The following is a 72,089-nucleotide window of genomic DNA, read 5'->3' as shown; positions in this document are numbered from 1 at the left end:
AATAGACAAGCGTCGGGCGTACGTTGAGATTGAGCTACCCAAGCTGTACAATCAGCTTCAAAAGGCATGACGTCAGTGCATATACAAGTTCATAAACATGCTCTTTTGGTAAATATGAGTAAAAATCGATATTTTCACATGTGACCATAACAGCATAACTCAGTCCCATGTGCAGTGAAAACATCATTGCACACAAAACAAGTCTGAAATGCACATCAGTACCATCGACAGTAGATAAATACTCGCCATGTTTGTCGAGCGTTACTTGCCGGGTGCCCTTGGGTTGAGTGAAGAGTCTAATTCTTGCTCTATATACGCCAATCGACACCATTTCTTCTTTTGAAAAGGTCACTTGTAGTATCACACACACGTTTTACACTACCTATGATGTCATAAGTGTGGATTATTAAGAGAAAACCAACATACAGGCATTTTTTCCGAGAGCGACAACACACACGTCTTACAACCAACGCATGCGCACTCCAAACAACCACATAATGAGGGCATGGCCTAAAAGTCGGGCCGGGCCGGGCCAAGGCGAGCCAACTATATTATTGGCTAAAAAATCCCATAATGAGATTCCATAAACCTAAGAAACTTAGTCGTGTACCTGCGTTGTCGTATATTTGTAACAGTGAACTCCAAAAAGCTAATAAAGCTAATGACTTCACGCTGTCCGCTTTTATACTCATTCAATCAGTCCATAGACAATCACATTGCACGCTTCTTACATAAAACCATTACCCCAGCTCACCTCACACAAAGACTACCCGAAAAGATCCGGGTAAAATTGGTCTTCAGTAACCCACGCTTGTCAGAGGCGGCTAACGGGATCAGGTGGTCAGGCTCGCTGACTTGGTTGACACATGTCATCGGTTCCCAATTGCGTAGATCGATGCTTATGCTGTTGATCACTGGATTGTGTGGTGCAGACTCGATTATTTACAGACCGCCATATAGCTGGAGTATTGCTGAGTGCGGCGTAAAACTAAACTCACTCACGCACACTAAGACTAGTGACGTCAACAAGTATGAAAACATCCTTGTGACTTTGGCACAGTTGTCATTCCCTATCCATCAATCCCTCGTACTACCATATTTCTTTATTAACTACCTTTCTCTTTTATTCAATTATTTTGTCGTTTCTGTTGGTGCCCCAAGCTCAACTCTCCTCAATTTCTTCCCTGTCCAATCTTTCCCCAAACGGCGTATCTGGTCGCCGTCAGGTGATTAGAAGCAGGTCATTACACTTGGTTATGTATGTGCAATGGGGTTAAACCTAATGTTTTCTTCTGTTTACCCGCGTTATTGACCTGGCTTATCTGAAAAAGGAGTCAAAGTGTTTGTCCCAATCGGTGTAGGTCACAGCCGGTACTTCTTTGTAAGTGTGTTATAAACAAAAAACATAATTCATGTGTTTGAAAGGATTTACAACGTTAGGGCTTATCTGAAGTACATGTTTATTAACGGGCCTTGTGCGTAGCTAATGACCAAGTTTCGGGAGACGTGCCAGAACGTTTTATATACTAAGCAGCAAAAGAAACGTCAGTTTGGAAATTTCCTTCTCAGAAACGGATAACTGTAAACTCATTTATTGTTTTGATTGTATATTTTGACAACATCTCCAACTTTACATGAGCAAAGACATTCCTTCCCAAACTCAGAATGGAACCCAGGAAATGGTCTCAAAAACGCAACCTGATCTCGGAGATGGTACGGTGTTCTCCATGTTTTTCATGCAACTCATGCTGCACGTGCTGTTCACAAGGACCAGCCCTGTAAAATGCACCCCCAAACCTGGTTGAAACATTCACATTACAACGTTAGCAGGATGCCGCGACTCACGACAGCTCAGAGGAACCAGGCGCTAGGAAGACTTGAAGCTGGCCACACTGCACAAACCGTTGCCAATCACTTCCGGGTCAACGTTCGGACCTGCAGCAGCAACGTTTCCTGGCCACCAACACCACAAATGATCGCCCCTGTACTGGCAGACCAAGGGTGACCACAAGACGACAAGACCGCCATGTTGTGCGACAGCATGTACAGAATCCCTTCATGCAGGCATCCGAAACAGCACGCCAGACAGTGGGAACACACGGAAGACCAATCAGTACTGATCCAGTACGCCGATGTCTTAACAGCGGGAACCTGTATTGCCGTAGACCTTACCGTGGACCTATCCTCTCCCCTCGTCATCGGCGTGAACGTCTACAGTTTGCCCTACAACACCAAAACTGGCGATACAGGCAATGGAGAACTGTTCTGTTCACAGATGAGAGTCGGTACTGCGTATCAACTGCAGATGGCAGAACAAGAATATGGCGACGACGTGGCCAGCGTTACTCAGACCAATGTGTTATGGAAAGAGACTCATGGGGAGGTGCAAGCATCATGGTATGGGGTGGAATAGGCCTGAACCAGAGAGTGGGTCCTGTGGTGTTCCAGAACCTTGTTCCAGGGAGAGGGAGGCGGCATCACAGCGGTGCGCTACATCGACCAAGCTCTCAGACCCCACGTCATACTACATTTCGCACGTCACCGGATCAACATTTTCCAGCATGATAACGCCCTACAGCAGAACAGTGAAAACATTATGCAGTGGCCAGCCCCTAGTCCTGATTTAAACCTAATTGAACATCTTTGAGATGAAATTCAGAGGAGACTGAATAATGTCATACCAAGGCCGAACATAGCCGATTTATTGCGCCAGGCCTTTCTCAGAGTGTGGTTCCAGGTACCAATGGCCTTCATCAATCGATTGGTGCACTCCATGCATAGACGAAGTGTTGCAGTTATTGCCACTCGTGGTGGTCACACTAGATACTGAAGTCAAGAGTCTAAATAGACTGCAAACGTTCACGTAATGTCTTGGAATTGTGAAGTTATTCATTGATGTGTCAGGATATTGTACACAAAAAATGTTTTTGATCCGTTTATTATGTCCATTTCTGTAATGATTTTATTACAGTGCCTATCTAATTTTGAATTCGTACTGACGGGTTTTTTTTTGCTGCTGAGTATATTAATGATACAATTAATAGAGAAAATGAAGAACGGTATAACGTTCAGTGATAACATATCTCTTCGGCCATACTTGTTTGATGTTTACGTCAGAGTTTTGCCCCTGGATCGGTAGGTCGGTCAATGATATGGACAAACACACTAATCCTACAAGATTCCTCAAAACGCATGCACGTATTGCTTATAGTCGAGACATCTTCTAGTACGGCTTTCGCACAAAATGGCCAAGAGAGGCTAAATGAAATCATGGTTTGTAAAATGTGATCACTTTGGAAATACTTGTAACGATCAACTTCGGACATATCTCTAATCACGGTCTGAATGTACCTGAGACTTGTGTTCGCATTAGTGCCATATCACACATGACTCTAAGACTCTCAGTTGTGGTACCAGATGTAATCCTCTAAACTGTAATTTTGTATGTATGTACTACATCTAAAACGCAAAATTGAAAATAAGAGATAAACCATTTCAGGTTTGTTTGTGACTGATGCAGGCATGTTTTGTTCTATATGCATGTAGCAGTTAATGCTGAAAGGGGCCATCAGAAAAAACATTATACGTGTGACTGTAAACACGTCTCGCCTTTAGCCAGATGCATAAATACTTGACTCCCGGTATTTTTAAGTGTCAGGCCAATAGAGAGAAGCGTTCATAAAATATACGTTTCTACTTGTTTTCACAGTTGGTAGGTATCGGCGAGTAACCAACGAGTAACTCAGGGAATTATAGATGACCTTCCCTGTGTAAATGAATGGTCAAAATCTGGGTTAGAACTGGTTTTCCGCAGCCCATGCTTGTCGTAAGGCTCGCTCCCAGTTGTGTCGATCGATGCTCATTCCGTTGATCACTGGATTGTCTGGTCCAGACTCGATTATTTACAGACCGCCGTGGTATAGCTGGAATATTGCTGAGTGCACACAAACAAAGCAAACACTGTTAATCACAAGCATTTGGCGAGCTTCGAGTAGGTTATTCAATACTTTTAAAAGAAGGGATGCACAGGAGTTTTTCAGCAGTTCATTTCGATATGTTTTGACAGCAATCGTCATAAAGACAATTCCTATGTTTGATTCCCGTTAATCATGTCGTTATTGTTGTGTATTGCGAGCAAATGCATCCCAAAACTTGTTTGTAAACGTTTGTCATAATAAATGAAAACGATACATGAAAAATGCATACAGTAAAAGATTTCCACGTAAGTGCACGTGCAATGTGTCGGAAACATGAATGGAGACATCGGCTATAAAAGGTCAAACCATATTCATCATTTCATTACGAAATTTCATAAACGAAGATGAAAAATGCCGAGATTGAATGCTACTGACCGAAATATCGCCATTTGAAGCAGGGGAGTCCCGGTCTGCCGTTGCAAGACACGTCAACGTCCACCACAGCACCATATCTCGATTATGGCATCGATATACCTGCTTCAATTCGACCCAAGATCGTCCCCGAAGTGGAAGACCACACCACAGCACTGTGTAATCCTACAGTTAAAATGTACAGTGCAAATGTTAAAATGTTATCACCGCAATCTCGTCTGCCTTTATCGCTTTCTCGCGGCCGTATTTGAAGTCCAGAAAGCGATGGCCCTTATCCGCCGTAACGGGATACGGGTGGCCAGGATCTGGATTATTTTGTCCAGCCTCGATTTTTTACAGACCGCCATTATGCAGATGGAATATTGCTGAGTGAAGCCTTTAAACAACAAACGAAACAACACAAAAGGGAAATATTACACCAAAATAATCATTCTTCACTCGTGTGCATACTTTTGGTCGTCGAAAAGTCTGAAAAACAGCGACGTAAGTTGGGAATATGACTCTATTTTTATATGGGTTTCTTTATTTGTTAATAACAAATCATATTTAAAATTATTACATCGGAAAACTTAATTATATTATCTGAACTGGAATATTTTAGAATATTTTTATCATCTGGGGTCTATATCACGCAGAGAGTGCTTATTTTCTCTAATGTGTATTCCATGTTTTCGTAAATGTACCTGGTTTAAATCAAATAAATACTTGTTGCATATAATTTTTTGTGGTATCTTTTCATTTTCTAATCTGTTGGACAGAGATGTGAAACATGTTTTTTCTAATCATTCAATTGGAAGTTTGATTGCGGGCTTTTTTCTCTCCAAGCGCGATCTGTAAAGTAGGCTGAAGTCGGTGTCAAAGGAATCACATGCTTCCTCGAAGCTGTTATTTATTCATGTCGAAAGTACGATGATGTAAACCGGTAATCATGTAGTCGAGAACGGAATTGGATTGAAGTCGCTTCAAACACTATCTCACACGATAAATAAACGACGCACGCACACACACGCGCGCACACACGCGCGCATACATGCCGTGATAATGATTCAGGGTTAATCAGCACCATAACAGCACAGGCCCTCGTGTCATTGCGAGAATTATAGATATCTCCCCCCCACCCCCAAAAAAAAAGTCTGTATTCTTTGCAAAGACACGAGGGCCTGTGCATAACAGTGCTCACTTGTCTAACCAACGTGGTTAACGTATAAAGATCTTTTATCTGACACCGAACTGACATTCCGTAAAATATTATATACAATTCAAAGAGGCGTTAAACCCAACTTACTCACTCACTAACCAAGCAAAGATCATTGTAGTACAGTATCACAATGGCCATTTCGCTGGTGTGTGTTCCTGAGCTGTAGGTTTAAATCTTTATTGCAGTTGTGTCAAATTCCACGTTCTGTGCCTCCAGCGATCACTTTTTACACCACCCACCTAAAAAGTGAATCCCAAATGTCTGTTTGAAAATAATGTGAAACGGTTCGCCTTCGTGCGACATTGAACTAAAACTCTTCTTGCCTTTCTAAATTCAGTTTAATAGTTTGATAATTAGTTTGATAATGTCCAAAGAGTTTAAAACTATATTGAAGTAATCATCATTTCAAAACAACTTATGTAGCCTTCAAAAGCTTGTTATAAAATATTAAGTTCTGCACATTTCTCTCCATTTACAATATATTTAGATTTGTTTCTAACAGAAAATGTAACTCATACTCCATGTTTCTAGATAAACACAACATATTTGTACCCAAAAATAAAATGTGTAAACTGGACATATCATTATTGCAACAAGAACAAGCTGAATATATTATACTCGGTGTTCGCTTAACACACCAAAAGCGGTATATAAAGTTGTTAAAAGTTATCTGGAAAAAATTACAAAGTTCCAAAATATTTTCTATTTGGTGAAAGAAATACAAATATACTACACACGAAGTTAAGACATTCGTGTAGTTCATTACATGCAGGTCTGTTTCGTGTTAATCTATCAGAGAGTAAGAGATCTTGCAATTGTGATGTTCCAGTGGAAGATGCTAACCATTTCTTTTAAAATGTCCAAAATTTGTCAGCTGCCGTTTTGATCTGAAGCAAGATTTTAAATTATCAATTGTTTACATATATATTGATACCATTCTTTACTGCAACCCTGCTCTGCCAAGTACAATTAATGAAAATATCTTTAGACATGTACATAAATATATTGTACGAAGTAAGCGCTTCGATTAATGAATAATATGTCTAAATATTATTATGTCCATTCATTACGTCCATTCATTATTGTTCATGTTTCTGATGGGAGCGGGTGGTAATAAGTTATATAACTTGTGCCCAATCCCTTTCAACATTGAATAAAATATGTTCAAACAAACAAAGTTTGCCGTCTGTATTCATAAAAACGCCAATTGCTATGACCTTCTCCGATTTTAATTCCTCTCATCGTTACTTTACGGTACAACCTGAATGAAAACACTGACACATTAGAGAAACTTCACCGTGTCACAAACAGTGCTGTAACAATGACCGTATTACTTACCTAACGCCTAATGTCTAACGTGTTAATGTGGATGTGTTATATACAGAACTATGGTTAGCTAAATATAAATGTACGGATTTAACTGCTGATTGATTATATGGTTTTCTGAAATGCGTACCCCCACATACGCTTTTCTCTATTGCTTTTTAAAATCACACTTTAATGTGTTATTAGGAGACGGAACAAAACATATTTGTCACAAGTTGTTTGGAAATAATGATCCGTCAATATACATTCACAGATACATGTGCAGGCTGCTATGTCATAGCTATTGCTCTAACATAGTAATGTACATCATATATTGTAAAGAAATGTTTTGAAGTTGTTGCACAATTATAACCATTAATTTAATACTTACACAGTTGGTAAATGGAGACCTATTGTGATAAATATAATGATTTAAGATGGCCAGGAGGGGTGACGTATTTTTGACCCCTGATTAACTCATTTGTATTCTGGCTTATCGAACGCGAAAGGAACGGAATTATTAATTTTGCTCGCAGTATATTCATTTCAAAATAAAATTCACCAAAGTTTTAGTTTTCATATCGAAATCAAAGCTTGTACGCAGTACATGGCTAACTCAAGTTAATAAAATTGTAATTAGTTCTATGTTTTCGTAACGCCGTCAACTTCCCCGACCCCTGTCAAAGTCAGTCATGAAAGGGATAACTATAAAATCCCCGCTTCAAGCAACGAAAAGACAAAGTAAAAATTTCGATCCATAACTGAATTTATGAGATATGGAGTAGCTTGTTGAAGTATACTCATGCCAATAATGGTTGTCACCCCCTTCAATTTTTTTAATTGGAGAGGGGTGTGAGGTGGGGTGGGGTTGACAACCATTATTGGTATGTGTATATTATAGATCGAAAATATTGTTTTAAAATCGTATTACAAATAAATATATTGAACTTATAAGAAGAGAATACATGAGTTTCATTACATGTTAAATATATATTTTATAACGTCATGATTTGTTTGTTTGTTGCTACGCCACACTTAACGCAATATTCCAGCGATATGGCGGCAGTGACAACCCAGTGATCAGCATCATCACAAGCATTTGGCAAGAGGATACAAAGTCAGCGAACCTGACCACCCGATCCGACAAGAATGGGTTGCTGAAAACCAATTCTAATCCGATCTTCACGGGCCTATAACGCCATGGTAACGTGGTTCCAATAGTCACACAGTTAAACTTGATACATAGTTTTATTTGTTTCACTGATATCTATTCAAATACTTTTATTTTGAAATATGGGTAAGAATTATATGTTCATGTTATTTTGGAGTATGGGTGTGGTACACAAGTTAACAGCTGCATGGAAAGTATTGAATCTAAGATATCTTAGACATCCACGGCTGCTCATAATCATATGACTACTTGTCACTGAAGGAGGAATATGTGTGAGTGAGTGAGTGAGTGAATTTAGTTGGATTAATGAAGTGAAGAAAGATTTATCAAAATCTCATTCTATAAATGCTTATTTTTATCATCTAATTGTGTGAATGGCGGGTACTACTGTTAGCGGAGCGCAAGCTTACCCTTGTGTCACGACATATTTCCAGTTATCTACTCATTATATTTTCTCAGCCGTTTTCCAACCCCGAAAGGAATATGTTTCCGTGGATAGTCAAGATTAGGTACTCTTTTGCATTGGCGATATATATTTAAGTGTGAGTGAGTGAATTTAGCTTTATTCCAGCAATATCATGGTGGGGGACACCAGAAATGGGCTTCACACATTGTACCCATGTGGGGAATCGAACCCGGGTATTCGGCGTGACGAGTGAACGTTTTAACCACTAGGCTACCCCACTGCCAGCTTGTATTTACGAATAACTATGATGTAGTGATGGTAACATGTGTTCACCAAAATGTGAGATTCTCCACTGCTGGAACGTCACAAACACATGCTCAGTCGTGTCCATTAAAACACGAAAACATATGTCAAAGTAAGCTATTGCATAGGACATAATTTTTGTCATTGATCCGTCAGATGTGGGAATGCCCTCCACATGTCTGCTAAAAATCCTTCACAAAGGCCCATGATACAGATATTGTGGTACAGATATTTGCTGCATACAGAGAGCTTGAAATAATGGCTAACAACTATACAAAATGTATTTATACATGAATAACAGCTTTTACAAAATATATGTATGAGAAATGAGGGACAGCTTTAACGAACATTTGTGTTTTCTTGGCTGCTAAAAAAAGAAATTTACAGATATATCTTAAGATTATACCTTTTGACAGAAATAATGCTCGCATCTTGTTCGAAGTTGAATATTTCCAATAATATTTTGGAAGAAGTGTACATCTTAAATTATGATAAAAGGGACACTTTAAAGAAAAGTGGTACTCGGATTTAATATTTGGGATAATACTGAATGGGCATAATCTTTCTGATCTAGGAATATTCCACGTCCTGCCCGATTAAATTAATAACTCGTGATCATAACAACAAAGTCGGATGAAATTAGTAATATAAACTTAAACTGTTACAGTTTCGAGCATATTTGGGTAGCTAAACTGATTATTAAGAGTTCTATAGAAATCCAGCTTCGCGAAAGCCTCTAAATGTGCACTCCAGCATTGCTGCTTACTATCAATACACCTTTCCTTAAACTGTGAGATAAATAAAACACTATTTCCTACACCTTGTTGTAGCCAAACTTCACCAAAACGATAACTGAACAATAATGATTTAACGTTTAAATACTTGCCATTTTTAGCTTTTCGATATTGAAAATTATAGGAGTGCTTCAAAATCACATTGTTATTTTGCGACAGTAACCTTCACCAAAACTTGATTATGCTGACATAGTGAAAAACATTAACATTAAACCTACCTAGAATACTACGAGCTAATAACATAGGGGAACCTTTAACGATAACATTAATTTACAAAATCTGATAGTAAATTTAATCTTTTCTACAAACCAACAACACTTATATCCATATTGCCCGTCGTGAAGGTCAAGTTGACCATTTGATTGCAAAGGTGAAGTCACCCCTATGTGTCAGTCGTATAGATAGCTATGTGTCACTCGGAAGTTTTATTCGTAGACATAAAATATGAAAGAGAACACTCGGTCTCTCTGGTGTCAAGGTTAAGTTCTCAGGTAAATGTATCAACCTGTTTCGTCAAAACAGGTTCAAGTAGACGACCCAGGCAGAGGGTTTGGTATGTTAGAAATCAGCTTAACAGGGGTGGACCGGGGGTGTTGGGAATTGGTTATTGGCCGTTACTGTATCAGCTCATCGATGTACCTGAAGCTCCAGTCAACGTCTTGGCAAAATTCCATTGTTGTGATTGTGCCAATCCAAGCAGAGATTCCGATTTATATACATTAAGAAACACATCTGCAAGAGTGCAGCAGTTAGTGCCCATGGGTATTCTTATATCTTGCCGAGGTGCCTCACCCCTAATTCTTCGTAGATGTTATCAATGACGCAGTCCAACAGTGTTGTTTTGTCAGTAAATCCAGATGACATTTGCTTTCATTTATAACAAATCTATATATACATGTATCTTTATGTCTACATGTATTTATATGTTTCTACGTATCAATGCGTCTATATGTATATGTGCGTCTTTATTATCCATATGGTGAAGCATAACCAGTGTGATATATATCAAATGTGCACATGTGCACATATCACTTTTGCCTAGCAACCATTCTTTCTGTATTTCATCGTCTGTGACGTCATTAAACAACTGAATGTGACGTCAGTGAACAGGACAGTCACACTTGCTTACCGTGTTTTACTGCACAAATGTACATGAATAAGATAGATAATAAAGAAATTATTACACGAGCAAGTGTGCCACACGACTCGGGCAATACAAATTTCACACTCGTTTGGTATAAGTCGTATGACTCTCTTGCTCGTGTAATAATATCTATATATGTATCTAAGTATCAATATGTATCTATGCGTCTATATGTATCGACATGTACCTAAATGTATCGACATGTTTCTACATGTATATAATAATATGTATCAATATGTATCTATGCGTCTATATGTATCTATATGTATCTACACGTATATATGTATCAATATGTATGCATGCGTCTATATGTATCTATTTGTATCTACACGTATATGTGTATCAATATGTATCTGTGCGTCTATATGTATCTACACGTATATATGTATCAATATGTATCTATGCGTCTATATGCATCTATATGTATCTACACGTATATATGTATCAATATGTATCTATGCGTCTATATGTATCTATATGTATCTACACGTATGTATGTATCAATATGTATCTACGCGTCTATATGTATCTATTTGTATCTACACGTATATATGTATCAATATGTATCTTGATCTAGTCTATTCTGATATCAATGGTGCCACCGAGAAACTTGTTGAGTTTCTCCACTTTGTGGGAAGTCACTTTCAATGTCGTGATGTTCAGTTCCCGAAATCAAAGAATATTCAACCTAATTGGTTTGATGAAGAATGCGAAAGTTAAAAAAAATATAAGTTCTACTGGCTTAATATGTTCCGCAAATGCAGATCAAATGAAAATCTAAACAGATACATTGAAGCAAAGAGACACTTTCGCCTCTTGTGCAGAAATAAAAGTAGAATGTTTAACGGTGGTATTGCTGATGAGATTCAGAGTGCAGCTAAAAGTGGTGACTGTAAGAAGTTCTGGCATAAGATAAAATCTCTACTGAGCAATTGTAATGAAAATAACACAATTACGGCAGATAAGTGGGTGACATATTTTAAGAACTTGTTAAACCCGACGTGTCGGGAAACAAATGTTGAGTTCAATGAGAATGTTGACGCATTTTTGACACAGCATGATTACTGTGCGGACTGTAACAATACTGACTTTTTATCTGCACCAATTACCAGAACAGAAATAGAAAATGCAATCAAAGTGTTAAAATCTGGTAAATCCCCAGGTATTGATGGAACACCACCCGAATTCTTCAAACATGCTCAATGCATACTTCCCTACCTAGAAATATTGTTTAATGCTATACTGGACAGCGGCATTTTTCCTGATATCTGGAATGTTGGCTTGATCATCACTCACGAACCAAATAACTATCGTGGAATCTCTTTGTTGAATGTGTAATGGGAAAATATTCACTTCTATCCTCGAAGTCAGAATCCGTATCTGGTTAGATTTAAACGATATATTACATGAATGTCAAGCAGGGTTTAGGCCCGATTACTCATCAGCTGATAATATGTTCGTTCTGCAAGCTCTATGCCAAAAGTATTTAAGAAAACGTAAACATCGGTTTTACGCAGCTTTCATTGACTTTCGGAAGGCCTTTGATTATATAGACAGAAACAAGCTTTTATATGCTCTTATCTCCAAAGGTATACATGGGAAAATAATACGAATCCTCAAAAACATGTATGATAAGGTATCTGCTTGTGTGAAAATATCTAGTGTACGAACAGAAGTATTCTCGACAACATCTGGACTACGACAAGGATGTATTCTCAGTCCTGTTCTGTTCATTTTCTTTATCAACGAATTAGTAGATGAAATGAATGCATGTGGCCTACGTGGAATATTTGTGAAAAATGGTATGAATGATATACTTTTATTGTTATTCGCAGATGACGTCACTCTCATTGATGACACAGTAATAGGTTTACAAAAAAAGCTGGATACATTAAAATCATTTTGTATCAAATGGGGTCTAGAAGTTAACTTAGATAAATCCTGCATTATTGTTTTCAGGAATGGTGGCTATCTTCGAAATAACGAAAAATGGCTTTATGATGGTACAAACATGAAGGTTTTATCTCATTATAAATATCTTGGCATTGTTTTCACATCAAAATTGTACTGGTCTAAAGCATGTGAAACATTAGCTTTACAAGCTAGGAAGGCTTCATTTCCGATATTTTCTCTTTCAGAACTTATCAAAATATCTCTTTGAATGTGGCATCTACTATATTTGATAGCAAAATTGCAACCGATTCTGCTTTATGGTGCAGAAATATGGGGTTTACCTATCGTGCAAACATTGAAAAAATACAAAGTTATTATTTCAAAAGATATCTTCGTGTTAGCAAAACTGTATCTTCAAATATTGTACTCGGTGAAACAGGTAGAAGCCATCTTTGTGTACAGTATTTCACCCGTTGTATAAAGTACTGGTGTAGACTCCTGAATATGGAAAGTTATCGTATTCCAAAGGCATGCTATGAAATGTTAAAAACATACGACGACAATGGTGGTCGCAATTGGGTATCCCATGTACGTTTACTTTTATTTCACTCTGGGTTTTCTTTTGTGTGGTTATCGCAAGATTGTGGCGATGTAACAAGTTTTATAAGTGTTTTTAAACAGAGATGTAAAGATATAGATATACAGAATTGGTATGCAAAAATCACTTCTTCATCATTCTTAAATCATTACTCGTCATATAAATCTGTACTTGAACCGGAAAAATATATATCAGAGTTTTGCTATGATAAATTCAGATGCATGAGTCATAAACTTAAAATTCAACACAACCGTTTTAATAAGGTAAATGCTGATTCCATTAAATGTGATAAATGTAATTGTAATTTGATACAAGATGAGTATCATTTCTTACTCGTATGTCCATTTTATTCACAACGCTCTTTGTACATTCCTGATTTTTATATTATATCTCCAACCAGATCAAAGTTTACCCAGCTGCTTGCAACAAAGAATATAAAACTCCTAAAAAATATTGCAATTTATCTTAAACTATATTTACCTGTATAAATTGTAAATTGTTCTCCTGACCATGTGCTATATTTTGCTTATTGAATTGTACTTTTGGTCATGTGGCCATAAATACTGAATAAAGCTCTTCTTCTTCTATACGTCTATATGCATCTACACGTATATTATATATGTATCAATATGTATCTATGCGTCTATATGTATCTACACGTATATATGTATCAATATGTATCTATGCGTCTATATGTATCTATATGTATCTACACGTATATATGTATCAATATGTATCTATGCGTCTATATGTATCTGTGGCCACTACGATAAATGCCCAATGCCCCTGCATTAAGGAATGAAGTGTGGCATGTAGGATAGTGGTTATAAAAGTAGAAAAAAAAGTTGCAACGAGCACAACCAACAAGAAAAAAATAATAATGTCACGACATAGCAATTTTATTTACAGATATTTGCATCTCTGTACACCCTGCATGTCCACCTGGCTGTAGAGTTATCTCCCCTAGTTCACGGGCACAATGTGAACACACTTTCTCAAACCGACCCCTGTAGAGTTCCATGGGTGGGCCACATCTTTAACGACATTAATGGTTGTCGCAGTACAGGGAAAGTATAGGGGATCGTTTGGAAACGGACAGTGAAGCAGGACAGCAGTCGGATTGTCGCAAACATTTGTTGTTAACGTTAAACCAGCCAGTGTGGTTTCACTCGCGTCTGTCTCTGTAGGCCTCAGTGTTGCAGGTCGTCACATAAATATGTCCACTGGTATGTATAAATATATTGCAAGGTTCAGTTTGATATATGTATATATATTTATAAATATACTGCAATTTTCAACAATAAAACCTTCATGCATAACAGGACCCCACATGTGACGTCACGTGACCTGGCGGATTGGCCATCACGTGATTCTGGAGGTTGGGGTAGATATTAGCGTTATGACCGGACCAGTAATTTCCAGGGCCTCCAAGAATACCTGACGTCACAGCCGGAACGGACGCATAAGCATTGGGAAAGTTCATCTTGGGCGCTGCATAACTTGACAGAAACAGGTCTTGGTGTCTGTAAGGGCTCGGCTCCGGGGCCGCAGGCTGAATGGCTTGAGCTAAGCCAGCAAAGTCAAACTTATAAGCGTATCTCTTGCCGTGAACCTTCGTCATGATGTTCTTGTCGTAGTAGTATCGTAGTGCACGGCTCAGTTTGTCGTAGTTCATGTTAGGCTTGCTTTTCCTCTCCCCCCAGCGTCTGGCGACCTCATCGGGGTCTACGAGTTTGAACTCCCCGTTGGTTCCCTCCCATGTGATGGTTGGTGCGTTCCGACTGTCCGACAACAACTCCAGCAGAAACTGCCACAGTTGGATCTGACCGCTTCCTGGAATGAGGAGACACTGAGTGAGTGAGTGAGTGAAGAGTTTACGTCGCATCGACATTATTTCAGCCATATACAGACCAAATTTACACATATATGGATGATGGCACTTTGAGAGTCATCTTGAGGTGAAAGGGGAGGTTTGGTAGCCTAGTCTCTGAAGCATTATTTTGTCACTCTAGAATTTGATTTAGCACATATTGTGCACTTGTGAAACTCATTTTAGAGTCCATATTCAGCGTCACAGACAGCATTTAACAGGTACATAATGGTGTCAGGCGTGACGTTACTATCACATCCAGTCACTCCCTAATAACAGAAACGTAATATTAATACTTCGCCGAATGGCATTGTGAGTGAGTGGACATAGTTCTGCGCCACATTGATTGTACAACTGAGTTATACAGCGGGATGTTAGCTTAATGAAGGAGTAAATCCCGGAGTAATGCAGGTCTTGGACGTTTACCATGTTGGTGGATCCCACTGGCACCGGTATAGTGCTGGCAAACTAGGATACGTTATGGAAGAATAAGGGTATCGAACCTGATTCTGGGTGTCTGGCGTGGCTAAAGGATGCAGCTCTACGCGGTATTGAGGTCCTTGATGCGAGTAGCCCGTGCCCAAACATATACCGTATATACCGTATTATGGTCCGATATGTTTTCTACCCTACTCACACTTACAACCAAGTTTTATTATGTTATGCAACGTAAACCATCCTTGTAGGCTATTTGTGCACCTCTTGATCTTGATCTTATTCCGCATCAAGATAAATATGCTCCGATATTGTGAACGAAGTTGACCTTGAATGTATTACTACCTTCACTCCACATTCTTATTCACAACCTGTCTTTAGTGTGGTGGGGCGGTGGGGTAGCCTAGTGGTTAAGCGTTGGCTCGTCACGCCGAAGACCCAGGTTCGAATCCCCACATGGGTACAATGTGTGAAGCCCATTTCTGGTGTCCCCCGCCGTGATGTTGCTGGAATATTGCTAAAAGCGGCGTAAAACCAAACTCAGTCAGTCAGTCAGTCTTTAGTGTGGTTGTGGTCCACTTTATATTGAACATGTCATTGAAGGATATGATTATATTTATTCAACAATATGTTGAGGCGTTTAGCATCAAGCTGATTTATATCGGATCAACACAGTATGGCATATATCTTCTGACGTTGTGGCTTCATCTCGGGAATTAGATTTTGAGAGCATTGTTTTAAGAGGCATATTGTAACATAACGGGCAGATGAGAATCCAACACAATAGAATCTAACTGGACCTACGGCGTGACAAACCGCAAGGCTACCCATTAACGCAATGTATATAATAAGTATTCGTGAATATTATATCGCGTCACAGACGGCAGTTAACAAATACATAATGACGCTACATTTCTGCCTCCCGATACTCGTGTTCCTACAACAAGCATGATGTACTGGGAACCGTATCTGAACGGGCTGGATATGTGGAATCTCTTTCTGCATGATGGTCAAATAAAGCGAAAGCTTAAAATACCAACCTGTGTTTGAGAGCCTGCTTGATAAATGTCCAAACAATTTGTAGGGATCTGCAACACAAACTGGCTTCGTTAATTCCAATTATAAACATAACAAATCGGAATATAAATACTATCATAGAAATATACATTCGTGTGAAAATCACGGCGTAAAACTAGTTTCACTCACTCACAAGCACCCAGCATATGCCTACAGAGACGCTAGTTCGGAGAACATGTGGGGATGCCTACCCATAGAAAGTAAAAGTGTTCACCAAGAAACAACTATTCTTGATAGCTTGTTATCCGACAACAATAATCGTTAACAACAGTTATCTCACCTTGGGTCCGCCAGGAGGCGCTGTGATCCATCCCACCTTTACTGACACCAGGAAATGAACCAGGGTTGAATCCTGAAATAAAACAACCACTGGTGAATGTTTTCTTAAACAAACATAAAATTAACTATATGAGAATTGCTTGGGATTTTTGCGTAATTGCAGTATCTTGATCCTTGCATTCATGCATACTCCATGTTTAATTCATTACTGTCGGCAATATTCAAAGTATCAGGGTTAGAACAAGTGCCAAGGAACCTAAATAGCTCGATCATGAGACACTTGGTCGACTTGGTCGATTGTCTGACATCGTACCCCGACGACCCGTGAAGATCCGGGGTAGAATAGGTCTTCAGCAACCCATGCTTGCCACAAAAGGCGACTATGCTTGTCGTAAGAGGCGACTAACGGGATCGGGTGGTCAGGCTCGCTGACTTGGTTGACACATGTCATCGGTTCCCAATTGCGCAGATCGATGCTCATGCTGTTGATCACTGGATTGTCTGGTCCAGACTCGATTATTTACAGACCGCCGCCATATAGCTGGAATATTGCTGAGTGCGGCGTAAAACTCAACTCACTCACTCGTACCCCGACGGTGTTTGGCCTTTGGTTTGTCTGGTCCAGAATAGATTAATAAGGTCATCTTCATATTGTGGGAATATTGCTGACGGTCGAGATAAACAACACAGAAACAATCACGAAACCACCTTTTTCGATCAGCCTTGAGAGACCCCCGATAAGGGACTGGAAAGTGGCCAATGCTTTCATGCACGTCACCTCACATGACAATCAAGAGTTTGCTGGAACTGACAGTCAGTTTTCTCGACATGCCCTTTACTTCATACTGAAACCCGTTTACTCTGCAACTATCACTCTAGGTGATGCTAGCCACTATGGATGAACGGGATCGGCGCTACCCTACAACTTCCCGGCTTGATAAAAGTTCCTGATGATGACCATCACACACCATCTCTCTCTCTCTCACACACACACACGCACCACACACACAAAACAAAGCAATAACACGGCCAGTATATACTATCTGGAGGGTTTGTTTGTCAGCGTCGTACCCGCAGATATCATCAAAGTGGTAAACGGCTATGACTTAAATCACTTTTATCTTCCCTGCCAAATCGACCCGGGCTAGAATTTATCTCACGGGATCGGGTGGTCAGGATCGCTGACTTGGTTGACACATGTCATCGTATTCCAATTGCGTAGATCGATGCTCATGCTATTGATCACTGGATTGTTTGGTCCAGACTCGATTATTTACAGACCGCCGCCATATAGCTGGAATATTGCCGAGCGTGGCGTACATAAACAATCAAACAAACAATCCTTCCACACCGAACTGTCAAGCTGTATTACAACTGTTATATTGTTCAAAACGGCGATATTTTCCACTCACTCACCCAACAATCTCAGTAACGATATATTTCCTCAAAATGCAGAACGTCTCAAATCTCGTCAAATCTCGTAAACGAACTAGTTTTAGTTTAAACATATTATATTCCCACTCGGGGACAAGTTCTAATTTCAACGTAAACCCTACTCCCGAAGAATCAATAATATGAACTAGAAAGAGAGCATACAGACTGACGCAAAAGGTGTATAGAGAAACTACTGGCAATACTTTATTTAGAACACTAGTCTGACTGCAAACAATGACTAATGCTCTATGCTCTACTATGCTCTAATACATGCTGCAGTTCAGAAATCGTCATGTGTTTAACTGTGTCATGCTATGATGATCGTGTTCCCGATACATCACCAATACACAGTGGTTCAGATGAGTTTTCTTGTCAATACACACGATCATTTAGAAAATTGGGTATAATGTTAGAAGCCCCTTTACAACAGCACCACGTCGTAAGATGGCTGGAATATCACTGTAAGCTGCGTGAAACTATTCTCACTCACTCACTCACATCGTGTGGCACCCAGCATACGACTACCGGGACGCTAGTTCAGCTGGTTTGGGATGCCTACCTACACTGAGAGTGAGTGAGTTTAGTTTTACCCCGCTTTTAGCAATATTTCAGCAATATCACGACGGAGGAAAATGGGCTTCACACATTGTACCCATGTGGGGATTCGAACCCCAAGCGTGACAAGCGAACGCTTAACCACTAGGCTACCCCACTGCACCTCCGACCAGCGGAGCGGTTTGGTAGCCCATGATTAGCGTTGGCTGAACCCGAACCGCACCTCCTACCAACAGACGGTCCCCAGAGTGTGGAATATTTACTAAAACGGCCAAAAACCAAATTCACAGTCAGTCCTACCAACAGACGGCAGAGTGTTTTTACCAAATTACTAAACTTTAATTAAGTAATTATCAGAGCTCAATGTTTGAGATATCGAGAAGATTTACATTTAACGTCTGAAATACGTATATAAATAATATATTTATCATATGTACATGTGCTCGAAGGAGCTCAGGAATACTAAACTGTCTGGCAATAGAAGGTATACACCCAGGTTTGAGCAACGATGAAACAAAAACGAAATGGTTATTCGATGAAGACGTACTCAGTTTCATACGGGTATCAAGGCGATGTTGCATGCATCATGCATCAATAAGTGCCTTACAACAGGTGACAGTTTCCAGCCCAGGAACATGTGTAACGTTTATGTTGAATCCCACTTTCAAGTGTATAGTTTCCTTAGCTAGGCAGGTTAGAATTTGCAAGACTTTGTGTCAGGTAATGAAACTGAACTCACCGTGAGGAGACCCGCCTTGCGTCAGCCATGGAGACTTGGCCAGGTCCGCATCTGAATATAGTATGCGTCACAGTTATATACTACTTACTTTCAAAGACTGATCTATTCAAAACACGTTTGAAAGGTTTAGAGAGCGAAAATAGCCATATAATTATACAGCATTACAGATAAATAAGAATACAAAGAAACACTGTTTCTAAAAATTGATAATAACATTCATAATATGTGTACATGTATCGCGCTGAATTCCATACATAATGTATACTCAAAGTGGCACAATATCAAGAAAATACAAATGATTAAAATATAACAAATAATAACTGGAAATATGCTTCCTAAAGAGCTGAGATTGCAATTTGAATTCAAATTGACCCCATTTCCGGGAAATAATGCCTGATGTTTTGAATTTATCTCTATGGTTAATCATGCGATACTTGGATATTAGACACATGATGATGCACATTATTAAGCATATGATTTTGATTGTTATTTTTTTTGTTATTATAAGTAGACGTTCCCAAAGACAAATGCCCGAACGTTATTCCAAATGAACCAAGAATGACTGTATTAAATGACATGTTCCTACCTTGCCTGTGTGTTGTCCCCATGGAGTCGGGCGTAGCTAGGGTGGGGTAGGACCACGACCCTGGGGATGAGGGGACGGAGGGAGTGTTCACTACCCCCCGGTCGCGATTATCTGGGGGCAGGGGAGAGATGCAGCTCGAACTCGCTGAAACAGAACAAAACATAAACTTTTGGTACATCAATACAAGTATTCATTACTGGACAATACAAGCATTTAAGCAATACATCTTCATCGAACTGAATATACCACAATCGATGTTTCTTTAATTAAATATTTTTAAAAAATATTTATTTTCAACAACAGTCTTCGACATGCGCACCTGTAAAATATTTAACCATCAAAACAATGGTACTGAATTTAAGGTTTTTTTTCTAAAACCATTCATAGGAATTTTGAGAAAAGTATGATTTAATGCGTAATGTGAATATAATGAATGTTTAAAAATGCAATTCCCTACTTTGATTGCACCATACTTGTTCCCGATTTTTGTCAGGCCAATGTTGACGAGATTTTACATTTTGCTTGATGTCGAGGATGGGTGCAACCGATCGTGAACAACTGGATTCATCACTATATTGATATCGATTCAAAACACATAAATATGATATAGTCGGACTCGCGTTTCGTAAACACTTCGATGTAGAAACGGTTTTGTACTTGTAATTTACAATTTTTAAAACGACAGCGCCAAGGAATAGCTAGTTTCGATGATGAGCTTAAACAGATTCTTTTGATCGTACATGGGAAAAATAGCTGACACCAGGTGTTCGCGAAAAGGGGCGGCGGAACCCGCCACTTACAGAATTTGTATCAAGACGTTTTGACTGACGCCGCACGGCAGGAATGTTGTGGTGTAACGGCGACTGGTACACAAACCAATCAATTGATCGATCGATCAGAAACAGTTCGACATTTTATCTGTATCCATATGAATGAATAGGTGGTCCACAATTTCGTTTCAGTAATATAGAAATTCGGTATTGAAGACAATAGGAATGTTTGGACATCGATGAAATGCTCAACATCACAGCACGTCATCAGATCACCCAGACTAGCTTTACGACATTCTGGTATATATTTATCCTCGAAAGAAATCTATGTTTAACTTTATGGAACGATAAATCAAAGGAAAATGGCAGCGTTTCACCAATGTGTGAAGAATAACATTAAATAGCAAAAAGAAATTATATTCACCTTGTCGCAGATAGTTGAGATGTGTAAACAGCACCTCCGCCTCATAAGGTCCTACCAGACGACATATGTCATCACGTGACATCCGGCACAGCTCGCGACCGTCCACATGCATAAACCTGGCCGGGTCCACCTCCCTCAAGCCGTACTCCCGGGCCGCCCAATCCACCCACTGCTGCACGTGCCACGCGCTCCATAGCTGGGGGTCTGACAAAAACATAATTCACCTTAGTCCAATGTATGCAAATTTGTATGCAAATGAGTAACTGTGATATTCCCGTCCCTTGTTTGGATGTAATGGCTCTTGAAGGACGAACTATCCTCTGTTGAAGGTGAGGAAAGGCTATTTCCAGTAAGATGCCTCAATGAAATAACAGATCCCCAAAGTCTAGACAGGAAGATGTTTGAATATACTGCAACTATACGGCGTTTTAAACGTCATTCACAGGTGTGGAATATTTCATGCTGCTATCCATATCTAGAAACGGTCCTCATTCAGAAACATGTGAAACGGCTTCAGTTCATCATAACTGTATGAACGCTGGTAATCATAGCGTTGAGCAATGCCCATTGGTTAGGGCAAAGAAACTTCCAGTTTGTGTTTGATTTCGAAACGTGCACACGTGACATGGAGATGTGAAGGCTTCAATGCTTCATCCGCCCTAGCAAATCCATTTCCGTAGATCACTTCAATAGTTGTAGTCGCGGCTCGAGTAGTTTGCACTGGCTGATTCAACAAAGCGGTACATGTGAAGAATATGTCAGATATACCGGCGCAAGGTGCAGCGTGGACCTAGTCACCCGAACACATACACGCCGAATGCACGATATAGCTGTATACAAAGCCTGACGTTAGTTTGATAAACTGATATGCGATTCCGACACTTAAGATGATTTAACTCTTAAGAACAGAACCTGAATGCCAAGCGTTATGACAAGCTCACTAAACCCTGCCCTTGAGCATCAACCAAGAAACCCCATTGGCGGAAACCTGAGAAGGTACATGTGTACATGCAAGGGCTTCTTGCCGGTGTAGATGTATTGTGGACAAATCTAGATCTGTTTTATTCGGCGTGGGTTCACGCCTTTTATAATATGGCTCACTCACGTCCAAACATGTGATAGAAATTATCTGGGATCTTTTCTCTTGCGTGTATCTTTTCTCGTCTGAAGTCTAACATTTAAACAAACTGACAGGAAACGAGCGAAAAGTCCTCCTTTGATACGTCGAAGATTCAGTCCCACAAATTAGAGACTTACAGTTAGGATTTCCTTTTCTTTTGCTACCAGGCGAGATTAAAATTACCTTTTAACAGCTTCAGTGCTACCTCTTTAATGCTCTGAAAAACTCGCGTGTTACCCGACATGCTGAAAATAGCCCACGGACACGGCGTATTTGACTCTGCGCGCCCCCTACTGGGTAAAAGGTGACCGCCACGTGCAAAGGTGTTAATTTTAACCTTCAGGTCTGTAAAGAGTCAAGCTGATTTAATTGAAGACCCTCAGCATGTGATAATTTAGACGTTCGCTAAAGAGGCGCAATTTATTCATTGTTAACAAGTAGTCGTTAATAAGGTAGCATCTCCATTTAGCCTTAATTACGAGGACAAATGTATTATTTACAAATGTTAAGTGAACACAAATAGCAATTGTATCGAGCGAACAAATCTCAGTAGCCCCATTCACTGAGCTCGGCGTATTTCAAGTATTAGTTGTCACGAAAGTATTATCTCTGTCGTTGAGCGATTGGGATTGGTCATTAAAAATTCATGCTTTCATCATCTTCCTCTGGGCCAAGAATTGTCGCTGCGGATTCATACTGTAATTAACCCGACGTGGATTTCAGCTTGTTAAAGCCTCACTTCTTTCAGACTACTCCATGTTGATGTATACATGCTGCTAATTCTAATTAAACGACAGCTAGTGTTTTTCTGTCTTAGTATTTACTTCTGAAATTTCTGTGGATTTCTTATCTTTTAATACGTCCATTCCATGTCTCTACTGTAAACAGCAACTGCGCATGTCCCTGGTAGAACTGGTGTTTTGGGGTGTTGGTGCGGCAATATTACGCTACACTTAATGTCTGTATAGTTCTTTTCCGCAATTGAAGTATTGTTTTGAGTATTTAAAAAAAATAAATAATCGAAAACAATGACATAGTGTGATAGAGTGAAATCTAATAACTGCTTACACAGATGCATCACTTCAACGACTTTTACTCCATTAAAATGAGAAGAAAATTGTTTTATCTCTATGGAGATATGTGTTCACGTACATAATGGATATTTATATTTTGTTTTCAAAATACACATACAGAATTACAATTGACATTAACCTATATCGCTATTATTCCCACGGTTCTACAGTAAAAAGAAACTGCGCATGTGCGCGACATCGCTTCTAGAACTGCGCATTCTGTGTCTACTACAATTCAGGGCCTAGATTTTCAAAGCTCTCCTAGCGCTAAGATAGTCGTAATTGCCATACATTACATATAAGTGGAGATAAATATATAGCAGTATTACCCTACATTTAATTGCTGCATAGTTCTTTTCCTAAATAAAAGTATTGCTCTGAATATATTTAAAAAAAAACATAATCGGAAACAGTGGCATAGTGATTGACTGAAATCTAATCACTCCTTATACAGCTGCAATACCTCTACGAATTTTAATCCATGGAAATAAGTAAAAAAATTAAATCAATAAATATTGTTTCATTTATGGAGATACGATATTTATATTTTGTTTTTTTAAAAGTACAAAATTTGAATTCACATTAACTTATACCACTGTTATTATTGTCACAATTATAATAAATACTGAACAATAAGAATAACCAACTGGTAATCAACCAATATCATAATTGTGTTTCCATTACTTATTCGTTTTAGTGAAAACATAAAACATTCAAAAGATTACATTACCATCAGTTATTTTTCAGACGCGACCGTCTAAGATACGTTCCCTTTGTTCAGAAATGGGATACGTCCCAAAACAAAAATAAGTGTTCGTCAACGTTAACAGACGTTTTTCATATATTCCGAATAAACCGCACGTTTGATTTCCTAGTGCGACGATTCGATACGAAAATCATGTACGCCAAGCAAATGCCAAAACGACGCATGACACACGCGCTACGTGAAAATTGAGATAAATGCTTCACAGAATTTAATATTCTCTTATATCCGGATCTCCTGCCGCGTGTACTATGTACATAATGTGAGGTTATGATTTGAAAAGATCTCTGGCAATGTACGCCAAACCTGTGTGAGATTACCAGTGCAGTACGGCGGAAGCCCGGCCATACCCTGGGTGAAGCCGTTGGAGTACGCGCGCTTGCTTGCACCAGTATTTCGCGTTATGGGCGCATTTTTGACAACAATTCGGCTGTTTTCCTGTTCTGTTTCGCATAAAGACTTGTTTTTCCAATGTCGGACTATGGGAACAGCGTCGCGCATGTGGCTGTGTTAAAGAAAACTCCATCATGTGTCTATTGAGGAAGAAGTTTGTCTTTATTAGTTTCAGTCCTACTGTGTTTATGATAACTCTATTGTTCAGACCCTCGAGGCGCCACTGTATCGAGTTGGGATATTTTCCTTATCATGTCTGAGAACCCCAAATGTCAATGAAGTGGAAAACTTAATCATTTTTGTCTGAAGGATCAGTGGAGTTTAATCAAAATAACGTGATAGGCTCGTGTGAGCTGGTACTTGTTTTACAGTATATGGGTGATTTATACCGTCGTGTTGAAGCGTGCGGCGTTGGGTAACATAGACGCACTTACCTTTCTAAAATATTTTTTTGACCAAATTTCAAAGAGCTTCATACCACTCTTGCTCAGACGTTGTTCGGGGTTACAGCATTCAAGGCCTCGGTACAGCTTTTATGGTAGACATGTGGTGGACAGTTCGAAATTTGATGCATCAGTGACAACAATGATGTCCGATGCCTATTCCCTATTTGGACTTGTACCATACGTTCTCGAATTATTTCAGGTGAAAAATAGTCTAGACTTTGCATATGTTTATGACGGGTGCCATCGGTGGGGCAGGATACGCTCCCCTTTTCGCGAAAACCTGGTATTATCACTATTTTTAGTGATTCATAAACTCTGTCATCGTATCGCATGGTGACAGTCACTGGATTGTTCGGTCCTGCTCCATTTATTTACAAATAACATCGTACAGCTGTAATACTGCTGAAACAACTATACACTCATGATAAAGTCAGAATTGTACAATCAAAACTGCCTTAAGTAGAGATTTCTTATGGATGTGGAAATGGTTTTGTGGCTTCTATTTTAGCAGATTGTGTAAGAAGCAGGTCGTGCTTACCCTTTTCGCAAATACCTCATGTAACACCGTTGTTAAGTCTATTATATGTCTATCCCTATTGAGTCTTTTACCCATAGTGGAATCTCTTCCGGCTGATGATAATGAGTGAGTGAGTTTAGTTTTACGCCGCATTCAGCAATATTCCAGCTATATGGCGGTGGTCTGTAAATAATCGACTCTGGACCAGACAATCCAGTGATCAACAGCATGAGCATCGATCCTGATGATAAAGAATGACAGTTCTTTGGTGTTTACATACTCATCATACGACAACGAAACATACAACTTCATGGATGACAACTCCTTGTTTACTGCTTAGAGCGACGTTTCGTTGTAGTTTCGTTTACCGTTATCAAGCTGAAGGGTTGGCTAAAGTCACCCATAAAGTTGTATAATCCATTATTGATTCACCAACTTCTAGAATGCCAATCAAACACTCATCATACTGATTTAATTACCTGTGTCAACTGATGTCAGTTAAATAATTTGCACTTTTAATATTTTATTTTGCAACAATTTTCATTTGGGTAACATAGCTAAAACGTATCCAGTCTCAGAGATATTTGGTCAAAGTTAATGAAATGGAATTATTAAAAACTACGTACATGTTTCCTTTGCTATTCCGATTACATACATGTATATGGTACATTTCAACTAATCTGGCCTGTAGCCCAAATTACGTACCAGAACTTTACTTTCACCCCGATCGTCAGAGTCGCCATCGATGTCGTTATTGTCGTTTTCATCATTTATGCTCAATGTTTAGCATCCATATTTCTGTGATGACACTACTGCATACTAAATGTTTAACTGAACATTTTTATAGAAAATGAAAAAGGAGTGTATTTTTTTCCAAAAAGCTAAAAACAAGCTAAAATGTGCAGACGTTGTACAGTGCGTATACTAAATACAAAGGTTCTGAATTATGTGAGTCATCTGTGTCAGCAGGTACTGTAATATTCGACATTGGAGACAGTTACAATGGTATTGGAAAGCTTCATTTTAATCCTGAAATCGCTGGATCAGGTATGTGATTTCCCTTTGCAAGGCTGGTTGTTGCTACAGAAGGGTTAAAATGTTTTCGAGATATCAACATTTATACATACACTATATAAACACAACGTTTATCATACATATTATATTTCAGTTTTATGGAGGTGTCATTTTAGGCATATACTCGTACTTCTGGGATATGTAACTATTACTCCATCTTGTCATTCAGATATGTACCGTTATGAACAATGTTGTTATTGGTACGGAAACACTCTACAGTTGCCATCGGAAGAGGAACTTATTGTCCAACTGTCAATTTTGACTCAACATTGCATCTTGTGGCGATAATTCTACACACTTGTGAGGTTTTAAGAGCACTTGAATCTAAACTGGACGATATGTCAACAATGCTTGGAGCAATGATCAGAAACGTTTATGTCAGCTACATGTGAGCTACAGTACATAATAAATGTATTCAGCAAAATCTCGAAAATGAGACCGATAAATGTTCCAAATCACTGTAACAATCAACATGACTCTAACCTTTATTTAGAAGCATCGATGAAAGAGCATTCACCCTTGTCTCGAAACTCATCTGTCTAGGCACACACATGCATGCTTAACCTGCATATGTTCATAAAAAGACCCCAACAAACAAAAAAACTAAAACAAAAGTGTGAATAACCATGTGTAATTGAAAATTGAATATATTCCATTGCAACAACATAAATTCCACCTTTCATTCTGATCATTTTTTGAACGATGTCCTTGTGATTTTGAACAGCCACTATCTCCGCTTTAGTACACAACGATTTCAACTGAAAAAAGAGTAAAGTAAACATTTAAACACTGTTTCGTTTGCAACCTTCTTAAGAGCAACGCGCAAAGGAACTATTTATTCCTTAACTAAAGCACGTCAATCTTGTTATTGTCTGTATGCCTCGGTCCCTCACTGCCATTCTGATTTCCCCATGGGATACGGAACATCGTTCTGTTCCTGATGACTTCCAGGCACAGGAACTGATGACGTCACACGTTTCTGTGCATCTGCTCAACAGGTTCTCTGATTTAAATTCGCATTACGGACAAATATTTCCGCGAGGAACAATCTCCTTTGGCGGTGAAACAAACAGAGTCGATGAAAAAATAAGCACTCTTTCTTTCAGTGAAGCTCATCAACGAGATCACGCGTTTTTCCACGAGAATAAATATGGCGGACACCCCAGAGAGGATGTTGTTATTGCTTGCACATCCTGTGCGCACTACAAGGCATATCTGGTTTGTTCTCAGCAAGATCAAGCAATAAACTCGCGGATACAGATTAACCAACGTCTGCCTGTGTAGAGTTAAGGACATTATGCCCGTTCAATTATACCTCAGGTGTTGACTCAGAAAACTATCCATGTCGGAGAAATGGTCCCAGATTGACTTTCTTTATTATCTTTAATGAATATGGTTATAAGTTTCCATTTGTCTGCTTGGCCTTTTTTATTATATTTTTTTAACAAGTGATACAAAAAATTCTCTTATCAGTTAACAATGGCATTTTGAAGTTGCACTACTAGTGTTGAGGGATGAGGGCTAGTCGATGACGGACCTTTGTTTTGTTAGAGAGAGAGAGAAATTCTTTATTTCCTTCACAGTGGCATTTCCAACTGTACCTTAAGAAAAGCAAATATATCTTGGGAATGGTCCCAGATTTATGTTCTTATTGCCATTATTTAATATGAATGCTATAAGGTGTTTGTTGTGAGTTTCAAAATGTCATTTCCAATTGTGCCATAACTATCTATGTCGGAGGAATGGCCCCAGATTGACCTTGTTTATTATCATTATTGAATGTGGTTATATATTTTCTGTTATAAGTGTCACAAAGGGTATATAACATAACACTGTGTTTTAAGATAGGTTTGCAATTAAAGGGGGAATAGTATACTAGCTTGTGTGAAACTGAGACAATATCAGCATCTTTGACTGCTTAATGACTTAACTAATCCTTTCAAGGATTTCTAATTAACCCAAAGCTACTTTTTGTACAATCAATATTTTTAGATACAGGTTTTGATATCATTATAATAGCTTGCTGGATAGTCTAGTGGGGAATGAGTTGGTTTGTCACGCTGAAGACCGGCATTCGATTCCAGAAAATACGTGAAGCCCATTTTTGATGCACCAATGCCGTGAAATTGCTGGGGTATTGCTAAAGGCAGTGCCACATTAAATTTAAACATTTCCTCATTTTATATCAGTTTTTGATCAAACATATATTTTCAATTATATATTAAACTGAAACATTTCACCACATTTCATTCATATACATTACAGAATAGATATATTTGGGTTCAAGAGGAACCGTACAGAAACGTTCTTTCAATGAAAAAGGAGAATCGGAACTTGATTGATTCGGAGTATTTAACAAAAGTAAAGGAAGAAACTTAAACTAGCTCTACATTTAAACCCGTCAAACATGAAAAACGCCGCAGTACATTGATTCATGGGTCTAATTCGCTCGTGGTCTAAGTGCAACCACTTACGGCACTACATTGCTGACATTTGTGGTTTACATTCAGAGTTGGACGAATGCAGTCCGTTCAACACTTGAGCATCACCTTTTTTCACGTGTGAAAACTACAAGCGAAAAAGCACCAGTTCTCACCACAAGTCCATACTCTACCGTGAGAATGGAAGGAACCACTGTACGAAACTGTGAACAATTCACATCCGAATGGATTTCATATTGTTTAGCCAAACATCAAGAACTGACCCTACTCTGATGCGGAAAACGTGCGTCATAATGGACCACCACATATGTTTATGATCAGCCATTTCGGATTTACGTGTTAATGACAATATTGGTATCAATTTAAGCCTTATGTCCGGAATTTTATTTGTTTGGCGGTTGTGGGTTCCGATCCGAGACTCGAACAATGTGACGGAATGTTATGGAGGTTACGGTTAGTTTGACCTAGTTTGAGGATATCACTTGAACACTCTTACATTGTCCGGGAAAACAAAATGTCGGATTGCCTATACGATATTAGGTTTCAAATTGTATTGAAATATTAGCCTTACTGAGCGTGTTTTTCCACAAGCAGCCTTTCAACGGAGTTTATGACGTTAACGTGAACAAATAAGGAAAGAAATATCGGATTTTATAAAGGAAATGCTCAACGAATGGATTTTTTGGTTTTGATTTTTGAATCCATGTTTAACAAATTGGTTTGTTCTATATTTTCTAAGATGAAATAAGATATGTATTAAAAGATATGATGCAATGTAATATTTCAGAAGTAATGATCTAACAGAGTTGGTTTTTCGTGAAATCATACAACGTCAGTGCTTGGTAGAAAATTCTGAACAGATTTTTGTTTTAAAAAGCCACACCATCACCCCAAGAAACGAAAACAAAACAAAAACATCAGCGCCACAGAATAGGATCGATTATCCGAGGAATCAGATGATAGGTGTTCAAACTGGAATACAGCGATAAAAAGTATGAATGGGTTACAGAAAATCGGGGATGACACCAGGTGTTCTCAAAGGATTTGACCTACCGAAAACACCAGAGACATACATTTTTTGCACAAGGTATTATGGTGTGAGGTTATTGTTATGTGTATCATAACTGAATCTGATGATGTACGAGGTTTAGGCCAACAGGAAACATTAACACACCTCGTCTCGTCTCGTCATCGAGGCCCCATAACGTCAATGGGTTGGGTTGAGTTGGGTTTTACGTCACATCGGCATTATTCCAGCCATATAGCGACGAGATCAAGTATGTATTCATACATATTTTAAGCACAAAGTCCAAAAGAGTTTTTTAAAAACATATATATTCATAACATTATTATTTCCAAACAGAAAATGTCATAGCACCAGATAAAAAACAAGCAATACGTCATTCATATTACCTAGTTTATAACGTCAATGGTTTTACGACATTGGAAGAATATTCCGGTAGTTGTTTTCTAAAAACATGAATGGAATATCTAACTCCTACACATATTCCCTAGAGATGAAAAATATATATATCTTAGGTAGAACCTTCCTTTGGCGCATCTAAACTCGTCTTGCCCTCCTGAGCAAGACTGTTACAATGTGGTTGCCAAGTCTCTTGGGACGAGCACCTGTTAATGGCCACAATAAACAGAAATTGCCCCTCATGTCAACGTCGCATCGCCCTGTCCAAACACCGCTATTGCCGGCCGAGGGTGGAGGCTTTGACTCTTTCCGACCACATTTTTCTCTCTTTTACCTCCCCTTTTAAATTTTGCACTCGATAAACAAACACGGATTGTCTGGTTCCCATCCCAAGCTGGCCTCGTGTGATCCCACCCAACCATGTTTTTATATGTCGCTAGTTTTCGTGAACTTTTACATTTGCTCTTGTAACCGTACTATAGGACACGATAGTCTCAGTTCCAGCCTTGCCTAAACAATGGCCGATCATATGGTGTGCATGCTAACAGATGCCCCACACATGCACGTGATGCCGATGCAAGGGGGTTCGGACCCTAATATTGGGACAAAAAGGGCCTAGGTCCAGTCTTACTTTCACATTAACCTCTGTAAATGACTCTTGTTCCGTTTCCAATTATTCCTATTGTTCTTACCATAATGGACGCAACGTGAATCAACACAAGAATCCTAAACTGCCTCTCCATTTTGTTTTGTTTTCTGTGCGCCGATACGAGATTCCCAGGAGGGATGTTACGACAAGAAAAGAAGCTTTATGTTTGTAAATTCAAACCTTGAAGTAGAATGCGACGCGACGCCTTCTTTGTACCAAACGCCCGGCCCAGTGCGAGGGGAGGGGGGTGAGCGTTTACTCACTACCCTCGGGACAAACAACCACGAGCGACCCTATGACGGCACCACGAGGAGCTTACGCGCTATCTTGCACGTCTTTGTACTGGTTCGACGTCAATAGAAATAGGGTGTGACGACTACGCAATCGCATCACGCCAGAGAACCAGTTTAGTATACTGGCTTCACAATTAACCCGTTAAGAGACCGGCACTTACAACATGTGGGCAGTGCGCACCAACTTGCACGGCATGTTGCATTTAGAACCGAAACTGTTTCAGAAGTAAATTCTCGCCGGGGTCAACTCTCAAAACACGATATACGATGACGTACGTCTCATCATCATGTTGAATAAATAAATGCTGCTTGGACTAGTGGTGGAAGTTGTGGTTGAATGTATTTGAGAATTCCGAAAACCATTGCTACAAAAAAACTTGACATGCACACGAAAAAAACACCACGTGCATACAAATTCATATGTTATTGCTTCAAGTACAAGCGGACATGCATTCCTTGGAAGGAAATGTGTTTTATCACCCCGCGCGCATTAATACAGCACAAGGTTTCCCAGCATTTCCGTGGTTTAATGCGATATGCTTACTGTAGCTGTACCCAGGAACGGTGCAGTTGGTAGCATGCTGGAAGGATGAACCACATGTTCTAATCCATGTTGTACCCAGTCGCGGTAAAGACATCGTCATGTTTATGATTATCATACATCTATTGAGATGTGCATACACATGCGTGTACGTTCTTACGCGCCTTTATGCGTATGTGCGTGCGTGCGTGCGTGCGTGCGTCTGTATATGTATGAATGAATGAGTGTGTATTAGCTTTCAAGAACCACCAAAGCAAACACCCCAGATAGCATTCAGACGTTGACCCAACGTTGGCAATGGTTTTGCCATCATTGCCAACGTTGGGCCAACTTCCGAATGCTATCTGGGACATAGTCAAAGTTTTACCTTTTTTCAACCATTTGGGGAATCGAACTGGGTCTTCTGAGTGACGACTGTTCGCATCGACCACCCGCTACCCCATCACCCTCTCATACCTGTACATCTATTGTGGGGCAACATCTGTCTCTGTACAAAACTGCTACTGCCACGTTACAAGCCCTGAGTAACCTTTAATGAGAAACATAATGACACATTCACCAGATTCCATCATGGTCTTCAGTGCTTGTCGTAAAAGACAAACGGGATCGGGTGGTCAGGTCCGCTGACTTGGTTGACACATGTCATCGTGTCCCAATTGTGTGGGCGATGGTCATGCTGTTGATCACTGGATTGTCTGGTCCAGATTCAATTATTTACAGACCGCCGCCATATAGCTTGAATATTGCTGAGTGCAGCGTTAAACAACAACCCAACCACTCCCCAACCCCATGCTCTTGAGAGGGAGCACCGCATTTATACGTGTATTTTTTAATTCAGTTGTCAGAATTAAAAGTGGAAATTAAATTATACATCAAGTTATATTTAATACACACATTATCATTAGTCATAGAAAACTCAGAAACCTTAATGTAACGAGAGCAAACCGACCCGATTAAGATATATACATTAACCATTGTACGTTCTTAAAATTAAAAAACCCAACATATGTTCTTCGCAATTTTTATCTAAACTGTAAAATGTTTTTCCCGCATTTTAATTTCATTTATATATTTTTTACTATTGAATGCCAGAGCGCTGAATACCGTGAATGAGCAAGCAACGCCCAACCATTCATCGGCTGAAGGATCCTATAAAAAGTAAAGCGAATATTTCCCAGAAACAATGCAGCTTGCCCTTGCGGCACACATCTATATGTAGCTACAATGACATACACGCTTCGAGTTGTTAGAATGGTCGGGCAAGAAAACCCCAACACCTGCTTGTCGTTGGAAACCCTCACGCCACACTAAAACGGATATGGAGTATCGAAAATTTACATATCGTGTCTTATATTGTGATTTCTAACCCCGACTCAATGAAAGCCAGGTCCAAGTACGAAATACCTTCCTGTTTAGCTTACTAAAAGCCACTTAAAACATGCGTTTGTCGTTGAGGCCAGGCACAAATGTAGGCATTCGATATAAAAGCATTCTCTTTTAACCGTATTACTTAGACTAAGTTACTTGGGGCCAAACAGCCTACCCAAACTAACGCTAATGTTTTGATTATGTTTGACAGACTTTTTTCGTAATAAACTTATTTGGAGGCTGGCAATTGGAGCTTTCAATGTGCGAATCACGCCACTATATGCTTATAAATATTAAACATATTTATATTTGGGTTAGGTTCACGAAAGTCTTCAAACTCGGGAACCTTTCCACTGTTGGTGTGAGTGGGAGTCTTTTCTTTGTGCTTATGTAAATGACAATTTACTTGGCTTTGCATGTGTTTGTGACGGTGGAACCAGTGGAAAATGGTTGCTCGCCTTTTCGCGAAAATCGGCTATGATATGTATGTAATAATGATTCATAACCACTTGCTTTTGATACAGTCGGGTCGCACAATGGAATCTGCAAATTCTAGCATGGGTTTCTTATGAATTCTGTACGTTAGGAGATGGTTATTTTCTCCCCACGAACACCTGGTGTCATCACTGATTTCATGAATATCTGGTGTCATCACTGATTTCATGAACATCTGATCATCATTGATTCATGAACACCTAGTGTCATCACTGATTTTTATAGACAAGTCATTTTCGCAGCTATTTTGCCCTTTACGTCAAAGGAAACCGTGTTCACGTTCTGTAAAATGATTGTGGATAGTTTTGTCGCTTTTATTATATCTATGCATGCCCGCCCAGATTGTATTAGCTGTGCTTTACCGTGTTATTTTAGCTTGTCATTAAACAACAACGAGGAGTGAGTCTGTAATTAATCGAGTCTGGACCAGACAATCCAGTGATCAACAGCATGATCATCGATCTACGCAATTGGGATACGATGACATCAGTCAACCAAGTCAGAGAACCTGACCACCCGATCCCGTTAGTCACCTCTTACGACAAACATGGGTTGCTGAAGATCAATTCTAACCCGGATCTACATTGGTTCACCAACGAGGAAACTGAACAGATGTAATAGTTGACTCGTATAAGCTTCTTTAACGCGTTCGCACTTGACATGATCTAAAAATGTCACGGGTTTCATTTATCCCTGCAGTGATTACATAGAGTGGTCAGTCTCAGTGACCTGGCTGACTGCATGTCATCGTACCGCGACGGCATGGGTCGGTGCTAAATATTAATCACTGCATTTTGTTGGTCAAGACTCGATTAAATGGTATTTACAGGCCGGCGTAATCATTTGGAATTCTGCTGAGATCCCCGCAGAATAGACATAACTGCTGAAGCGTATGCATAAATACCTATGTAATGTAAATCCAAAACTCCAATTCGAACAAGTACATACTATTTTCTGTCCTCAATTATGTCATTCATTTTGTTGCAGACTCGTAGATCCTCATACATAACCCTCCGAAGTACATGTTACCATACAGCCGTCAGGTAAGGGTTAACAGAACAATACATACGTGATGATGAATTACCATGGCGACATGTACAGTTATATCAGCATACATACATAGTAGTTATCCAATTATCTACATTTTACTACAACAGGCTAATTTGCAGGTGAAATATATATTGTCTTGAATAGGCATCTGACAAGAATTTAAAATAAACTTCATTAACAACAAGTGTTAAAGTCACAAATGCACAGTGTCTTTGTCAGTTTCTCTACAACACTGATATTCTTTCACCCATCGGAGAGGGTCTGACAAAAACAATACCTCGACAGGTAATGCATTTGCCACGGTCATTTTCTGTGACATACAGGTGCAACTTTTAATGTAGAGGCTAATGTATATCAGTTCAAATGCACATAGCCAGAACGATATATAAGAAAATATGAAACGTCAGCGCCATGGAATAATCTAGACTAGACAGCGATTCCATTGGGCGTTAAAGCTAACTAGCGGTGAAAACTACTAGATTATACCACAGAAAATTAACGACGACAACGTTTCATTCATCTTTCTCTTAACGTTCCTTTTCATTTCTTGGTTTAATAAAAAAATTGTAATGCTTGTCTAAAATATTTTCAGAGAATGTATACTAAGTTTTTTCAGAATTTCAGAATTGACTTAACCATGATCAGCAGCCGTATTTCAAGCATAGTTGAACTGGTAGTAACGAATTCCATAGTGACAGTGAATTGAATGTATAAAATAGTGTCTGTATGATCTACTATTGTGAAGTTTTAGTTATACAGAGGGGATGTTTGAGTGGTATTACAGAGGTTGGAAAGTAACAGGGAAGACGAAATATTTCATGGATGATTATAATTCAGCGTTTCGGTTTTGATCCTGTAGATCAAGAAACACCATCTTGACAATGGTATAATATTCCCGAAACGTAGCATCTGAATAGAATAATGTAGCTGTCATCAATAAAATGCCACCGCTTTTACTGTTGTTTGAGTACACTCATGACTGAGGACATATGCACTAGAACCATGTCTCACACATGTACAATGTGATAAAACCTACCTGCTAATACACGCTGTAGAATAAACCCGTTCATCTAATGTCACATACATTAATAGCTGACATTTCCTTATGATGGCGCTTGTTTTGGTCTCACGTTCAAGTAATCAAATTTCATTATAAATCAGAACGTAAACGTTTCTCAGTTATCTAATACGCGGACGAGCAAAAGAAAGAATACCCTATATTTGACGGTAGCGGAAAATGAAACAAACAAAAAATCACATTCGGTGGTGATGTGTTGATACGGGTGTCAAAGGCGATACTACGTGCAGCATGTCGAAGTATCTCACAGCACGTAAATGTTTTCAGCCTGTTAATGTTTGCAATTTGTACTTCAAATCCATTTTTCAACAGCATAGACTTTTTGCTCCACAGTATATTTAAACATTTAACGCTTTGTAAAAATCCCATTTATTCCATTACGATGGCATTGCGTCATTATTCCTGAATATACAAAATTAGTTTTGAAAATCCATTATCCTGTATCATGTATACATGTAATGAAACATTGAATTCTGCTGAATTCATGTGATTTCTCCTTCTATCCGTAAAATGATTTGATTTGAAGTAGTGCTCCCAATATATCAGTAGGTAAATTATAAGTGTGCCCATATGTATAGGGCTTTTGAAAGAAATATAAAAAATTACCTGTATGAAAACTTCAGTAACAAAACCCTATTTCCTTATTAGATATGGTAAACGTTGACATGCATGACAATCTGACGATAATCTTTATACATTTGCAAAAAGGTTGATATTTACACCTGTATTGGCTATATTATATTTCTGGACAGTACCCCAAATCGATAGTTTGTTCGTGTCCATTTCACTAAGAAAGAAAACAATTCAGCATGAACTATGATGAATATGTTAGGAGCTCCATGGAGTTCATGCAAATGCTGAACAAGAGGGCTTTATACAATTTCCAACCAATTTAAGGGGCGGTGGGGTAGCCTAGTGGTTAAAGCGTTCGCTCGTCACGCCGAAGACCCGGGTTCGATTCCCCACATGGGTACAAAGTGTGAAGCCCATTTCTGGTGTCCCCCGCCGTGATATTGCTGGAATATTGCTAAAAGCGGCGTAAAACCATATTCACTCACACACTCCAACCAATTTAAGTTGTTTGAAAATTTCTTTTTCTCGTTCATTTTCATTCAGACATTCCAAGTAGTAGGCCGTTTATGTATGGGTACATCAAAATCTATATAGTGGTGTTTGTGATTATAAAGTCTCCTAGGTAAACGGGTCTCCTCATTGTGTTTCCTGGTGGGTGTAATATACCTGAGCTACTTCCTACATTAAATATTCATAACTAGGTCAAACCTTAAGAAAATACTTTACACGTAATGGTACAGATACGGTTCGGTACAGATTCTTATACCGAAACGTGTGATCACAATATAATAAAGACGTTGTCATCCATAAAGTATCATAATTTCTTATTATTCATAAACGTCTAAATTGCCAGTCAAACAGATAGATCAAACCTTACGGTGTGTTCTTCTGTCACGATAATCGATTACCCACACGGGTACAATGTGTGAGAACCCATTTCTGGTGTCCCCCGCCGTGATATTGCTGGAATATTGCTAAACGCGGCGTAAAACAAAATTCACTCATCTCACTCACTCTTTCACGATAATCGTCTATGTTTTTTAAGCATTCCAAACAGATTATAATAAATTTCAGTAACAAAATATTAATTATCTGTACAAAACCTCTCTTGAATTCGGTTATACTTGTGAAGAGAACATTCTTCTTTGATGGGTATTTTAGAAGTTCCGGTGATGAAGAATAATGAACAAATAGTGATCAACCACATTAGAATCTATGTCGAAACGTCGCCTTTCACAGAATAAATTAGTTGTATATCCATAAAATTATCACCATTCTTCAAGACAAAATTCCTCTCATTTGAACGTAAAGACAATCTGAACATGTCACATTATGTCAGCTTACACACTGATGTCAATTCGTCCTTGGGAACAACGGTTTTTGTGTGTATTTAAGATTGTTTCACTTACTAACAATAATTTTTAGTTGAAATATATCGTTCGCAAAACTGTCGGTAATCAAACTATTTGATTCCAATGCCTATGGGCGCGTTCATGTTTTACTGTTTGGAACAGTGAGATAAATCACACATATTCTAATTAGAAATCTCTAAAACATATCTGAATAATTTGACACATCGACAATATTACAACACTGATTCAATTTGATTGTTTTCGTTGGATTTGAACACACAAATGACAAAAATATCCCACAAAAATAGTTTTATATGATTTGTGTTAAAATAAAGGAAATGCTTAATAGAAGCGACAAAACCCATTCCACGTTCATAACAAATCTCTTCTAAGAGAAGAGTCGATTGTACAATTTTTTTCTTTATAATTGTGTCTTTATCATGAGCATATAATTGTTTCAGCAGTATTACAGCTGTATGATGTTGTTTGTAAATAAATCGAGTCTGGAAAAGACAATCAAGTGATTGTCACCATGCGATACGATCACAGAGCATGTGTTTAATACTATGAAATAGTGATGATACCAGGTGTTCGTGAAAAGGTGAGTGTATCCTGCCCCACCAGTGGCACCCGTCATAAACATATGCTAAGTCTAGTCAATGTTTTAGTTTCAATTGCAAGGAGCGGGACATCATTCATTCTATTTTCTATCTTTAGCATAAGGTCATTTTGGGGCCAATGTTTACATGCATTTGAAAAACGTGATCGAATATGTTGTTCCACCAGTGGAGGGTATCGGCGATTCCGTATAATGATATTATTAATCATCTAGATTACTATCGCGAGGTTATAAATTTCATTACTGCTGCCAGATGATAATCAGTCTCGAATTTCTGCCGAAACAGGATCCATTTGGCGAACAAGACAGTGTTGCAACGTTATGAACGGAACAAAAAAACGTTGACGACACCGGGTGTCCGCCAAAATGGTAATGGAGTAGCGCAAAAAAATTAAGTAATGCTGAAAATATAAATTTGCGACCGCTGTTATGTATTACTTATGATATCTAAGTGACCATATACCTCATACAACAGTCAGAGCTTCTACATACTTCACCACGTATTTGGACCAAGATCACCTCCAAACCTACAACACCACCAGTATTGATTTAACGCGGGTAGTGGTTCCTCGCCTTCTTGGATTCTTTATCATCACCAAGCTTGACTCATGTATATTTACTTTCCCCGTGATAACATTTTCTTATTTCGATTAAAACAAATTATAAGAAACTTATGTTACAGGTTGATAGATGTCGACTTTGATAGTCCTATGTCTGTATGTTTTTATTTTACTTAAAAATTAATTGACTTCAAATTTAATGAAGACAGAGTTGACTGGAGTCTTTGTTCTTTTAGCACGACGTGTCGGTGATGCTGCTGGAACCTTTACCAAGTCGACATGATGAAGGTACCAGCATTATAAGACTAAAGACGTTGAAATCACAAAATCCAACTTTCCTTATATTGATACGGTAGCTAAACGTTCCAACGTTATTAAAAAAAGAGTCAGCTAATGTTGGTTATGTAACTAAACTGTGGTGATTACATATACTAGTTATATGAATGATAATCATTGTTACAATGATGTTTTATATTCATATTTACATTATTCCTTTCATTGTACCAGAGAAAGGAATGTCAATATGAATGCTATTAATACTGACGTTTTTAATGACAAGCCACAATCACTTTATTACTAAATATTACTTTTATTTAATATGATTTGGTTAATTACGAAAAGAAGGCAATTGTGGCTAGTCTCTTAATCGTAGTCACATCACACAATTATTTGACACCTTTTGATTTTTTAAGGACACATAGGCTTTTCAGGTAGTGAGCATTTGACGTGAAACAATTTGTACAGATATAATGTTACGCGCGCCACCTGAAAAGTTGCATTTATGTTGATACCTTACAGGTATATGTTATTCATGGTCGATGATAAGACTATGGATTTAGGAATCTAAGAATCTCTCTTCCCTCCTAAATATCCAGCTTCAATAATTTCTAAGAAGAAACAGTTACGGAAGACAATGAAATAAGCCCTTTTTATGTTGCCCCTGCATGGACGAATTACATACAAACTATTTTGTTATTTTTGATTGATGCAGGTGATCCTCATCACCTGGGATGTGGACCGTATGCGCCACATGTATGAATATTCGACGTGCAATGATACTTGAAACATTACATTCTTCCCGGAGTTGTGGACGTATTTGATCAAATACGATTGGTGTATTCTGTTCACTGCTATGCAGAAATGATCCGTTCAAAGTATTGCTAGTCTAATGATTTACCTTAGTCAGTATTGATCGCTCTGCCCAAAACGTCAGTGGCTATTGCCACAGAAGTCTCTATTCACTGAGTTTTCTTAAACTTTGGAATAGAATAGATACGTTTTAGGTAAAATACTTAACACATTAACATTTATGGGACAAGAATACAACTTTCCATGTTCAGGAATTGTGTTCAAACGAAGTACTTTACACATTGAAAACGTATATTCGTAATTCCATAATGCTTAAATAATATTTGTAAGTATTTCTAATGTTTTGGAAATAGCGTATGCAAAGTTCCTGCTACAGTCACGTTTGGTATAGTTGCCTGCTGTAATAAGAAAATAGGAAATTATAAATGTTAACAGGATGACATATCTTCATTAACTACACATGCTCGTGCTGTTAAAACAGTGATAACAGGATAGAGTTCACTAAGGATTCCCTGCTCGTCAACCCAGGCAGCGTTACTAAAGAACTGAGCTTCATGTGGTGTCTGCGTTTCTCAAGGTGTACAGTCGTCAATCTACACGTACAGACACAATATGTGATGAAGACTTTGGTAGACAATGAAATGATGCGCGGTCGTGATCGTGATGATTCACTATCACCTTACGGAAAAACAATGTCTGTTGACAGTTGATGACAACCGCATTTCCGAAGATGTACGAAAAACGAAATACAGTTGATACACACCCGCCATTAACGGCCCAGCTGAATTACGCATTTCTCAAACAAATGGGACCTTTGCCGTGCTCCATTAGAACAATGCAGTTGGTAATGTTATAATGAAAACCTGAGGGAGGTGGAAGCATTTTCAAACTTGAAAACAGAACATTAGACAATGTGTTTGCTGAATCGAAGTATTACGTGGCATTAAAAATGGATGTAGATTCTCAATACATTTATACATATATCAGAAAGATTCGTTGCATAACAATAAGATGTAAGCAATTCATACTTGTTCAAAACGACGCCTCAAATATAATGATATTTACACATACATTATAAACATTCAGACAGAACCGACATGACATGACAGTCACTCACACATTTCTGTGACATGTTTCTTAATAATTTGCTTATGTCAAATTTAGTAAGCATCAGTTTCATAAGCCCACCATGACAAACCGCAAATGAAGTATATAAGTATAATAATATAATAATAATTATCATTCTTCAGTCGTAATATATGTTATCGCTTTCTCATCTGAGGAAACATACGTTTCCAGGATCAATGCATCTTGGGACAAGTGACACTGAAAATGGATCCCGAAAGGAATATCTCCGTTATCGAGGTAATTACTGAATATTATTGATTTAAGTCAATTTTGATGTTTTTGTGAACAGTCATAAGTTAAGGACATGAGATTTACTAAAATTGTAAGAAATGTGTATTTTCAAATTTAGAATTTTCTCATAATGGGTTTCACCGTATATCAACTATGGAAGGAGTGTTAACAGTACGTACAAACAATTTTATGTTTTAACATTAAGACGTCATTTAATCCCCAGGCCCGTTGTAACGTCAATTAACGTCAACTCACCTGCCGGCACAAACACCTTGGGTAGGACTTTCTCCGTGCATGTGACCTCCCCGGGGGTAGGGGAGAAGCTGGATTGACGGAGGGGTGGCTGTTTTCTCTGAGGTAGGTAAGGAGAGCCTGGAAAGTTATACATGACGTTGTCACCTAGCGTCGAACGCCCCATAAGCTGAGGGGCACTTTTCCGAGGATCATTTCCGACAATTTCCGACACGGAATTCGAGTTGTCTGGAGCAGGATATCCATGTCTTGGGGGATGGGGAAGATTATCCGGCAGTCTCTTCACGGTAGGTACCCCCGAGGAAATTAACTTATCATCTCTTGCAACAATCCCCGGGGTGAGGCCTTTGGGCTGGGAGTCCATCCACCCCCTTGCCCCACCCCCTCGGTCCGCTGGCTCCATCTTGACTCTGGAATACTGGGAATAGGTTGTCATGGTGTCGCGTGCACCCACCTGCAATGTGTCAACACTGCTGTACCTATCCCCGTGGTTGACAGGCGCCAAGCTCATAGAAATCTTTTCCTGCCTCAGGCACGCGTCACCAATGTTAACTTGGTCGTAATTTCCGTAGACAAAATTCGCTGGCGTAAACATGAGCTACGACTTGTACGGGAGAAGGAAATATCGCAAATGTTTAAACAAAAACGTTTGATCGGGGGTTTAATATTAATGCCAGTGTTAGCGTATCACGCGAGCGATAGGAAGGCGAGGCGGGGACAATATCCGAGAGTTTCCGCTGAGAGGAAGCTATTCATAGTAACGGCGACGGACATGGCACGAGATTGCCCGAGGCTGGCGGATTGGTGGTGGCTCCAGTTGGCACCCTCTTAGAAACATGGACGCCATTGTCCAGACTTTGACAGAGTATGCAAGGCCATGTATACATGTAAACGATATTTTCCCCAAACTTTTCTGACACTTACTTAAACATTTGGAACAGCTTTAATAACTGTCCCGTTTTCGCTGCTGATTGGAAAGCACCAAAACAATGGGTGTTCATATTAAATGTGTTGTGTAAAACTTTCCTTATTTAGTGCTAGTCTGTAAAACAAGTTTGTTTTTTTATGAGAGGGTAGAGCTTGGGTGCGGTTTTCGAATTTGTTTTCTTTAAAGAATTTTATTAACTAAATAATATCAGTAATAGAAGATGAAAAAAACCACTTATTTAAAACTTACTATAAAAAAATTCTCTCAAGTAGACTACGTGGGTGTACTGTAAAAGCAGCAAGACAACAGCGTAATTTCCTTTGTGATTTGAAGGATTTATGGTCTCGGAAAAATGGAAACAATTTTGCTTTGATTTGGTCTCCGGGCAAGGGATTTGTTTGTTTCGCTTTAGTCATTAATCAGGGCAACATTTCCACAAACATGTCTACTGCTGAAGTAATTTTGAACTCTGACATATCAAAGCTGTAGCTATAGTGCGGGCTCCATAACGACAGTCTTAACAGCTCAGTTGACTGGTTCAGTTACGTCAATCTTAACAGCTAGAGCTTAGTTGACGGGCTCAATTACGGTAGTTGTATCAGCAATAACATTGACTTCGGGCATCAATACATCGAAGTACCCTAGAAGCCAGGTCTTACTTACACGTTCGAGACATGAGAAGAAAATTCAAAACATAAAATATGCAACGTGTTCGACATCAAGTTTACTATTTCTGAACGCCCCGTGGAGAAACAAACAAACAGGTACTTTGTGTGAAAATTGTAGCGGTGCTACCCGTAGACGAGGGTACACTTGCACAAAGCGATATTAGCGGTACGACAATCGTAACTCCCATACTCTAACGTAGACTTACGATAGCTGTAGCGCTAAGATCGCTTTGTGCGACTGGGCCCAGGACATACGTACCCTTTTGGGAACACCTATGACCCTTTCGGGTTATATTTGCAAGAAATAGAGAGCTCAGTGTATAGCGTGTCATCACTTATATTCATTGATCCATTTATATTCTTTTTATCGCTGTTTGCCCTCACCGCACAGCTGATTAATGTTTGGTAATTAATCGAGACTGGATATTCTTCCGCATTGACGTTGAGGACTTAGAACAGATTCCACTCTAATGCTAAGTCTGCTAAACTGGAGCTAGCAATCAGGTGACCTGTGCGCCGTTGTACAGAGCGATGTTAGCACTAAGGTGATCGTACCCATACCATAACTCCCATACCATAGCATAGACTGGCGACTGGTGTAGCGCTAAGGTGATCATACCCATACCATAACATAGACAGACTTACGACTGGTGTAGCGCTAAGGTGATCATACCCAGGTACCATAACATAGACAGACTTACGACTGTAGGTGTAGCGCACAACATAGAACGACTGGTGAGGTGATCGTAATGCCATAACTCCCTAAGGTGATCGTACCCATACCATAACTCCCCACAACATAGACTTACGACTGGTGTAGCACTAAGGTGATCGTACCCATACCATAACTCCCATACCATAACATAGACTTACGACTGGTGTAGCACTAAGGTGATCGTACCCATACCATAACTCCCATACCACAACATAGACTTATGACTGGTGTAGCACTAAGGTGATCGTACCCATGCCATAACTCCCATACCACAACATAGACTTACGACTGGTGTAGCGCTAAGGTGATCGTAACTCCCATACCACAACATAGACTTACGACTGGTGTAGCGCTAAGGTGATCGTAACTCCCATACCACAACATAGACTTACGACTGGTGTAGCTCTAAGGTTGCTGTGTACAACGGCACCCAGGTTGATTGTGCTTAATTATTGCTCATAATATCAACCCCTGGCCGCCGTGATATAGCTGGCACATTGCTGGAATATAGGATCACAAAGTACCAATGTGAAAAAACACAACACAACAGCAACAACGACAACAACAACAGAAACAACGACAACAACAACGACAACAACAACGACAACAACAACAACAACAACAACAACAACAACAACAACAGCAACAACAACAACAACAAAAGACAAAAAAGAACAAAGCAAAAGAAATAAAGACAACAGAGACAAATAAAACATTAAAAACCCACAGAAGATCGAATATTTTGGAAAGGATAAAAATATCCGTAACGTACCACGCTATCAACCAGTGGTGTGTCAAGATCAAACCACAATTGTGTAGACCCCCTGATATGTGTGATAGCTGCAACGCTGGGTAATGAGGCGGAAAACATCATTCACTCGGTCACATTCACACATGGCATAGTGCCCATTCCATATCCGTGGTAGACATGCGTTTAGTTGAATTATATGTTTTCCATCAAATAACCCATTTGACGAGACATATTTCCCAGTTCAAGCCCCTGCAACACTGCACCAAACACTACTTTCATTAAAGAAAAATACCGCAAATATACATTATTGACAAAACAATTATTCTATTCAAACGTCCCGGGAACGGTGTTTAATGGACTTGATTGAACATGGTAACTTGACTAGAAAGAACCCGTTGTAAGCACAGGGGTGTTGTTTAGCCTCGCACACGTGTTACTGCGAAAATCGGAGAAGTGGGGAAATATCTTTTAGTTATCACAACACAATGTGCACTTTATAAATTATATGAAAACATAGTTTGGATTCCGTTATGCTTCCAATAACACCGAGAGGGTGGATCCGGCTTCGGTAATGGATACTCTCAAGTAGGACTGTCGCTATGTAATGTTAGCATGCCCAATACGTGTCCACAATTACTAACAGCCAAACATAAATGTCAAGACAAGCAAAAATCAAAACCATACTCTGTACAGAGTACGTAATGTCACCCAATGACGCTGTGTGTATGGAGGTTTATTGTTCTCCTCTCCAACCAATATATATGGGAGTATCGTACACAACCAGTTCTGAATTGTTTTAACATGAAGCGTGATGATTCACATGTAACAGATTTTCGTGATGGCGAGAGTGAGTTGGTAAGGTTTAACCCGGCTTTTAGCAATATTCAAGCCAAATCACGACGGGCGACACCAGTACCGTTGTACCCATGAAGGGACTCGAACATGGACGCTTTAACCACGAGGATACCCCACCTTCCTCTCAGTCTGCAAGGCGTGACGAGCGAACCGTTTAACCGCTGGGTTACCCTACCGTCCCGGTGATGGTGTGAAGAGTGAGTTTAACACCGTTTTGGACCGTGTTTCTGTGAGGAAGAGAAGCCGTACGTGAGGCAGGTCTTAGAGATTTACCAGTACCCAATGATCGACAAGGGCGTACCCAGGAAAGAAATGAAGTGTAGGCACAACTGGAAGTGCGAGACTTCTAGGGTGATTTGGGGGCATGGTACCTCTTGATTCTCATCATTGCACCAAAAGGATCTCTCGCTTGAAGCTGACGTCACGCCATGCTGGCATCAAAGTAGCATGAGAGTTATCCACCTTTCATAGAAAGGGAGATAAATCCATAACATACCACGTGTAAAATAAATTGCCGAAAAAATTAAGTGTAGGCACGTGCCTAAAGTAGGCATTTAGGCACGTGCCTTATGACAGGTACCCAATGATCGAGAATACGGGTAGGGTGAGGACCAGCCAAACAGACTGTATGATCAAATCTGTGATCAATCATGTTTCTGACACCCGTAATGGTCGCATCTCTTCACATTGACGTGTAAGTTCTTTAGACGACCCAGATATTGTGAAAACAAAATAACAGTTAAGAGTAACGTGTTTGGAAAGTGTAAAATATGCTGATGTAACAGAAACCAACACTCGTTTCATCTCAGCGTGATTACCCTCCCTTGTGGCGGATCAATAGCGCTTTAACAATGATGCGGGAATTGTTGATATTTTTACACTTCCACTAATACTCAGATAATTAATGTTTAATGAACTGATGTTTATGTTCATTAAGTGGCGTTTCACTGTGAACCACCTCACATCTTGATGACACATGCCCCTCTCCCCGAAATATACTAATCTCTGCTTAAAGATGATGAATCAAAAAATTATCTGGATCTAAATTATGGCAGTCGATTCTGTCAGATCGTACACTGTCGACTTAAGCTCGGCTGTAGTGATTGAATGCGGATAAAGTAAATAGACACATTTCTAACAACCCTGGATGCGCTTGTGGATACCACAATGAAGATACTGTTCATTATCTTTTTACATGTAAGTTATACACTGCTATTAGAAATAATACCTACTTCTATGTAAATGGCCACAATCTCCAAACTGTGTTATACGGAATACCTCCGGCAAACAACAAAAAATGTCAATAAGAACATAATAGAGTCCCTGCATCAATACGGTGTCTGCACAGCACGTCGACCCTTGGGTGAATATCACGGTTCAGTTAAGAAAAAAGGTCGACGTCCTGTCCATTTGACTTTATGCCAATTAACAGGGGATTAACAAAGACATTATCCAGTGTTTTCACAAGGCGGTAATCTGGATTATGCGGTTGAGAGCACAAACAACAGGAGAAAAGTACTATATTTCGTCCAGTAGATTTCGTATACAAAATCACCAAACATGAAGTAGATGAGATGCAGCATCTGCAAACTCTCTGGTGTTGATTTGTCCACTCCCAAGATCACGTCTTAGGACGTCATGGCGGTGTTCCCAAGTTCCTGTATTTCTTTTTCTTCGATGGATGTTTCTGTCCATCGCATAACTGCAACAGGCGGACTTCAGCGTGAGTCTGCTCCTTAGCAAGAAATTTAATTATTTAAAAAATATTGGGATGGGCCTTTCCCACCAATCTCTTCAGACGACAGTGCTACCTTCCTGATGGTTGTTGGTACGGAGAATATTTCGCTCATATGACGACCCTTCCTGATGATTGTTGGTACGGAGACCGTCGGGATCGTGGTGGTTCAAATGGGATCTATGGACGTCACAATGTCATTAACAGTTATAACGCAGTGGACTTACAGTTCTTTTCTGTGAACTTCCGATCTCGCTCCCTCATATTCACTCAGTCCATGAATCCACCAACATAGTCCTCCTCCACCACGAGATGTGATTTAACTGAGGAAGGAATCGTTGATTTAACTGTGCATTTGCCATTTCGAAACTGAATGCAATCTACATCGAGTTCTCTCCTTACATATATCTAAACTGAATGAAATATGTTCATCATCGTAAACGTCACTCCCATATGATGTCATTGATGACATTTTGAGTGAACTATGTTCACGCCTTACGTTATGGTGACCTTATCGAAAATCTTAAACCAACACCAACTAGCGGATTATTGTGACCCCAGCAACACCTTCAACATCAAAGTTTACAGGGGGTCGACTTATTGTCCATAAACCCATCAATACATCTTTAAGTCTAAACATATCTTCGAAGTTGTCGGGGCCTGCAAACTTGTTTAATTCTTAGAAAACTCACTTCACTAACTGAAAAGTCATGACTGAATATTTCTTGAAGACTCCTGGAAGTTTATGGTCATGATATATTAGTCATCACTTTAAAGTAGCAAGTTGCATCATGTTATACATATCTACAATAACAACCTGGATAGGAAAATCTGAAAAATGATGGTAAACAATTTTTTTCGATGATTGTTCGTTGGCAATGAAACAATCATCAATTGTGAGATTTCAACCAATTCCCAACACAGTTCGTACACGTACCAAGGACAGTTCACTCCATCTTTGATATTTTCATATGCATGCATAGTTGGGTTTCATATTACAAAGCGTGACCAAAACAAAGACAAAGCACTAGCATAAGTGACGTCACAGTTCACACGTCACTATCACCTGCTCCATGTCGACATGTCAGCTGACGGGCGTCTTTATGGCACCGAGTCGGAAGCACCTCAATTTCGCTGTTGTCCATTTATAGGGCGACGTCATCAGTTAGTAGGGAGCGAGCGAGTTCAGCAAGACACATGAAGCATTCAGTTATGTGGTAAATTGCTTCTTGTCTTGTTTTGGAAATTTTTCTAAATGGTTATGTTGGGTGTATGGATGACTTTTTGACAAAAAATGGAACCATTTATGGTAATTGTTGTAGCACCAAAAGCCCGTGCAGAATGAAAAGAACTAGGTTCTTTTGTTTTTGCTTGGAGTGGACACCGATAAGTGGATAACTTATTGGTTATCGGTATGGCGGGATAGCCGAGTGGCTGACAAGTCACGCCGACAACCAAAGTTCGAATCCTATGTGGGGGTACTGTGTGGCGCAAAGCATAATTGATACATATCGATACTCAGTCGTCGGCTATAGAGAAAAACAACATGAACGTATATTGCGTTTAAAATATATTCTCGAATTAGTTCATCAAAAATCTTTTTTTCAGAATCCTCTGTACATGAATTTACCATTTACCATGCCACTTTGGGTGTGGCTCGTCCTATAGTTATTGCTAACAATGACAGTACTGTGTCTACAGCCTGGTCCTTCATGCTCTAACGAATACCACTCAAACGTAAGAACATAAGGTTCTTTAACAGTTAATCTGTCATGCCATCCGGATTTGATTAATTTCATTTTGTGGTGCATTTACTTATAGTGTGTACATCCTATGGGGTATTATCGTTCTGGTAGGGAATTGTATTTTAATGCCAGGCACAGATAGATGTTTAGTTTTTATTTAGTAAAACAGAAAGACCCGACTTTCTACACCTTGGTAAAATCACAACGACACAATACCGTATGCAGTCAGATAGACGGGAAACAAACCAGTCGGATGTTTCAAAAGGGATTGAAATGAAATTTGCAGAATATTCGTTTTTATTCTGAAATTAATGTGCCAGATGGTATATTCGTACATATGTTCTATATAATAATAAGTGCATTTATTATACCACCAGGTACCTATTTTCTGCTGGGTGAACAGAGGCAATTTTGAACAAAGAAAAAATATACGATCATGATACTGCGCTGTTCTTATTCCTAATGTTTAAAGGTTTATAATAGTTTTATTATTTTCTAAAGAATAAATATTCATTTATTTTTAGTATAAAGTGTTACTACTACATTGTGTCATCTTAAACTAGAAACTATGTGTAATAATATATTGTTATAATATTATGATAAACAAAATGAATATTTTGGCAGACATAATGTACGATTTAGATTAACAAATGCGTCCACGAGCTAACAAGAACTACCACCTCAGATGCGTAATCCCCCCTCGTATTATCTAACTGACAATCTCAACAACTTCAATACAAACATATCAACTAAACAGTTACAACTAATCACTTAATAAGATTGCTAAAGAGTCTAAAGTGATGCTCTCATTACTCCAACATGCGGTGATGACATTCAGTTGCGATAGACGTCTTCAATAACGCGAGGCACCGCTGTGCCGAGTGTTGTACGGAGTCTATAATTAAAGTGTTCGTCTTTATCGAAACTGCACAGCTCAAACACCTGCTCTTCGCCCAGATCGATCTATCAATATTTAACTACTTTCTAATAGAGTCGGGTCGCGTTGTTATCTCTTTAAATGATGACACGTGGTCAATGCCTGAAGCTGAATTGAGGGTCGAGGCGAGAATTAGGGACAGGGGTTTGATAGTACAGAAAACTGTTAGGATTTCTGTTCGTCAAAGAGACGTGTATTTAAGCATATCGATTTTCCGTTCGACCGGACATATATCCAATATCAAAGGCTTTTTAATAAATCGATTTGTGTGCAGTTTATGTGATTTTGTGCACTATTTTAGTAAATTCAAAAATGTAATTTTTTAAAACAAATATTTTCTATTCAAAAGAAGTGAAATAAAACCCGCTTTTTAAAAGTACAATAGTAAGTTGGTCATGACGTTTCAGCTGTTATTTTACATTTGATGTTGACAATATTATAAAATGTCATGTCAGTTGTCGAGGCTATCTAAAATAATAATAAACGCATTTGTCCATGTTATTAATTTTTTAAAGATCAAACATAATTTCAGCTGTCGATGTTATTCAATCATTCGAAGATAAACATGATATAACGTAACATTTCAGTTATTTCGATATTGTTGCATCATTTAACGATAACCATATTATAACCTAACACGTCAATTGTCTGTGGTATTCTTTCATTTGAAGATGAATTTAATATAACTAACACTTCAGTTGTCGATTCAAAAAAGGACATAAAGTTTCATTTCTCGATATTATCTCATTATGCTAAAAAGACAGTAGTGTTTATAACAAAGCATTTCATTTTTCTTTGTCACCTCAATAATTTAAGAAAACCAAAATATTTTATAGCGCATCATTTGTCAAAGTTATGTGATTCCTAAACTAATTAGTAATATATTGTCGATGTCACTTAGATGTGGAGGAATTAGCATATCATTTGTCAGTGTTATCCCGTTTGTTAACAGTTGTCAACCTTTTCACCATATCATTTGTCAGTGTTATCCCGTCTGTTAACAGTTGTCAACCTTTTCACCATATCATTTGTCAGTGTTATCCCGTTTGTTAACAGTTGTCAACCTTTTCGCGAACACCTGGTGTTATCACTGATTTTCAGTAATCCTTACATGTTATTATCGTCAATATATTGCCTGTTATATTCATCACAAGGAATCTTTTTGCAGTTTTTCCCTGGTGGTGACGTTATATATTTTAGTAGAAAGTAGTACAATACAGGGTATGATTTACTGAGCCCCGATATCACGTGACCTGTAGTCGCTGAAATATTTTATCAAAATTCTGTAAAACGTAAAACCAATGAATTCATGAAACAATTAGTAGCAGTTAAAAACTGGCAAATGCTCACATATTGATTCCGTATTTTACACATAAACCTTTTCGAAAGTCATTATTGACATTGATATAGACAATACAATTAATAGAAAAATATATTTTCCTTTTGACGAATATAAAATACGTAAAAAAACGAATTTGTGAAATATTCGTTGACAAGACTTTTTGAGATGTATCGTGGAGAACCCGTTTCATGTTCTCGGTTGTAGAAAGACGACATCTCCGACGAGGCAATGAGGTAGCTATTAGTTCTCATCTCAACCTGTGCTTATTTACACACCAGTTGTATACCATACATCTGCGGGGGGTCTTCAAACGCAGCCAGATAAAATTTGCTATTGGATTACTTCACGAAATGTACACACTCAAAAACTTGTTTATTTCGCTACATCGTTGTATAAACGCGGCAATTAATACCCAATTATGCACCATTTCAAGTTATTTTAAGCTCAAATGTATCATTATCTTTAGATTTCGTTGTACATGCGGGGACTTTATATATTTCATGATATTTTCCAACCAGCTGTTTGAAACGAATAAATTTGGTTCCTGAAATTGACAAGCTGTTTTGTTTTTATGGTGCTGTAGCTGATGAAAGTTAATACCCACTGTATCGCTGTATTGTTTATTAGTGGCGATGTGCAGCACACATGTAATAACTAGGCCCACCCATTCGCATGGGAAATCTATCGGTGTTTCGCTGAGTAAATAAGCAATGCCGATATCAAAGTCATAAACTATCCAACACATAAGATTTTCTCCCTGGAGCCTCCCATATGATTACATTTGTGTGTATGAATGAAAAGAAATCGCGCGTTCCGTTTATTTCCAGATTTTTTAAACATTTCCAGTCGTCTACTAACACAGAGACCACCTGAATGAAACAGCCACGCGCATGGCTTCCGAACAGCGGAAACGGTGATCACGTGACCTCTTCTAGACTTCCGGTTTCGCGGTCGTAATATGGATTTGTATAAGTCTCATTTTCCTGAATTAAGACAGCGTGTAAACAATGCCAGTTGGTTGTATTTCGTTCGACTGTAGCTTCTGGACTCTTGCTTTTGAACACGTATCGATTTCTCATATTAAACAAACGAATGATAGGTCGTCAGTCATTCATAAATAGGCAGCCCTCGTTCGGAATGGAATGGTTATTTATATTACCATATTTTGTTAGGCATTAAAACAAAAAGGGCAATGAAAAATTCACAATTTTGTACACAATATGTTGGAATTAAGATCCACTTTTTGATTTAAAGGGACACTTCGAACATAATACTTATGTTGTTATATCTAAGGATACACTTTGGTATCCAACTAGAGTGGGTCCCGGATACCCTTTGTATGAGGCGAGTGAGTGAGTATAGTTTTAGCAATTTAGCTTTCAGCAATATTCCAGCAATATCGGGGCGGAGGACATCAGAAATGGGCTTCACACATTGTATCCATGTGGGGAATCGAACCCGAGTCATCGGCATGACGAGCAAACGCTTTAACAACTAGGCTAAATCCATTAGGATTTTGACATTTTTCCGAAAAGGCAGTGATGACATTAATGATATTGAACGAATATCAAACATTTCTGACAATAATCCTGTTTATTCGATCCAACAACTTTGATAGATATAGGATATCAAGATCTTTCTTTTTCGAATTACTGCATTCTTATGTCAGCATACATTGTAGCGCTTTAAGCGTGACAAAATTACATTGACAAAGGAAGGATCGCTAGTTATGCTATCTTGGACTGGTGTCCAGTTTCAATGCACTCGTAGATGTTGCAAGTGTTTGGCTTGCACTTTGTGCAGATCTCTCTCATCTGTAGGCTGATCATTCCGACCTATCATCACACCTCAATGCAGGTGCCCTTTCGCCCCTAGTCCTTTCGTATCTCAACCTCAAAACGTTGGGATCTCTCTTCCACCGGAGATTGTTGCTTTCTTAAATATTATTCCGCGGTAACTGAAGCTTTCATCAAAGTTGTACAGCAACAAGACGGGTTTGAGAGTTATTTGTGTTCGAGCGATGGAACCTCGTTGATGGATGTTAAAAATCTCATCAACGCTACCGAGTTGCAAAGCGGCTCCCGGCCAGGAAATCGATCCGCAGATCAGTGCACAACTCTCAACAAAAAGTAGTCCCCTGTGGGTGAAGACTCTCCCCGCCACCTGTCTGTTGCTGGTCGTGTTGTGGCTGCATTCAACTCGCTCCCGCACGGGGAGGGAATTTGTTTGGTAAACACAAACATGTCTTCATCAACTAGTATAGTCCCAAAACATTGAATCTATTTTTTGAAAATAACTTTTCAACGTTTACGAAACAACTATAGTTTACTCGAAGTGATGCTGGACCTATATCGTAAAACTAAACTTAGTCTATAGTTCGAGACATTGCAGTGACGATATTACACAATGGTGCTGATATCGATTCCGAAGAACAATACTGAAGCTTATATCTTATATCTGAAGTTTCTACCGTATACAATATTCCAGTCCAGTCAGTCAGATGTAGCTTCTGAAGTTTCTACCGTTAATCGTCTAATCTCTCTGACCGGGGCGGTGGGGTAGCCTAGTGGTTAAAGCGTTCGCTCGTCACGCCGAAGACCCGGGTTCGATTCCCAACATGGGCACAATGTGTGAAGCCCATTTCTGGTGTCCCCCGCCGTGATATTGCTGGAATATTGCTAAACGCGGCATAAAACCAAACTCTCTTTCTCTCTGACTACATCCTCAATATATACCGGGGTGGTGAGGCAGTGTAGTGGGTAAAGTGTCCGCTCGTCACACTAAAGGCCCGGTTTCGATTCCCTACATCGTTGCAATGTGTGAAGTCAACTTCTGGTGTCCCGCTGTGGTATTCGAGTGAGTGGATAAATTTCTTCCTGCCTTAATCACCATTTCAGCAATACCGGGGCACACCAGAAATGGGCTTCACACATTGTAACCATGTGGGGAATCGAACACGGATCGAGCGTGACGAGCAAACGCTTTAACCTCCATAGCCTACCCCACCGCCCTTCACTCTGATATGGGCACGGTATCTCAGTGGGCCAGCACTATAATACCAGCTTCAGTCTGGGCTAGTACAAGCAGCCGCACATACACATACACACGCATGCACGTCGTCATATGAGCGAAATATTCTCAAGCACGACGTTAACCCAATTTCACCTCACCTCACCTCACCTCACCTCGCCGTGATATGTGTAAAACCATACTCGCTCAAACTATAATGGACGATTAATTTCCTGCTGGGGTAGCCTAATGGTTAAAACGTCCTCTCGTCATGTTGAAGACCCGGGTTCGATTCTCCACATAGGTACAATGTATGAAGCCTATTCCTGGTGTTACCGGCCGTGATATTGCAGGAATATTGCTAAAAGCGGTTTCAAATCATACTCACTCACTCATTCCCTGTCTTTCGACAGTTTGTCATGAAGTGGTTTCATGTGTGTGAGTGAGTGAGTGAGTTTAGTTTTACACCACACTCAGCAATATTTTAGCTATATGTCATCGGTCTGAAAATAATCGAGTTTGGACCAGACAATCCAGTGATCAACAGCATGAGAATCGATCTGCGCAATTGGGAACCGATGACATGTGTCAACCAAGTCAGCGAGCCTGACCACCCGATCCCGTTAGTCGCCTCTTACGACAAGCATAGTCGCCTTTTGTGGCAAGCATAAGGCTGAAGACCTATTCTACCCCGGATCTTCACGGGTCTTCATGTGTCTAAGAATACTGTGGCAAGGAGTAAGGATTAAACTTGACTGCCGTGGGCATCTATTGTTATCAAAACATCTTTATATTGTTTTTGAAAAAATATATTTGAGATATTCCTTTATTCCTGGGCACTTATTCTTGAAACGTTCGTAGCCTTAAGAATTCTTAACTTTGATCGTAGCCAATGTGTTAGGTATGGGCTTAAGAAGTTCGTAGGGCTTTAGAAGTTTCGAGAATAGCTAGCCTGTATAACTAGTTCATATGCTTGCTTTTAGAAAGCTTCCCATACACCCATACAAGGCCAAGTACAATGCGCAGAAGCATTCACAAAGAGCCTGAAACTTTGACTTTCGAAAGGTCGAATAACCTAGTGTCGTGGCTATTTACCTTCAAGAAATATCCAATCAACGGCAAATGCAAGTGATTTTTTCAAATGCATCTGGGACACATAACGACCTTATAAAAATATACAAAATGTCTTGAACATACACCTACGCACAACTAGCTGTTAACATGTACGTTAAACCAAAAAAATCTTAAATCGGATATTCAACATTCCATTTTGAAAACCCATATAAAGTCATACACAGTTTATGCACGTCATTGAGTTTATCTGGAACTTTTCTGACAGCAACAATGACATTCAACACATGTGCTGTTCATTAAAAAGACCACCACCCCTTTGTGTAACATTAGCATGTATTGCATGTTATTAGCCTCGTTAGACAATGTATCTGGATGTGCCCCTGGCTAACTCCAATATCTATTCAGAGTTATACGCCCCTTGCAATTCACTTTATTCTCAACATTCACGCTTGTGTTCTCAAGGTCCGCCAAATATATTGTCTGCATTAGAAAGCATGTACAGCTGAAAGCGTTTATCCAATGACAGATCTTTATTTCTTCACGTGGGGTACATTTAAATCCTGTTACTCGTGCAAATGACCATACCTCGCACGAATTTTACATGCATTTCATGTTAAATGTAATATTTAAATGAGCTCTAAGTAAGGCAGATACTTCGGACTGCGTGTTGATGTACTGCTGTTAAAAAATCTGCCGTCTCGATCTTCTATAGTTTTCAGCGAGTGTATCTTTATGGCGCGATGCGCCGTCATCTGTGTTATATTTTGTGTTTTCTAACTTTCCATCGGTTTGAAATTAACATACCCTTAAAAACACCCCCTTATGAACCTTTTTTCCCGCTTGAATGTATACCTTCCCGTGTTGGGAGAAATAACGAACTTTGCGTATCAAAACCACCTGTCTGTTATTGTACTTTAAATATATTCAAAGAAGAGAAGTAACACTGCCGAGTGCTTTGTACTGTATTTGGCTTTTATCGTCTTTAAACCTCGTCGTATTCCGAATATAGTCAAACTGACATATTCTTGATCTTCACTCAAGCAGCGGTCAATAGCTGTATTCTCATCAAAGGCAGGTCCCTTTTGTTAATAAGTTCTGTTGTTTCGCCAGCGTCTCTCCCTGAGAAGATACTTAATATGAGGATGGCCTTTCACAGACAAAATATGCTTTGGCTGGTAGGAAGACCTCATATATGTAGTGGCGCACCCTTACATACCCTTACAGGGCGGTTCTATATACTGAACATCATATTAAATAATTAATAATAGATACTACTACTACGACGACGACTACTACTACTACTACTACTACTACTACTGCTGTTGCTGCTGCTACAACTACTACTACGACTACTACTACTACTACTACTACTACTACTACTACTACTACTACTACTACTACTACTACTACTACTACTACTTCTACTGCTACTACAACTACTACTACTACTTCGACTACTACTACTACTACTACTACTACTACTACTACTGCTACTACTACTACTACTACTACTACTACCACTACTACTACCACTACCACTACCACTACCACTACTACTACAACTACAACTACTACTACTACTGCTGCTGCTACTACTACTCCGACTGCTACTACTACGGCTGCTGCTACTATTAGCTTTGTTAAAGATAGAATCCATTGATACAATAGCCTAGGTTTAGGCCGCCTCTACATGAGCCGTCACTGTCATGTTTGTGCGCTGGTACTACATGTACAGTAGTGATTCTGCGTCAACTATAATTAGCAATCAAAAACAATTAAATCAGATAAACTATTACTTCTCGTAAACCGCAACAGTTACAAACAGCGAAGATTACATCCATGATCTGATCTTAAACAAATTCATTAAATGTATGCGTATTTAGAAATTACAATATACACTTATTGGTGGCGCTTGTGGAAGTCGCGGTATGTTAAAATATGAAATTTTATTTTGAAGTATATTTTTCAGATGAAACACAGTCTCTTTCAAGATGTGACTTTTTGTTAGTTACACTCAGTTGCATAGTACCTGTCCCAATAGATTGACGTTTGAATTTTCCTGAGAATACCCGGGTGTTGGTATTGGGCAGTGAATGCTAAAACGGACCCTAAAATTGCCCTAATTGTGCCACCCTAAAATATCGACTGTTATTAGTTAAAATGAAATTTAAAATCTACCGTCGAGCAAAATAGCATCCACTTGGAAACTGGATTTGAATTCTTTTTACAAACGTTAATCGTTGCATTTTGTGATGTTCATTGACATGATGCATGTAATACCGCCTACGATGCCCGTATAAAATATAACACTCTGCGATTCAGATCTTCAGATCTGTCAATGTCAGACAGTTTACAATTACGTAGCGTTGAATTTCATTAAATATATCTCTGCCCTGTCATCGAAAAACATATATCCCGAGCCATTATGTTAAAAACAAATGTGTTAAAATTTAAGGAATTGATTACTGTAAACAAATAAGTGTGAAATAAATGTGAAAAACTATGTACAATGCGCAATTCCATCATGGAAATTGTACAGTCTTCCATCTAAACCATACCGCCATAATATGTATCCTTAACTGTATCTTTGTACCTCGTATGCCAAATGTCCCGACCTGAGTGTAATAAAACTTTCTCTTATGCTGCAGCCTCAGAGTGGAATCATCTCCCACAACATATGAGAGAAATCACAGAGCTTTCAACCTTTCGAACTTTGCTAAAGACCCACCTTTTCCAAAAAAGCCTTTTCGTCCTGACATCAGCGCTTTGAGCATGCATTGTGCATGGAAATATGCGCTTTATAGATTAACTATTATTATTATTATTATTAAATAAACGTTCTGTTTTGTTCTACAAAATAATGTTGTTCCGCTTTGGCGTAAAATAAATATAAGAAAGTTTCTAAATGTAGTACGCTTGCTAAAACAAAAACCTTGTAATAAAGAAAAGACGAAAAAGACCCTGTATAAAGGCTTTTCATTATTGTGTCGCGCTACTTCTTAACAAGTGGACAACATCACGGGCCTTCGCGATGGAACAACCACTTTCAGTCGACATGATGTCGTCATCGTACCAATCTACACGTTAACGAAGTTGCGGCAGAATGTTTTTGGTATTCAGTGTTCAATCTTAATCCGGCATCAAATCGATGCAAACAATGTTTTCCTTATTCATTATGGATTGATATTTGTCTTCAGTCTTAATTCAACTTCGGAAGACATGATGAATTTTAATTATTTACAAATCATAATGACCACACTTGCGTTGTCTCATGTTAGCAAATTATCAGCATGCTCAATTCTCGCGGCCCTCACGTGTAATTGTAGCCACGCGAGATTGCACCTGTCACGCGATCTTGTGGTCTTGTGTGTGAGAACACAGCAGACCGCGGCCACATTGTTTAGCCAGGCGGGTCTCATGATTGGCACATATTGTTTTCTGTTTCTCATGTTATTTGGAGCACGTCGAAATATGCTTGCATTACAAATGTTAATTCAAGTGTTAAAATGATACATTTGAGCAGGTATTCGGGGACGTATAATGAGTAAAACCATTTTTTTGGTACAAAATAATCAGATTTTTATTCAATTAATCATGTTAATATATTATTATATGTGTCGCATATTTCTCAGATATGAAACTAAAACATTGTAAAACATATAAAATCAATCCAATGAAAATGTTAGAAACACCTCTGTGCTCGTATTACCGCCAATGTGGAACACCAATAACTGATACAAAAGATCACAAAGGAATTGTATTTTTCATTTGGCAATATGTGTGTAGGTCAGTACTGTTAGTTCATGTGGACCTGGCTTCAATTTGACACTGATCAAAGAAGTTCATATTCAGGTCGGCTGCAACAAGGTATTTTATTGCTGATAGAAACATAGAAACATTTTTGAACAATTAAATTTACCATAGAAACGTTAATATAGCTCTATACGGAAGTGTAACCATGTTACCTGGAAACTCGTTATCTCGAATGTGCGGATATCTCGCATCGATTCTCGTGTCCGACCGCCTCATTATATAAATACCAATAATTTTGTCCGCTGCAATTGAATATTACACACTAAGTGAAAGAACGTTAAACTATTCACATTATATGAATAGGCAAGCATTGTTCTTATGGGCGCTCCCACTGAAGTGGAGTTGCCCACCTAGGCCTAGATTTTCGAAGCTCTCTTAGAGCAAAGATCGTCGTAAGTGCCATGCTGATTATACGGTCGGAAATTTATAGCATTGACCAATCAGAACTCGTGTTACATACTAAGTTGAATTAGAATCATGTATAACGCGTCGGTGTCATGTTTTAAGAATGAAAATGGACAATTTCAATTCTTATTATGGGTTTCTATGTTTCCTTCACAGTCTTGCCAGGCAAAAGAGACTATAGACTGACTTGACCAAACATTAGCAAAACGTGACACGGTTAGACCGTCACCGAAACGCTGTACACGTGCGGTCTACAACACAACTGTGACACCCAGTAAAATAAATGGGCCCTGATTTATTGAGCGATATACGAAGTTTTGGGACATGGGGTGAGTGAGTGTATATTGCTTAACGCCGCGTCATCGAAACATATTTCAGAAAGGAACTTCGTCCGTGACGTATATTCTTGAAAGGTATGATTATAATTACGTGAATAATGGTTATACTGATAATCAAGTGTTTTAATTATGTTTGTACATAATAGCCTACCTACAACTATTAACACACAGTCTCTGAGATTTTCTTTGGCGGGTAGCCTAGTGGTAAAAGCATTCGTTCGTCACGGGTTCGATTCCACATGTACAAAATGCATAGAGCCTGTTCACCTCTCATAATCCTGATCTATTGCTAAAAGCGGCTACAAATCAAACCTACGCACTCATAAGATTGCCTTCTTGATAAGTACACTATAAACGGGACATCTTTTTTTACGATGTTTTTACTATTACTGCCAAGCCTATGTGAATGGTAAATACTTGATCGGGCAATCGACAACCGTTTATTGAAGATGTCGAATTAAGTTCGACACTACTATGATCAACTGGATACAAACGATTGTTCAGCAGGTGTATTCCTAACCGGCAAAAATCAACATTTCAAAATGACTTACATCAAACATAAAAAAATATGTTGTAACTTAATTATATATTTTAACGTACATACAGCTACGAGACTGAGAAGTAGTTCTGCTCTCTTGGTACCCTCCGCCTGCTATTGTTCTATTGATCCTATAGACTGGGATAGCCCCTACATGAGATAGAGGACGAGATCACAAGCCTGTGAAACAGCTGTTCTCAAAGTCTCACTTGTTACCGCCATTGGCGAGAAGAGCAGACGACACCTTCCTGCTCAACTTCCGGTCGGACAGGTGCCGGCGGAAGGTCGAAATGAGGGGCATTTTTGTCACATTTGCTTCATTTAAAGCAATTATCTCCCCGAACGTGTGTTATTTGTCTTATCTGATGTGAAGCCGAGAGTACGAGCTTAGACGCGCTTCTTTGAACGTCTAGCTCAGGTTAAATGTGCTCTTTCTTGTAATTCAGAATTTTCTTGCATTTTATTAAAACACGATCCATCACGAGTCACTTGTTAGGTGTCTGTTGTTGGAAGTGGTGTGTGTGAGATGGAGACAGACAATAGCCACTCTGGATAAAACAACAACCCGAACAAAATTCCTGAAGGATGAAAGTCCTGTATTTGCAGAGAAAAACAAAACTCTACAGCAGACGTATTACGCTGTTTTTGCCAAATGGCTGATAATACGTCAACGAGATTTCTTTTGTTTTCTTCACAAATTTGAAGCCTATTTGTTTTATTTGTATACATGTTGTTGTTGTTTTTATAATAGTGAGGCTTTTATCCGAGGGGGATATTGTGCAGTTGGACTATTGACCTATGGCGCCTGAATCCACCGGGATTATCCATACACCGGTGTGTGCGTGTGAATGTGGTTGTGCGTGTATGCGTTTGAGTCTCAATGTGTGTATATATTTATTTATCATCCAAAACTGTGTTCCGCGGGAGCTATCGCTTGTGTGAGATCATACGATATCTCCTGGGAGATATAGTTTTTTATTACCTACGAGGGCGAACATATCGGGGTTCATATATTTCATACGATGCCCTAGGGCAAAATATCACTTTGTCATGGTGACGTGACGTCATGAACAATGCTATGACGTCACTTTTCTCCTGTGACGTTGCGTCCTACATGCGGCGAGGGCGGGTAGCCAGCCTATGTTTGAAAGTAGATTTGGCTTTATTTTCCTTAATGTGAAGACTTCGGTAATAAACAGAATATTATATTCGTGCCCATATCATACTATGTTTACGACACTCGTGCCTAAATATCGGCATATCCCTCGATCTGGCTCGGGAAATACCAACATTTAGGCACTCGTATCGTAAACATAGTATGACATGGGCACTCATATAATATCCTATATGACAGTAGACTTTGTACAATGCCCTGGCAATGCTATGACATCATGAACTTGATGACGTCACAATGCTATGACATCGCTGCACTGCAAGTCTCATGGTAGTACAGTGTTCGGAGATGTTCATTTTTCATTGAAAACTAATGAAGAGTGATTTTTGATGATAAACAGAATCTCACCCTCGTGTCTACTTGATATCAATTATATCAACACTCGTTGATAAAAATTAAAATATTTGTAACTTTATCAACTCCTGTTGATATAATTGATATCAGTAGACACGAGGGTGAGATTCTCTATTTGTTAAACATATATTTAATTTCAAACACAATTTTGCTCGTCACGTCGAAGGCCGGGGTTCAATTCCCATCAATATGTGAAACCCATTTCTGGTGTCCCAGTTTTTTATGAGGTTAAGGCCTGTATTTGTACAATGTATTCCTTTCACTCGCATCCATACAGAGCGTGAAGAATCACACCCTTCGTCGATACAGGGGCACAAGGCCGTAGTTTCTTTTCTTTATAGGGAGGGACACCATCCATGTTCGAAGCCGCGAAGCATCCGAGGATCTAGGGGACCCCGGGAATTTCTTCAAAGTAGATGCTCTCAGATGCAATTCTGAAGGTAACATGACTCTATTTATGTAATTTCCAATTTTGTATCAAAGTTTTTTCCCTGCTATGTTTGACCAATTTTTTTTCATGTTTTTTAATAAAGTTTCTTTGTTCAAAATTGTAGCATCTGTACATAATGTTCTGAACTAAACTTTTAAAATATGTTTCGACATACATGTATCTGTATATATGCAAAACAACTGTTTTGTTCAGTTTAAGCGAGTGAGTGAGTGAGTTTGGTTTTACGCTGCTTTTAGCAATATTCCAGCAGTATCACGACGGGGGACACCAGAAATGGGTTGTTCAGTTTAAGAATCAATATAAAATATTTGTATTATTAAATTCAGTTGAGAGCCCAGAAATTGCACGTGACATTTACATCATACATATGATATCTTCAGGTTTGTTCAATATTACTCACTCACTCACTCAATTTACTCATTGCACCTTAACAAGATAAGTCAGTCAGAAAGATTGCTATATTTATAACAATCCATGAAATGAACACGTACATTTACAGTTCCAAGGGAATATCAAAAATGATTTTGACCTCACTATACACTTTTAGCTGTACTTGAATTTCCTCCAGTCTGTCTTCCTAGAGTAGATAGTGAATGGACTTGGTATCAAATGTGTACTTCTGTATGTGTGCAGCATAGCCAGACCAGTTAGATGTTCTGTGCTCATTGCCTCGAAGGGAGGAGATCGAAAGACCTTTCACAAGCCACACTGCCGACTGGTATGGTCACGAACACTGTCAGATCAAGTTACCACATGATCACTGGGATGAGAGAATGGTTCATTATATAGCATATGTTCATTGGGTTCATAGTTCCAAAAATATAGTCGAGAGTTTATATAATACTATTTATTTATTTTTTCACCAGTCATTGTCAGATTGTGTATTCATTGTTTTGTACGTTCTCTATTTTGTCTATCCTGTCCGGAGTCTATCCTGGTGTCATTTGGATTGACTCCTTCTTCTAATTAAATCTTTTGTTCGTTAATTTTCGTTAGGTATTGCACAATACGCCTTCAGTTCATAAGGTTCCGGGTAGTCTATTCATTGCCCTGGATTCCTTAGTTTATGATTAATGGTTGTTGTAATTAGGTGTATCATTCTGGTACCGATCATATGTCAGATTGGCTGACGCAATCCTTGCGTCCTGTGGATTTCAGGGCTGCGAGGAGGGTATATCACTCATTCTCAATGATGGGGTGCAAATGCTGTCTCCGCCATGCTTCTCTTAAACCAATTAGCAAATGTTATTTTCAGTGTGGTTGAATAATGGTACCAACTTGCCCAACAGACATCATACATAAACAGTCCAATAACCCCCAAAGTATATTTGTTACAGCTAAGGTGATAGGTCAGTTTGAAATGTTTGTTACTGTCGCCGATAGGAAAACCTTACTTTGCTGTTTACTTAACGCACCTTGGTATACAAATACCAGGATATCAGTACATTAGGACATTGATATTGGTCCAAAGTTTCATTTTCTGCAAATTCTTAGGTTAATGCATTCTTTTTAGATAAATGAATTTGGTCTAATGCCATGTCGCCAGTTTTGAGGAAAAGTTCGTGGCTAATTTTCAGCTTGACACGTGCATGTGTCGAACAAAGCATAATCTCACCCGTTCACTTTCAATGAATACAATTTATCTTTACATTAATGGTACTTGTCATTATTTGGGGCTTAGAATATCTCTCTGCATAACATATCTCAATACACAGAAAATATTCCATGCGTAGAATTAAGAGTGAAATGTCCGTTACCACCGCCAAATTAGGGAATTGTTTAAGTTACATTTAGAACACGAAGTATGCCAGATGGGAAATGGAAAAATATCAAAAGATTGTGTGTGGTTAATGGTAACTTAATGCTTGATTTGCAAGAGTTTGTAATATCCGTTACATAGCTTGTGAAGTTCTGATCCTATTTTTCAAATATCACGTGACTCCTATCATCTGGAAAATAAAAGAGGATGCATACAATCACCAAAGACGTAAAACTGAGAGTCATCGGAAATAGGAAGAAACGATGTAGCGAACATTTCATTTCTAAATATAATATCGACACCATAACTTACTGTTTAGTTATTTGTCACGTTTCGGGAGTTTACAAAGTAATGCCACTCTGTATTTGATAAGACAGACTTCCAAATGGGCAATAGAAACATTACCATAACATCAATAACAACCACAAGGAACATTCCATCCTAGTAATCGATATTTCTGTCGCTTCGATTGGATTAAAATTGATCTACAGTCCTATTATTTCCAGAATTTTTGTTGCTAGACTCATGTTAAATAATTACAGTACGAGTTATATAACATTTATACCCTTAAAATATTGAATGATGATAGATAGATTTGAGTTTACTTCTCAGCCTTTAAACAATTAATATTCATAAAGATATGTAGATTTGTAGTTTGCAAAGTAGATTGCTCCCAAACATGCATAATATATCTTTATATGATTGTATTTAGTTTTCATAATCTTGAAATCTGCCCAGTTTAAGTCTATCTGAGGACAAGACAGTGTTTCTGAAGACATGACATTGTCTGAATGTTCGTTACTTATATAGTGGTTTATATCTAGTGGTTGGAAAACTATTAAACCATGTTCCCCCCTTAAATAGACGACACATATGTTTTATGTTTGAACTTTCAGAGGCTTTGTCACTTCATTGTATTTTGTTGTATGTGTATCCTGCGTTCTTAAAGCTCTTGTAGAATTCCCGTTGGGTTTAAGCAGCCCATGGCCAATATGATACCTGGGCAAAATAAATGATTTCGCTCAAATATATGTCGCCGACAGCCTTTTATTTCTCTATCTTTCCATCAAAAGGCTGCTTCTCCACTGTCTGATATAGGGAGTTGTACGTGCTACCCGTATTTGGCTCACCACCAAAAGCACGGGCTTCTACACCTGTGACGTATGACAATTTGAATTCACATTCAATTGTCATCCGTCAGCCATCACACATGCATGGCTGACACAACATCTTACTAATGTTGTATAATTCACAGGCTATAAACGAGATGTTTTACACCAACGAGGATCTCCGTCCGTTGTTTTGTCTGCTTGGCAAGACTAAGGCCTGAACCCTCGACATATAAATGGTTGATTTTCAATATATTTTGTGAGTCAGTTGCGATATGACACAAACGAAAATGATATAATACTAAAAGGGTAAATATTTGTTTTGAAGCAAAATGCAAAATGTACATCCTCATTTGACATTTCATGATTTGTCATGTTGAATCCAGTTCATGGTGCTGATGAATTATGGCAAATCCCATCATTTTGATAACGCTGTGGATATCAGAACATATGTCTGTCTTTTCAAGATTTGTTTAGACTGTTGTGTCGCTGTTTTCTCAGCTAGGTGTATGTTGTACATAATATTGACTCTTCCAACAAACACCATCATCAGTGCCCTATGTTGCCCACGGGCTTGTTCACCTCTCTCTATAGCTGTGACCCAATTGCATATAAGGTGCATATTGTCGCATTCACAAATAAACTGGGATACGGCAAGGAAACATATTACCCCCGAGTTTATTATTTCTGCATGAACGAAGAAGCATTTGTGGATCAGTTTGCATTTTTCAAAGAAATATACAGAAACAAAAATGTTTCTGAAGAAATGAAATAAATATTTACAATACGCGGATCAAATATTTTAGAAATGAGTAAGTGATAAATATTTCAACGTGAATGTGATATGTAGCAATGTCAGATTCAGGGAAAACTGAATTTGTGAATTAAATTCTTTGAGAGAATATGAGTGTATAACTGTTTTGTTTCTTTACTCCACATCTATATGAGGGTATTTGCAGGAGTATTATGTGCATTGTATTCTGATCATTAAAGATAATGAATAAACCCAGTGTTTTGTTTGTTAACGCCGCACTCAGCAGTATTCCAGCTCTATGGCGGCGGTTTGTAAATAACTGATTCTGGACCAGACAATCCAGTGATCAACATCATGAGTATCGATCTACGCAATTTGGATACGATGACATGTGTCAACCAAGTCAGCGAACCTGACCATACGATCCCGTTAGTCGCCTTTTACGACAAGCATGAGTTGCTGAATACCAATTCTACCCCGGATCTGCACGGGTAGAATTAGCCAGGGACCCCATAGTGGTCGTATTGTGGTATCCCGTCGACATTCCGGGAAGATCGCCAACAGTTATTAAGCCATGCTTGTTTTACGAACGACTTGGTTGGTCAGACTTGTTGACTCCGTGTAATCGAACCCTGATGATATCAATCACTGGCCTTTCTGGTCCAGACTCGATTATATACAAATCGGCGACCCATAGCAAAAATGTTGCGGAGTGCGGCGTTAAACAAACACACAATCATTTAGCTCCTCTGTACATGTACCTAAATATTTCAAAGTGACAGTGAGTTTAACACCTAGTGTTCATACCAATATTTAGCTTTTCTGTGTTAGGTGAATTCAGATGTTACTTATTCTGTTTCATCTGAAACTTTATCCCTCCCCCTACGCGCTGGCCATGGAAAGATCCGCGAAGTTTAAACAGAGATTTTATGCCGCTTCATTCATTTATACCCGCGTTGCTCTGTCTCTTGATATAGTATCGTGTCGAATCGAAGCCAATATCTGAATTACTGAATTTAAATTGGGTGTTTTTATGAATTGACGCCAATTGTTTACCAGAAATTAAACACCGACGCGAAAGGGTAAAGATTGTGAGATGATAATTCATTTCAGGTCCTCGTTGTGCCATACATGCGGCGGTGATGTGTAGGACTCATGTACAACAGGCGGGCACTGTGCCGTGTTCGAGGACACATACAGATGACGTACAAATTGGATTCCGTTACCTCGGCAACAGATTTGTGACTTAAACCTCCACCAACAGCCAGTTGTTCAGAGGCAGAGTGTCAGCACAGACCGTCAGGAATCGACTGTGCCACGTAGGCATCCGAGCGAGACGACGAGTGGGTGAGTGAGTTGGGTTTTACGCCGCTTACAGCAATATTCCAGCAATATCACGTCGGGGGACACCAGAAATGGGCTTCACACGTTGTACCCATGTGGGAAATGGAACTCGGGTTCGTCGGCGTGACAAGCGAACGCTGTAACCACTAGGCTACACATAATACACATCTATTTCTACTTCTGTTCTGGCATTCAATTCAACAAATGTCAAATTTCTAATTTTGTTGAGTAGAGTAAAACAGAGTTTGCTCAAATAGTAACAGATTGTAATCAGAAGGTCTGTCATGGTAAAGTACCTGTATCCAACACATTAGTCATGTACAAAGAATACACATCGCGGTAGACCGGAGAAAACCTTTTTCTCCACTGACAGGTCGAGAATAATGACGTGTATTTTACTTTCGAGCATTGCCGATTATGGTAAATACAGGCCGACCATGTGGTATGGTAAGAGACTGTTTGTTGTGTAAAAGATGACAGTCACCTTTTGTAACTATGCTAAACTTTTATTTTAATGAGAAAATTATTCATACCACGATACTATGTGAAATACCCGGATGTATATGAAAGCATGCCATACTGTCATGGCGATTGAAGCAGGAATACTCATTTATGTCCGAAGACCCAATACTATGAAGCCAAGGCATGCTCAGTCTTCTTTATTCGTGTACATGTAACTTGTATATGACCAACTAAAGACGTTTGGACTCAACGTATTCGTCGTCATAATTCCAAGCTAGATAATACCCGTGAAGGTTAGAAAGCACCTTCAGTAACCCATGCTTGCCGTAAGAGGCGACTAACGGGATCAGGTGGCTTCGTTGACACATGTCATCGGTTTCCAGTTGCGCAGATCGATGCTCATGTTGTTCATCACTGGATTGTCTGGTCCGGACTCGATTATTTACAGACCGCCGCCATATAGCTGTAATATTGCTGAGTGCGGATTAAAGTTAAACTCACTCACTCACTCACTAAGCTAGATTCGACGTATACACATTGACAACGCCATCCAAATATGTTGTCATAACTGTGGTCAATATATGAAGTAGGTTTTAGTTTTAAGGAATGAATTATTACTATAAAACATGACTCTATGTTTTCCTTGTCATCCGTTACAATCTTAGTCACATTGTCTTTAAATGTTAAATCTATATCCCCTTGATGGTCACTCTCAAGTCATGCTAAAAGACTGACAGACGTGGCCATGGTGGATCCACATATCTCCACGAATCGTCATTTCAACAGAATGTATTTTGCAGAACAATGTGTCTTTGATAAAACATGGGGCTGCTCTGAGATTTCGTTAACCATAACCTACACTAAAGCCGTTCGTGAAATGATAACTCGGCGATTACCTTGAATATAGGAGGAGCAACTACGCAGGTGATAGTACTAATCACTTTGGTGAAACTATGGTGTCCTGTAATTGCCATCGCGTAGCGCGTAAAAAAACCGAACGACGTCGCATAAATAAGAAGACGTCGCTTAGTAAAATATTTGTTTCATATTTAATGCTGCAAAAATGATGGGAGACGTCGTATTTGTTTATGCGACGTCGTTTGTTTTTTACGCGCCGCGCGATGGCAATTATAGTACACCATATGAAACCGACGAGCTCATCGAGTATGATGCAGACATAGTGTATGGGGGGTGTGGGGTGGTGTGGGGTGGGGGTGTGTTAGCCTAGTGGTTAAAGCGTTGGCTCGTCACGCCGAAGACCCGGGTTCGAATCCCCACATGGGTACAATGTGTGAAGCCCATTTCTGGTGTCCCCCGCCGTGATGTTGCTGGAATATTGCTAAAAGAGGCGTAAAACCAAACTCAGTCAGACATAGTGCTGGTAATACGAGTAAAACGGGAATTCGAGATGAATAGCAGTAGATCCTGATAAAGTTAAGGGACGTTACTCTGTACACTGCCGCCACCGGACCACGCTGTCCTCTTTATATTTTAAATAATATCAGTGACTTTCGTTTCTTGGTTCGTACGCATTGTAATATAAACATTATCCTGGGTATTTAGGCCACGAGTCAAATACCATTTGTCTGAAATTCTCGTCGATGGGGCAGGTAGTTAATATCGAATTCTTCATGATCAAATGTCTTGAAAACACATTCACTTTCATGTTGATATACAGATGCTGTAGCTAATGTTATGAACTGTGTTTAACGACGTATTTCCTATGCATAAACATGACCGGTTCAGAGTGTTTAGCTTCTGCGTTTAGGGATGAGACAGCATTTTCCTGTAAAGCTGATGATTACGTAAACATCCATTACGTCCCAGGTTTAACGTGAATACGGAACAGATTTGCATATTTCAAACAAACCACCCAAGGAGTAATGTACAACAGAGTCTTGATTGCTTCTTTAACCTGTAAAATAACTCCTCGCAGTCATAAATAAGACCACCGTCAGCGTGATGTTTAAAAAGCATTTTAAACTAAATTACTACGAAACTACTTAAGGAAGTCGAGCAAATCTCTCTTTTCTGTAATATCATATGATTATCCTTCTCGATGATATATGGGATTCTGTTCAAGGTCAACACAACTCGAGTAACTTTATCAAGCTGAACACAACACGTGTATCCTATTACACCACGCATACAAATACTTACGTCACACATAGATATAATGACACCACACACAGAGGTAACCATACACGTGCACAACCCACGTAAACAGGTACACCCCCCCTCCACACAGACACACACACGCGCACCCATATACTTCTCACGTGCACCTCACGCATATGAACACACACACGAACAAACGAACACATACATACCACAAAAACATGTCACACCACATGCATATGGATACACACGTAACGGACATACACACCAGACAACCGTACAGGCCACATGCGCATGTGTACACCACATAGTGACATAAATTATATACAGACACCTCCTTCCCAAGCTCATACCCAAAGACACATACCCCACTAAGTAACATGCAGACCCCCACCCCCCCACTCGCCACACGCACTCTAAGTCACATTCAGACACTACACAGACTCAAACTCACCCACGAACAAGAACGCTGTGTCTCGCACACGCACACACACTATCACACACACACACACACACTATCACACACACACACACACACAAGCATTATCACACAGTAAGTCACATGCAGACACCACACAGACTTAAACTCACACACAAACACACTCATCACTGTCTGCGTAAACGTCTGCATCGGCAACACCAACCACACCTACCCTGGTCACTGTGGAGTGACTGATGGATGCACCGCAGTTGACAGTCCTCTCTGACGTAGTCACGGCCTAATTTCACATACCTGTCATGGCCGGAGGCGACACGGTATGCTAAATGGTTTACGTTTCATTCAGAAACATTCACGCAATATATATTTCACACCTGACAACACACATAACATATATGTCAAATTTCACTCTCTTTACCTCGTTACCTCGTTAGGATGAGAAAGCCACAATAACTCGGTGCGCCTAGTGGCAGCAAGAGTTGTATACTCTCCAGGGAGTTGAGCATGCACTAGTGCGTGGATATGTGCGCTATATAAATATCCTATAATAAAATAAAAAATAAAAATATATCAACTCGTATTTCATAATAGATTTTTATTCAGTACGTTATCTTATTCATTTCTAGCAAATAGAACAAAAACTCAGGGTGCTCCAAGAAAACCCAATATACGCAGGCAACCCTTTCCCACGCCATCGACGTTCCAAAAAAATAAGATTAAAAAGGTTTACACCTGACACGACCGACCCATTTACATATATTGTGCAGAAGGCGGTAATTACACCAGCCCAGCAAGTTAGTCACCAACTCGCACATGACCTGGCAGTCATAACACTTCCTTTGTACGAGGAGATTCGCTTTCACTGCTCCAAGCCGCGGTCTATTCACGTACTCAAGTACATGTTTGGTTTGAGCGAGATCCCGTTGAATGACACATTTAAGTTTTTGTCCCCAGCAGGTTTTCAGTCGGGATATCTGTGACATGTCACCCCTTCTCGACTCGTATATTGTTGGTGTACTGTAAGGAGTTTACCTTTTGGTGGTGTTAGGAGCTGAAGTCAGGGTGGGATGGCAGTTTCCAGAAGTTAGATTGTTTGGAGTGAACAGCTGATACATAAAGGTACGTTGTTTTGAATTACAGGAAATGGTTAATAATGTGAATAGTGTTGGTTAATTCTTTTGCTTCTATACACTATTCAATGTACCTAATCCTCATGTATTGCCAATGTAGCTATACAGAGTCATGGTATTTGTACATCGAGGGTATTGCTTCACTGAGATGTTATTGTGTTAATTTGATCAGATGTACCGCACTGACATATCAACGTGTTATTTGAGGCCAATGGTAATGTCAAGCTCAGATTTGGCTCTACTAGGATTGCCCTTGTTGTTTATGGTTAACTTGGGACCCATGT

At 39.2% G+C, this 72,089-nt stretch overlaps 2 protein-coding genes across 3 annotated transcripts in view; one reads left to right on the top strand and one right to left on the bottom strand.

The window, feature by feature from the left end:
• Positions 1 to 14,038: 14,038 nt before the first annotated feature.
• Positions 14,039 to 42,455, bottom strand: LOC124259408 (retroviral integration site protein Fli-1 homolog). Its single transcript, XM_046693547.1, has 7 exons — positions 41,862 to 42,455; positions 21,331 to 21,534; positions 20,137 to 20,280; positions 19,551 to 19,601; positions 16,824 to 16,895; positions 16,507 to 16,554; positions 14,039 to 14,994 (listed from the first exon to the last, which is right to left on the bottom strand). The coding sequence occupies exons 1-7, from the start codon at positions 42,451 to 42,453 to the stop codon at positions 14,471 to 14,473; spliced, it is 1,635 nt and encodes a 544-aa protein (XP_046549503.1). The 5' UTR covers positions 42,454 to 42,455; the 3' UTR covers positions 14,039 to 14,470.
• A 29,046-nt stretch (positions 42,456 to 71,501) lies between these two features.
• The window catches only part of LOC124259398 (GLIPR1-like protein 1), a 10,765-nt gene continuing 10,177 nt past the window's right edge, over positions 71,502 to 72,089 (top strand). The window contains exon 1 of one of the 2 annotated variants that reach the window (XM_046693528.1): positions 71,502 to 71,794. The gene's annotated coding sequence lies outside the window, so the exon portion shown is untranslated. The remainder of the gene's footprint in view (positions 71,795 to 72,089) is intronic. The other variant, XM_046693529.1, reaches the window with a different exon arrangement.

Source organism: Haliotis rubra, unplaced genomic scaffold (assembly GCF_003918875.1).
Source record: "Haliotis rubra isolate DU_JTF1 unplaced genomic scaffold, ASM391887v1 Scf72, whole genome shotgun sequence".
In the NCBI taxonomy this organism is placed as follows: Eukaryota; Metazoa; Mollusca; class Gastropoda; order Lepetellida; family Haliotidae; genus Haliotis; species Haliotis rubra.
Note: the sequence above shows the minus strand (reverse complement) of the source record. Positions and strands in the feature narration are given on the sequence as shown.

Bases quoted from the DNA above. Each gene is read 5' to 3' on its own strand.
- LOC124259408 (XM_046693547.1), bottom strand. From the start codon at position 42,453: ATGTTTACGCCAGCGAATTTTGTCTACGGAAATTACGACCAAGTTAAC. The intron at 16,896-19,550 runs GTGAGTTCAGTT...GTTTTATTTCAG, and splicing joins GCAAGGCGGGTCTCCTCACG to GATTCAACCCTGGTTCATTT. The intron at 16,555-16,823 runs GTGAGATAACTG...TTTGTGTTGCAG, and splicing joins CGCCTCCTGGCGGACCCAAG to ATCCCTACAAATTGTTTGGA.